Genomic DNA, 72,089 nt, shown 5'->3' on the forward strand with positions numbered 1-72,089 from the left:
TGCAGGCCAACCCAGCAACAGCACACTGGCAGCGGGGCAGTACAACACTCCTGCAGCTTCCATGTTTCTTCTCCTTGGCAAAGGTTCGTCTTGTGTTACCAGAAGAGATCCAAAGTTCTGGGATCTGGGCCCCAGTATTTATACCCATCAATCCTTTGTCCTCTGAAGGCAGAGGGTCCTGTACCTGGTCCAAACTGGTTTTGGGTGCATTCTGCCAGTGCACACCTTCTTCCTTTGTCGGGATGGGCCAGGGTCTTCAGACTCACCACAGGAAGTGGAAACATCGTTGTGGGAGATGGCCCAGCTCTATTCAGACCCAGGTGCTACTCCTCCCACCACTCTCAAGTCGATCAGCCTAGTGCTGACGCGTCCTGTCTCCTGGAGACCCCCCAGCCCTGTCAGTCACAAACCCAGACACACACACAAGCTAGAAGAAGCAGGCTGAATGGTTAGGCAAGAAAATACCTACTTTCTAAAAGTGGTATTTTCAAATACAGAATGTTATAACCAACTTCACTAAAAGATGCGTTTTATCATTCTGAGTTCAGGCATACTAAACTCGACTCTCTACCTGGTCCCCCGATTCAGTTAGGAATATAAGATGCTATAATTAAACCGCCCGCTCTGGCCTATGGGGTCAGGTAACCTTGCAAAAGTGAAAAACTAAATAGGCGGCAATTGACTATCAGGTCATGCCGCACACATCTGGCATGACCCACCTTTTACATACAACGCACCCTGCCCGTGAGCCTACTGTAGGGGTGACTGATATGCAGAAAAGGGAAGGTTCGGGGACTGGCGAGTGGGTGCACTTGCCACATCTACACGGCAGTACCAGCCTGCACGCAGGCGCTGCGATGGCAGGCCTGCGACACACTTTCCGCACTGCTCTGGTGGGTGGCACAAACAGTGCTGCAAGCCCACCAGCAGCCTTTGATTACATGCCCTGGGCACACGCGGTGCTCTGTACTAGGGTCTGATAGTAAATCAAATAAGCCAATCTACATGTTAGCCACCCCTAAGGTAGGCCCGAGGGCAGGGTGCATTGTATGTAAAAGGTAGGACATGCCCTGATGTGAGTGGCATGTCCTTATAGTAAATTACAGCCATTTTCGTTCTTCACTATCACAAGGCTACCTGCTCCCATAGGCCAGAATAGAATGGGCGGTTTGATTATAACATCTTATAATCCTAACCGACCCAGGTAACAAGGTAGAGATTCGAGTTTAGTATGACTGAACTCAGAATGATAAAATACATCTTTCAGTGAAGTTGGTTTTAACATTCTGTGTTTGAAAATACCACTTTTAGAAAGTAGGTATTTTCTTGCCTAACCATTCAGCCTGCATCTGCGAGGTTGCGTATTGACTGTCTGGTTTGTGAGTGACAAGTCTGGGGGGGGACTCCAGGAGACAGGATGAGTCAGTGCTAGGCTGAATAGACCACTCAAGAACTCCATGTACCAGCTTCCCCAGGGGCGACCCGGAGGAGGGGCTAGCGGAGTGCGGTCCATTGCGATTGGTCTACAAATATGGCTCCCTCGAGCTTTGAGCTGACGAGCTCCTGGACGACGCACCAGCGTGCCTGTGCGGGCAACGAGGCCTTTGACGGTTGTTTGGCGGCCCTCTTCTCCACCCCTAACTATTTTCTCTACTGAGGAGGGAAGTTATCCCGAAACCCGAGCCATGTCTCGGGCGATATTCCAAAACCCGGGACATGTATCGGGTCTAGAGATTATCAGTTCAACAAGTACTTACTTGCACCCACTGGGTTGAACCACTCAAGAACTCTATGTCAGAGATCATCAGTTCAACAAGTACTTACTTGCACCCATTGGGGTGAACCACTCAAGAACTCCATGTACCAGCTTCCCCAGGGGCGACCCGGAGGAGGGGCTAGCGGAGTGCGGTCCATTGCGATTGGTCTACAAATATGGCTCCCTCGAGCTTTGAGCTGACGAGCTCCTGGACGACGCACCTGCGGGCCTGTGCGGGCAACGAGGCCTTTGACGGTTGTTTGGCGGCCCTCTTCTCCACCCCTAACTATTTTCTCTACTGAGGTGGGAAGTTATCCCGAAACCCGAGCCATGTCTCGGGCGATATTCCAAAACCCGGGACATGTATCGGGTCTAGAGATTATCAGTTCAACAAGTACTTACTTGCACCCACTGGGGTGAACCACTCAAGAACTCCATGTCAGAGATCATCAGTTCAACAAGTACTTACTTGCACCCAATGGGGTGAACCACTCAAGAACTCCATGTACCAGCTTCCCCAGGGGCGACCCGGAGGAGGGGCTAGCGGAGTGCGGTCCATTGCGATTGGTCTATCTGCATAGAGAGTGGTGGGAGGAGTAGCACCTGGGCCTGAAAAGAGCTGTGCCTGCCTTCCACAATGCCGGCACCCCCTCCTGTGGGGCGTCTGATGAACCTGGCCCCCACCGACAAAGGAAGAAGTTGTACACCGGCAGGATGCACCCCGAACAGGTTTGGACTAGGTACAGGACCCTCTGCCTTCAGAGGACAAAGGATTTGCAAGTATAAATATTGGGGCCCAGACCCCAAGACTTTAGATCTAATCACTCTGGGAATCGAGATGAACCTTTGCTGAGGAGAAGAACCAAGAAACTGAAGGAGGAGACTACCCCTGTGCTGCGTGTTTGGGGGTTGGCCTGTAGTGGTTTCTTCATTACCAACAAAAGGAGATAAGGCCTGCGTGTGCTTTCATAATCTTGAAGAAGATCTCTAAGGGCTTGAACATTGAGCTTGCCTCCTGCCGAAGTCTCAGGGATACAAGACTTCACCACCAGCTTCCCCCCTGAATTCCCTTGCTGGGAATTGAAGTGCCTACTGTTGTGTTGGGCCTTCTGCGAGACTGGGTGTCGCTGGGAACGGGAAGCGCGCCTCAACGAAGAAGAAAAGTGTCACCGTCGCCGCAGTTGCCACCGTATCACCCAGTAGGCGTGCCACCATTGCCGCTGTCGCCATCACATCACCAAAGTGCAATGCATCACTGGAGAAGCGTGTCACCGCCACCAAGGTTGCCGGCGTATCCCCGGAGAAGCGTTTCGCAGGGCCTGTTGCGGCTCAGAAGTACTGAGTTCTCTGTACAGCCGCCAGGCGGGCACACACCACATCAACGTTGTCGCACCGTAACAAAGACGCCACTGTATTGCATCGCACCGGATCATCGCATCGTAACCAGAGCGCAGTAAGAATCCAACACCTCACCTCTCCACGCGGTGAAGAACCGACGCATCACCTCCTCTCCGGTCAGGAACCGATGCATCACCTCCCCTGCGCTGCAGTAAGGAACCGACGCCTCACCTCCCCCGGAGCAAGGAACTGATGCCTCACCGTTCTTGAGTGTAAGGAACCGACGCCTCCCCTTCCCTGCATCCCGTTTGTTTGCTTTGCGTTTCACATCCAAAGGTACATTGAGGCAGAAGTGTTGCATTTCCAACCTAAAGAGAACTGAACTATTCTACTATTCTAGAGCTTTATTTTTTACTGTACTGTGGATTTTTGTCGTTTGGGTCTTGTGATAAGTCTAATACAACCTGTTTGGTGTCCATCTGTAGTGTTGTGACTGTATTACTGTATGTGTTCACAAATGCTTTACACACTGCCTCCGAGATAAGCCTGCCTGCTCATGCCAAGCTACCAAGGGGGTGAGCACTGGTTATTTTAGGAGTGCACCCCCTTTCCCTGACTAGACGCAAGGGTCCCTATTTGGTCAAAGGTACCTACCTCTGCCAACTAGAGACCCCCAAATCTAACACAGGGTATGTGACATTTCGTGTTTTCACATTCATCTGCACTATTTCACGCAGCCTGCAATGGCAGTCTGCATGAGTGTGGTGGTGCGTCCCTTAGGGTGGCACAATACATGCTGCAGCCCTTAGGGACCTCGTTAGTACCCTTGCCCTAGGTACCAGGGATACCACTTACTAGGGATTAACAGAGGTGCAAAAGGGCTTGCCAGTTAGGGAACTATTGAACAGTTACCTTGTTTTAAGGAAAGAACACTTGCACTAGGGACCTGGTTAGCAGAAATCCCGTGTACTTCAGTCAAAATTGCATGAAACACCAGGCTAAGAGTGGGGATGACCATATCAAAAGGGGCTCTTTCCTACACCTCTGTTGTTCCATGTTTAGCATTCCACTTTCAATTTCTGTCCCCTGTAGTACTTGCTTCTTCAAAGACTTCCAATAGACTCTTCTCACTGGACACTTCATGTCATATGGTACAAACCTTCATCTCCGTGCTGACGCTTGGGGCATTGGATTGGATGCTAACAGTTGGGAACATTGTACTAAACATTTTAGGAGTTAGGTATGGCCTATGTACAATGTTAAGTTGCAAGAGTCTAAATCGAGTATTCCTAGATACTCCAGGTGTATATTGTAGCAGTTGGCACCATTCCTCTCCATTAAGGTCCCTACACAAGTCCTTTCACCTTTACCTCACAATATACTTCCACCCAGCATTATGTAAGTTTCAATAGGAGACTGTAAAGTAGTGTCACTGTTTTACTAGCTACCACAATTATGAATATGACAAGTAGTATAGTAGTATAGATCCATGACTGCGGGGCCTCCGCCACGACTGCACAGGCTCTTTGTGAATCAGGCCCTCTGTGTAGTTGTGCGCAGCCACATAATATAGTTTAAAGTCTGGAACATTAAAGCCACCCTTCTCCAGCTGATGTTTTGGCAGGTTCACCCTGTTGCTGTCTGTGCTCCAAATCAGGGAAATCAAGTTAGAATCAGTTGCCTGAAGAATGCATCCTGCAGAAACACAGGCAAGTTAATAAATTAGTACAAGAAATGCAGCAGCGTAATCATCTTGGCCAACAATATCCTGCTCAATTCCCATTGAAGACCTTGATAGCAAAACTGCCAGTCAGGTCGAACGGGATTGGGTTTATCGGGGAAAACGCAAGACTTCGTCCAATTAGCCCTTAATCCTGACACCTCTCTAAAGGTCTGTAATACTGATCCAGCGGTTCAACAACAACAAATACTCCACTACCATATACTCACCTGGGCCCATAAACTCACAGTGCGTAAAACTGCTTGCGTCAAGTTTGTAATTTTTCACAATGTATTAGGATTAGTTTTTCAAATACCTCTGTTCATCTCTAACTAACCCCTCACTGATCAAAAAGTTCTTTCCTCTGGTTGATGGACCATTAGTTGAACTAGTTGATGGCAAAAATAGCAATAAACTAACTAACTATACTTTAAAACATAATAAAATAACCACAGACTCTGTTGTAATTTAAATCTTTATCTAAATTTCAAGTGCATGTGAACCATCTCAAATACACAGTGCAGTCGCCATCATTCATGGGGAGAAAATTCAATTAATAATTACCATACATTTGACTCGGACTCATACAATAATCAATGCTCATATAGGGAGAGGATAGAGAGAAAAGGACATTTAGCAAATAACGAGAAATTATAGTTACCAAGTATGGTGTGGAAGACCAACGCCCTGGCCAAAGGGCTGGTAAGGATCCCCTGGGATAGGTTAGGAGATAAAGACTTCAGAACAGGGATCAGGACAGGATAGTTGACCTCCCTAGAATACCGACGGTTGCGATGCACCCCTCTCTGACACTCTCTTCCTCCTTGAGATTGTTCTGCGATCTTCAGCAATCAGCTTCCTTCTCCCAGCTCTGCGCTTCTTCAGCTGTCCAACAGCATCTGCGTCTCATTTAGCAAACCCCACAGCTCTCCTTCCAGCACCACTCCCGCAACAGCTGCTGCCCTCTAACTAAAACTATCTTAATTATAACTTTTGCTTCTTCATGTCCCACCCATTAAAGTTTCAATATCAGGAAAGTACAAAATTTGATTGGTCAGGCAAGGGGGGTTCTTCATCACACCATGCTTACATTTCCCCAAAAACAGTTCAGTCATTGTTCGCAAACCCATCCCCTTACTTTTTATTCATACATTTTATTCTCATATACTAACTGTATCAATAGCGCAACATTTATGTATGTGTCTTTTCATTGTTGAACTCTTCAGCATCCCGTTCCCATGATGTTGCACTTGTTCTTGGCTCTGTCTCAATGCTTGCTCATTGTTCATGGCTCCCTTTCAGTGGACATGTGCAGACTTCACGTCACTCAGCTCAATTCAGTTATGCGAGAGAGGCCCAAATACACACTAATGATAAAAGTCAGAAGACAAATATTAGTTTCTGAAATGAAGTGGTTCCACAGTATTTCACCCACTTCTACTCTATCCCATTTTATTTATTAATACTTTTGCCCGCATTAGCATTAGTAAAATAGCTTGTTTTCATTTCATCGAAGCAGGTGCCATGCATGTGAGCCTTCAAGACTTCATTTTTAAAGCTTCTGGTCACGCGCAAGAATTTCCATTCAAGCAATAACTCGTCATCCTACGTAGATGTAGTTGACGCATGCGCAAGAATGATTTCCCGTTTTAAACGGTATTAGTCCTTCCTCAATGTTATCCGCGTTAGTAAATACAAACGCAAGCTTTACTGACCCACGTGTTTATGTAGTGCGTATTAGTTAATCACGTAACGTTTATTAGTAACCTGTTGATTAATTAAACAAGTGGATTTCTTCCGAGCAACTCTCTTTTCAACGAGTCCTTGCTCCATCACTACTGCCAACATTGGTGGCAAATCTGATGTAACACGCCTAACATAATGCAGTATATTGTCTGAGTATAGTGACATAATATGTGTGGTGTCCTATATTACATCTTGTTTCATTAGCTATGCCCACCATCGCCATAGAAAAAATAAAGACTGCGAAAGCATACATGGTGAGTCCACTTCTTTATCAGGTATGAATGTCACTCCGTTCACCCTCTCTTAAAGCATGTAAGTGGTTGAGCAAATATGAGAGCAACCCATTGCATGATAATAGGCCTGTCATCTAACATTCTCCTGACTGCGAAAATAGATTGAATCCTATTGTGCCAAAGTCTTTTTCCAGATCCGTTATGACCACTACCGGTCTTGATATGGTACAGGTGGTCATGTCCAGGTTTTGACAGATTTATCACTTTTCTTGATGAGTCTGGTAGGAACAGTGTATACCTCTACTATCCTCAGGGCTAGCTACTTCATGTAGATCATGTAAATATCTGCTGATAGTCTATTGGCTACAGGAATTTTGCCCCCTGGCCAACTCATTTAGCACTTTTCTTAACCCTTGGACACTTAATACAGCCTATAGAGCTCCCATTAAGGTTGGAGTAAGGACCCCATTCCAGACGTCCTACAAAGTTTTCTAGAGCCAAGCCAGAAACCTAGGTACTTTTCTCACACCAACTCCAGAAATAACCAAAGGAAACTTGATAAATACCCTTTTGGGTTTATATCACTTGCCCCTCTGTAGACTGTATTCTAGTGCTTTGTCTCCCTCTGGCTTTCAATTTGGTCAATCATGCATGTAGCCTCCTGGATTTATCCCCCTTACTACGCTGTTTAGTCTTGTATTTTTTACCTCTGCAATCCTTCCAATATGGTGGCATATTTCTCCCTGAGTACAAGTAGCCCTGCTTGTACGCCTGAGTCTCATTAAGGAGCTTGTTACCATTCCCGGGGGCACTGGTCTAGTGCTGTCATTTGCCTCTCAAATTCTTTCCTGCCTCTCTATGTCGTCCTGATGATGTTCCCTTGATCCCCATCTTGAAATACTACCATTCTACCAATCCGTCAGAGGATGTCCCGATGTTCTCTGCGAAATAGTGCCAAATCTCTTCACTCATAGGGTCCCTAAACATAGAGTCCTCCTCTGCAGCAGATTGAGGTCTCTCAGTAGAGACTGCTGATCTGGGTCTGCCTCTCCCAATTACCAAAAAGAGGGGATTATGGCCTGAGGTGGACATAATAGACTTATGGCCCTGAAGATGCCATCTTGAATGAGTGTTTTTCTATTCCTAAAAAAAAATTAGATATGAGATACACTCTTTGTATTCATTCCCTTCACTTTTGAAGTTGTGAACACATTAGGAACTTATACTCTTGTAAGGCGGGAACCATCACTATATTCAGAACAGGTGACAATATGGAAACAGCCTCCTACCACTAATGCACACATGAATGACCTTTAATTACCAACAACATTGTGTTGCAACATAAGATGGAGTGAAAATATTCAATTTCTTGTATTCTGAACATTAGACCAGACAGCTTTAGGGTGGTCTTCCCCCAAATTTGATTGCTGTAGGAAGCTGCCTCTGTATATACCATACCAAAGTACGATATAGTGTGCAAAGAGCCCAGGGAGTCCCTAGAGGTTTAGCAGAGGCTAAATTAGTTAAGTAATTTGTGGCAGTGGGGGCAAGCAGTTAGGCCTATCCAGAGGGTGTGTTAAGCATTTATTGTATTGACTCAATCAAGACTAAAGGCACACACTCAGAGACAGAATCCAGACCAATTGGGTAAGTATAAAAAAGGTATACTTGTATTTTATTTCAAGAACCAAGAAGGTCTTGGTACAAGTAGGTAAAATATACTTTTAATTGAATACCTTTACACAGAAATGCAATTGAGGATGGATTTGCAGTTGTTACAGGTAAAATGTAGTTAGTTACACAGTAATTACTTTTAGAATACTTTGTAGTTACTGTTGGATTACTTTGAGTACTGCAGGTTGTATGCCTAGGTACCACGCCATAGGATCTCACAATACACGGTAAGTAAGACTTTTTATACTTTGCAGTTTAGTTCTCTTTCCTCCATATGAACATCAGTTCAACACAACACATTTTGGGCTCAAAAATCTCTTAACATGGGTTTCTAAGGGTGAAAAAGTGCTGGCCGTTTCGCAGGTAAGTACACGACTTACGAGTGGGAGTTTTGGGGGTTAGGACCAAAGTTCCCCAAGATCTAAATGGGCACTCGAGTTTCACTACCAGCGGCTCTGGGGCAGTTGGGTGCAGAGTGCAGGGGCTCAATGTTAGCTGATGGGGCTAATGGGGTCTTCGGTTAGGGACTGCTGACGAGCAGGTCACTCGGGTGTGGGAGCAAAGCTACTGGGGTTAAGGTCAGCACTGCAGGGGCCAACAACCAGCACAGGAGCTACACCACCAGCGGCATTGGTGCGGCCGGCTGCAGGGTGCCAAAAAGACAACGTCCTGTGCTTTTCAATGGAGACCTTCGGTTCGGTGAAGTTGATGCAGGCTCGGGCCCGGACACATCCTGAAGGTGACCTCTGACTGGAGAGGTAAGTTGGAAACATGGGGGATGCTGGTACACTGTCAGTTGGGCCACCCAAGGCCGTGGGGAGTTGGGTGAGGCATGTCTTCTGGAGTCGGGTTTTCTTACCAGCTCCGGTCGCGGTCGGGGAGACCCTTCAGGTGAGGCGGCAGGCGTCATCTTGAAGCTCCCAGGTAAGGATGGCTGGAGAGACCTCCTAGTGGTGTTGGGCCACTCAAACTCGGGCTGTGGGCATCAAGTGCAGAATCGGGGAGTCGCCGGAATTCAGATTATGGTCTTGGAGTCTTTGATGAGCAAATCCGGTGATCACGTGAGACAGAGTCTGTAAGGTGAGTGCATGGCAGGTCCTTCAGGTTCTGGAGGGCTACTGGAAAAAAGGGTTCTTTGCTGGAGGTGGGTCGGAGTCTGGACAGGCCAGTAGGGCTGTGGTCAAAGCAGTAGGTGTCCTCTTCTTCCTGGGTCAGCAGGGCCCTTCAGTCCTTCTTCTTTCTTCGTCGAATCTGAGGAGGCAAGGTTCAGGGTTGGTACAGGTCCGGACCAATGGGTCCCTTCCTTGGGGTGATCACACCTGCTATTTTGCCAATCTCTAATGGGAGAAGGCATGAGCCTCTCCTGAACTGGCTGAGTCCCCTCTTCTTCAAGATGAAGAGGACTTAAATGTGTACTTCACCTCACTTCCCCAACCTGAGGGGTGAGGTTGGCAAAGGTGGGCACTACTCTCTTCCGAGCTTGGTTTTCCTGTCCATTCTCCCGCCCAAAGTGGGTGTAGAACCGGTGAGAGCCAGTTGCTTGGCCAGCAAAAGGCAGGGTTAGCTTCCAAAGGCGGCATGCCTTTAAAGCTTCCTCTTCGTGGACCCAGCCCATCCTGGGGGAGGAGATATGACACTTCTGCCCAGGATGGGCTTTGTCTCTGGACCCAGAGACTGAAGGCTCTCTACCCAGGGGTCCATAAACCTGTCTGGTGGTGGCAAGTGGTGGGCAGCCATTCAGGAACCACACCAGGGCTGGTCATTTTTCAGGGAGCATCTCCAAGATTACCTCTGCATGCATTTTACATTAAATCCCACACTGGCATCAGTGTGGGTTTAATGTGTTGAGAAGTTTGCTACCAAACTTCCCAGGTTTTAGTGAAACCTTTATGGAGCTGTGGAGTTTGTAATGACCAACTCCCAGACCATATACTCTTTATGGCTTTACTACACTTACAATGTCTAAGAATGGACTTAGACACTGTAGAGGTATGGGGCTCATGCCACTGTACCCTCACCTGAGGGCTAGTGCACCCTGCTAGAGGGGTGACTTACCTAGGTGTGGAAAAGTGTATTATTTTACGTTAGCATAAGCGGCCGCCATGTTGGCCGTCGCATTCATTTAGTTTCTCTTGTAAGTCTTTCGTTCTCTGCTGTTCGCCTTTTCACCCTGCCCGTGTCCTTAACTTTAGTTGACCTCTTCGACATGGCTAATCTATGTACGTGCTGAGGGTTTGCAGCTGCCGGTGCACCTGGTCTTAGATGTTATTGATTGATTGTTTATTGCCACCATAAACATTCCTGCTCCGCCTCCTTATTTCCTGACCAACTGGTCATCCATCTGCCCTTTTTTGACAATAGCTATTTCAGTGCTTAAAATTGTTCTTTCCAGTTTTGTCCATATGATTGTATTGTAACAAACGTATATAAGGACGATGGTTCGTGAATTCAATGTACCTCCTCCTACAATACTTGAGAGTGTTGTCTGGACGTGGTCCCGCTCATGAGTGTTTAATAAACTTGTTGTTTTGTTTCAACTCCAGTGCCGATCTCTCTTTTGTTGGTCTTCAGACCCATGGACGAGAGGGTGACCCTGCACCAGTGTGCTTACTTTTGGGTACATTTCTACAGTTGGTGCCCAGCACGTAGGGCCCCATCGGAGACGTGGCCGTCTTAAGGAGTGGTCTCGAAGATCAAAATGACACTGAGGAAGCGCACTGCATGAGAAGACCTTGGTCTTTGCAGACCGACGTGACTTTTCCGGTTTTCCCCATTTGACCCTCCAGGTTGTGGCCGGTCTCGACTGGGGCTTTCTTTGGCGAATTTTGCCGAGACCATTAGGTCGACCAGAGATCGGCAGGTGGGAGTTGAAGACTTCTGTTTGGTAAGGTCGCGGAAGCGGCACTCTTGATCTGCTTAGTTTGGTTTTTGGTTTGGTCTTGGTATTCATTCTTTGCAAAGACTGAAGGCAGGTAATGTGGGGATTTTTCTCCTTCTGAAATATTTGTTTGGAGTAGTAATATTTTACATATACTTGTGAAAACATGCCTGTTTTTAGCACACTCCGTAAGCGGTGTTTCTCTTGTGGTGCCAAAAATGCTTTCGAACAAAGTCAGCCGGCTCCTCCAGAAGGGACGCCGAATAGAGAGATGTATATCAAATATGGTATCTGTCCCATAATGTATGGTTAATTGTGGAACAAATACACAAAGAAAGAATCTGATCGACAGTGGACAGTGTTTGTTTAAACGAAAGAGTAGACAGGATATGTTTGATTGTTTGCGTATGTGGGATAAGGAAGTACGAGAGAGAGCGAAGAGAGCGGAAGCTATAACAAAGAAAGAACGCAGCGGAAGACGATATATCAGAAATGTGTGCAATTAAGAGATAAAGAAATGAAGGAAGGAATAGAAAAGGAAGATGGAGTTGTCGATTAGAGGTAAATGGCCAGTACCCTATTAGGCGCCCTGTTTATCCAATACTTAATATGCCTCAGGATGACTGGATCCTACTAGAGCGACCCCCACCCCCGTACAAATCCTCCGTTCCAAGTGCCCCTGAGGGTGGTGCTTCTGATGGTGAGGCCTCCACTTCAAAGACAAGGATACAGATCAGCAATCCATGCGACAAACTCGCTCTACTCTGTCCAGCACAGACAAATATAAATTAAAGAGTAGTGCTAAAGAGGAAGCTCGTCGAACTACTACAGCGACCATCCTTACAAATATGGTCCAAACTTGGGGAAATGAAGAACAGTTGTATTTTTTAGAAAAATTCTGTTGGGATGTAATAATGGTTAGTGGCATATTTCTAACGAGATGGAACCAGATGATTTGGGCACTGATTATAAACAGTTAGTAGATGGGACTTATCCTTCTTCAAACATATCTGATACCATTAGACAAGCAGTTAAATTACGAGAGGATACATCACACTTGCGAAAGAAAAAAGAATTAGCTAGAAAGAATAAAGTTGTAGAAACCGTTAAGCCTCAGACAGAGAAAGCAGATATTTTGGTGGATGCGAACAATCCCAGTAGTAGTGAAGCTAATATGAAACCAATGCATGAAGCCGCACCCCTGTATGTTCCTCTGAAGGGTGCGGGGACAGATGATGATAAGACTTCCAATGATGCGAAGGGGTATTTCATATATAATTGGGTCTACACCCCTTGGAGTAAAGCAGATGTTATGGCCCTTAAGACTGCCTTGCCTAAAACTCAGAAAAATCCCGCCGACTTCTATGAGGAGGAGGAGGGAGCCATCAGCTCTTGCACTATGACCTTTGCGGACATAGATATGTTCTTTGGACTTATTTTGCCCGCTGATATGTGGAGAACAATACATAAAATAAATGATGCTACGGCATTTGGTAACAACTGGGTAGAACTAGAAAGAATAGATGCGGAAAGGGAACCTGCTCAGAAACCCCAACAGGAGATATTAAATCTCCCTAAAGCCATTGTGAATAAATTGAAGGCTCTAATGCTCCCTAAGAAAATTGATTGGACTACGTTAGCGTCCTGTAAACAGAAAAAGGAGGAGTCAGTTTAGGATTTCTTTTCAAGATTTGAGGAGACATTTCATGATTTTAGTGGCCAGTCACTGGCCGACGAAACGGGTAAACACCTATTTGTTGACAAATCTGTTGCTAATGTTGCCAGAAATATCTAGTCTTCTTAAAGCGAGTGAAAGTTCTTGGACCATGTCTTCCCTAGTTTCCCGTTTGACAATGCCCCAATATTAGGAGCGACAGGAACAGGAAGCAAAAGGATGGGAGGATAAGAAGGTTAAAGAATTGAAGACAAAGGTTATGATGGCTCAAGTATATGGTCCACCATTTAGGGGAGGTGGAAGAGTCAGACGTGCAATGTATACACCTGGAGCACTCCCTCTTCCTCGAACAAATTTGTCTCCAGATCAATGTGCTTATTGTAAAGAGACTGGGCATTGGCGTTCTGAGTACCCTCTTTTGCGAGGTCAGCAATACCAGTGGGGAAGGGGAAATATGAGAGGACGCCCAGGGAATTTAGGAAGCAGGGGAGGTGCAGGAGCTCGCCCTAGATTTGAGGCAGTTGAACAAGGGCCAACCTACTCTAATACCTTCGACAAACAAAACCAATACCAAATGTCTGATTATTCTGCTGATGCACTCACAGATGCCGATTACGCATAGGGATACCTAGGATGGGGTAAGAAACCGGTTGAGGTGTGTTAGATTTGGGGGTCTCTGGTTGGCACAGGTAGGTACTTGTGACAAGCAGGGACCCTCTCCTCTAGTCAGGACAAGGGGATTACCCCCTCAAAATAACCCCTGCTCACCCTCTAGGTAGCTTGGCGCGAGCAGTCAAGGCTTATTTCAGAGGCGTTTTAGGTTAAGCATTTGTGACCACATACAGTAACTTAGTGACAACACCACAAATGGACACCACACTCGTATTATATCAAAAATAGTTTAGCTTTTATGTAAGACTTAGCACGAGAACACATAACGACAAAAATAATCCACAATACTGTCAGCAATAAAGAGTTCTGGTTTAAAAATTCTTATCTTAGAGTTCTGTGCGCTTCGCACCCTTTGTCTGGCTCTCACGGGGATGAAAATGCCCAAAAGAGTCTAACCGGCGCAGCGGACGCTCCGGTCCGATGCGCATACAAATGCAGTGCGAGTCGTTCACAGTACCTTAGTTTGATGTGTCCGACACGGACGGGGCGATGCAAAAGAAAGCGTTGTACGCGGCGATGTCCTCCTGTCACGGTGCGAGCCGGTGATCAGTGCGGCTCGAAGGGGTGAAGCTAAGTGCGGTGCGTGGTCCCCCTGTCACGGTGCGAGCTACGGCTCGTTGACGGTGCTTGTGCGGGTCATTGGGCTCAGAGTCGCATTGCTTGAGGCGGACAGTTTAGCACGGGGTTTCACAGAGTTCGAAGAGATCCTAAGAGGCGCACACAGCTCCCTGCCTCGGCGCTATGGGGAAAACAGCGTTTCCAGCAGCTCTCCTCAAGGCGGGTGAAGTCCGCTGGTCCTAGGACTTCGTTCAGGGGGCAAGCTCACTCACAAGCCCTTGGAGATCTTTGGCACAAGTTACAAATAAAGTCTTTGAGTCTTTCTCCTCTCCTTCAGCAGCAAGGCAACCACTGCAGGCTAATCCCCCAGGTCAGGGACAGTATTCCTCCTTCGGCTTTCCCAGTTCCTTCTTTTCAGGCAGAGGTTTCTTCTTGGCAAATCTGGATCTAATTTCTTGGGAGCAGGATCCCAATACTTATTCCCCTAAATCCTTTGTTCCTCTGGGGTAGAGAGGCCTGTGCCTAGTTTAAACCAGTTCTGGAGCACTCTGTTGACATGACTCTGGCTTTTCTTTCAGTGTGCAGGGCAGAGACATCAGACACTCCACAGGAGGTGGAGCCAGCATTGTGGTGGAAAGGCACAGTCCTATTCAGAGTCCAGGTGTACTCCTCCCACCCATCTGGATGTAAATCTCTCTATTCACCACCGGGCTGCCCCAGCCTGTCTCCTGGTATTTCCCAGCCCTGTCACTCACAGAAACCAGACAGCAGATACACATCCTAGCAGAGGCGGGCTGAAATGGTTAGGCAAGCAAATACCAACTTTCTAAAAGTGGTATTTGCAAACACAGAATATTAAAATAACCTTTACTAAAAGATGCATTTCATTATTCTGAGTTCAGGCATACTAAACTCGAATTTCTACCATGTTCTCTGAGTCTGCTAGGATTATAGAATGTAATAATTCTAACAACCCATTCTGGCCTATGGAGAACAGGTAGCCTTGCAATAGTGAAAAACGAAAATGGCTGTAATTCACTATTAGGACATGCCACACCCACCAGGGCTTGTCCTACCTTATACTTACAATGCACCCTGCCCTTGGGCCTACCATAGGGGTGACTAATATGAAGTTAAGGGAAGGTTTAGGGACTGGCAAGTGGGTGCACTTGCCCAGTCAGCATGACAGTACCAGACTGCATGCAGGCTCTGCAATGGCAGACCTTAGACACACTTTACAAGGCTGCTTCTGTGGGTGGCACAGCCAGTGCTGCAAGCCCACTAGCAGCATTTGGATTTACAAGCGTTGGGCACTCCTGGTGCACTGTACTAGGGTCTGACAGTAAACCAAATAAGCCAATCATGGAATCCAATCAATATAGCAATTTACACAGGGAGCACTTGCACTGTGGCACTGGACAGCAGTGACACAGTGCCCAAAGCATCTAAAACCAGCAAAAAACACATGAGTCAACAGCTAAAAATGGAAGGGAGACCCACGCCAATGGTGCCAGGTCTAACACGTGTCCCCTCCAGCTAAAATGTGGGGAGAACTACCCTACCCCAGGGAGTTCTCATCACTAAGGCGGAAAAATCTGGACAGACCGTCAGCATTGGCGTGATCTGAGCCAGGGCGATGTTCCACCATGAAATCCATACCCTGTATGGAAATGGACCACCTCAACAGCTTAGGATTCTCACCCCTCATCTGCATCAACCATCGGAGGGGCCTGTGGTCTGTCTGAACCCGGAAGTGAGTCCCAAACAGGTATGGTCTCAGCTTCTTCAGTGCCCAGACCACAGCAAATGCCTCGCGCTCAATAGCACTCCACCTCTGTTACCGTGGAAGTAACCTCCTACTGATGAAGGCTACAGGTTGGTCAAAGCCCTCCTCAGTAATCTGTGAAAGAACAGCCCCCACACCATGCTCTAAAGCGTCTGTTTGAACGATGAACTCTTTGGAGAAGTTGGGTGCCAGGAGCACAGGCGCCGGGCACATGGCAGCTTTCAGGGCCTCAAAAGCTTTCTGACAGGTGTCAGTCCAAATCACTTTCTTGGGCTGCTTCTTGGAAGTCAGCTCTGTCAAGGGCGCAACAATGTTGCCATACCCCTTGACAAACCTCCTGTAGTACCCGGTGAGACCTAGGAAGGCTCTCACCTCTGTCTGGGTTTTGGGCGACTCCCAATTCAGGATGGTTTCTATCTTGGGTTGGAGGGGCGCCACCTGGCCGCTCCCAACTTGGTGTCCCAAGTACACCACAGAACCCTGCCCGATCTGGCACTTACGCGCCTATATCGTGAGGCCTGCCTTTCGTAGTGCCAACAACACTTCCCAGAGGTGGCGCAGATGTTCTTCCCAAGTGACATTGATCACTGCAATGTCATCCAGGTAGGCGGCACTGAACTCATCCAGTCCAAACAACACCTGGTTCACCATCCTCTGAAAGGTGGCAGGGGCATTCTTCATCCCAAAGGGCATAATACGGAACTGGAAATGCCCATCTGGTGTGAAGAATGCTGACCTCTCTTTTGCCCCATCAGTCAAGGTGATCTGCCAGTACCCAGATGTCTAGTCAAACGTGCTGAGGTACCGTGCAGCCCTTAACCGATCAATAAGCTCATCAGCTCTGGGGATGGGGTGTGCGTCGGTCTTCGTGACCGAATTGAGCCCTTGGTAGTCCACACAGAACCGGAGTTCGGGTGTGGCACCCGGCATTGCAGTCTTCGGGACCAAGACCACTGGGCTGGCCCAAGGACTGCTGGAGGACTCAATCACCCTTAGGGCAAGCATCTTTGAGACCTCCTCTTTGATGCAAGCCCACACCCTGTCAGTCACTCTGTAAGCCTTGTGCTTCACAGGTAAGCTGTCTCCTGTATCCACATCATGGACACACCAATCTGTGATACTAGGAACCAGGGAAAACAGGTCAGAAAACTGTCCCAGCAACTGGTGGCAGCCATTCTGTTGCTCAGGGGTCAGGGTGGAAGAGAGGTTCACACCATCCACTGACCCATCTTGCTCTATGGCTGACAGGAGGTCAGGAAGAGGCCCAGTCTCCTCTTCCATTCCAGCATCTGTTGCCAAGAGCATGCCCACTTCAGACCTCTCTAAGTGGGGTTTAAGGCGGTTGACACGCAGGACCCTCAAGGGGTTCCTGGGAGACCGCAAGTCCACCAAATAGGTAACAGGACTCTTGCGCTCCACAACCTCAAAGGGGCCGGTCCACTTATCCTGGAGCGCACAAGGCTACACTCGGGCCAAGACCCACACCTTCTGACCAGGCTGAAGCTCTACCAGAGTGGCATTCTGGTCATACCACCGCTTCATCTCCTCCTGGCTGGCTTCCAGATTTGCCTCAGCAAGTGCTCTGAAACGCCTAGTCTGGTTCCTGAAGGCCAGCATGTAGCTATATACATTCTGGGGAGGTTTCCTGGGAGATTGCTCCGAGCCCTCTTTGACCAGACTTAGAAGTCCTCTCACTGGGTGGCCATACAAGAGCTCAAAGGGGCTGAACCCTGGAGACTTCTGTGGCACCTCAGGGTAAGCAAAGAGTAGGCACGGTAAGAGGACGTACCACTTACGCCTCATGGGTTCCTCAAGACCCATTATCATGCCCTTTAGGGTGCGGTTGAATCTCTCAACCAACCCATTTCCTTGGGAGTGATAAGGGGTGGTGAACTTGTAGGTTACACCACACTCTTGACAAAAGGGACTTCATATACTTGGATATGAAATTGGTACCCCGGTCAGACACCACCTCTAGAGGGAATCCCACTCTGGAGAAAATTCCCATCAGTGCACGTCCCACCACGGGGGCCGTCACTGTTCTCAGAGGGATGGCTTCCGGGTACCAGGTGGCATGGTCCACCAGGACCAGGATAAACCTGTTGGCCATGGCTGTCCTGGGGTCCAGTGGCCCCACAATGTCAATTCCCACTTGCTGGAAGGGGCTACTGACCACAGGGAATGGCTGGAGAGGAGCCTTCTGCTTCCTCCCACTCTTTCCACTTGCTTGGCAAGTCTGACAGGTCCTGCAGTGAGTGTCTGAACTCCTGCGCATTTGAGGCCAATAAAAGTGGGTGACAAGCCTTTCAAAGGTCTTGTCCTGCCCCAAATGCCCAGCTAATAGCACATCGTGAGCCAGCCCCAGTAGGAAGGCTCTGAAGCTCTGGGGTACCACCAGCGCACAGGCTGACCCAGGCTCAGCAACCTTAGGCTCTGAATACAGGAGGTCATTCTCCCAGTAAATAAAATGTGTTCCAAACTGATCACCGTTGGCCTGGTATGCAGCCTGCTGCCGCAGACCCACGAGAGAAGGACATTCTTTCTGCCCTCTGCAGAATTCCTCCCTGGAGGGGCCTCCTTCCTGCTGCCAATGGGTCAGCTCAGGCAGGTCCCCCAGTTCAGCTATCTGTTCCCCTGTAGGCTCCAGGGCATCCCCCTTAAGGTCTGCTTCCTCCTGGACCGTGGGAACGACAGGGGCCAGTTTCCCGCGCCCCCTGCCTCTTCTCTCTACGGCCGGTCCCTGGGCCTCCCTCTCAGGCTCCAGGACCTCTTGAACAACCCTACTGGCTGCCATTGATCGGGTGGTCACGCACGCCCAGTCAGGCAGTCCCACCATCCTCAGGTGAGTACTCTTCTCCACCTTTTCCCAAGGTGAGCTATCCAAATCGTTCCCCATCAAACAGTCACCAGGCATGGCGGTTCTCACAGCTACTTGAAGAGTACCAGAGACCCCCCTCCACTCAAAGGGAACCTGAGCCATTGGACACTGACTCTCAGTGTTGTCGGCGTTCACAATTCGGCAAAATGCATGTGGGACAACCTGCTCTTGAGACACCAGGTGACACTTGACAGCTGTCACACTGGCTCCTGTATCTCTAAGAGCCCCCACTCTTTGGCTATTGATGGTCACCCACTGCCCATATTTCTTAGTGTTTTTGGGCAGTTGGATCTCAGGGACCACCTCACGGTCTCCTAAAGAGACAAGGGACATTTCTGCGGAACCCCTCCCACCTTGGACTTCCATCTCCTCCCCAAAGGCTACACTAGCCATCTGCCGGGGTGGAGAACCAGTGGATGCTGGTTTACCAAACAGGCGACACTTGGGATCAGAGGCAAAATGACCCAGGTCACCACACTTGTAACACCTTGGGGGCCCTCTTTGAACAGGGGGACCTGTTGGGGCCCCGGTCGGCTTCTGGGGTGGGGGAGGCTGAGAATCTTTCCCTTGGTTCCCTTGGGGATTACTTTGGGGCCTTCTTGGGAACTCCCTCTGTTTACCTTTGTCCCCCCCCACTCTTCTGCTGGGAACCCTGCCCACCTTTGGCGGAGTCTCCCACGTGACCCTTGTGGACCCTGGTACTGATCCAGCGGTCTGCCTCCTCAGCAAGCTTCCTAGGGTTAGTCAGCCTACTATCAATCAGGTGCTGGCAAAGCAGTGGGAATTTCTTTTAATGCATTTGGCATACGGAAGCTGTCAACAGTGGTAGATCGCTTGTCAACAAGCACCGCTGGAGGCTTTCTTTTGGTTAATACAGAAATGGTTGCTTTGCGTGCTATGGCGATGCAAAATCGACTGGCCCTTGATATTCTTTTGGCAAAAGAGGGTGGAGTCTGTGGAATGCTGAAAGTTCAACATTGTTGCACTTACATTCCTGACGAAAGTAAAGATCTAAAAGTTTACATCAAAAATATTACTGATTTGCATGAAGAATTAGTACCACTGGAAGCTGAAAGTATCAGGACTAAAATGGCTAACAAGATGATTGCTATTAAGAATTTTGTAGCTAAGATAGGTAGTACCATTTTTGGTAAGATATTATTTCCATTAACTTGTGTAATAGTTGCATTATTGATCCTTAGATTAGGATGTATGTGTTGTAGATATAGAAGAAATAAAAAGAAAATCACAAAAGAAAATGTTAAAAAGAGACAAAAGAAATCAGAAAGAGATCCACAAGAAATAGAACTAGAAGAGCTAAGAGAAAGCATGTATATAGAAACTAAAAAGGAAGATGAGATGGAAACTAGGGTCTAAGAACAAGAACAGGAAGATATTTCAAATTCTTCCAAAAGGGGAAACAAAATTGTTTTTTTTTTGGGGGTTTTGATTTTTGTGGTGATTATATATCACCAAAGGGGGGATTGATGGAGCAGGGTTTTTACTTTAAAACCGAATACCTGTTTCATTTTCGCATGTTATAACTAAAAGTACTACTGATTAATTATTAAGTATTATAAGTTTGTCAAATGTTATCTAATCAACCTTATTAACAAGAGAATTACACGTGGGAATGCTATTGCATGGCTAAATAACAAGTGAACTAAGTTGGTGAGCAAACTGACAGAAAACGATGTTGCTTATGTGATGTTATGATGTTTTGCGCTTTTAATTAATATGCATTAATGGCTTTTAATGTTGCAAATGGCTAGATAAATACACACACATAAGGGTATTAGCAGGGGAATAACACTGTATAATCATTTCTATGCAGTAATTCTGTTTTATGTCTATTTTGCTTAAAGTTGTCCATTGTGGCCTGCCACAAAATGGCCACCACCCGCAGCCTGCATTGGAGTTGCTGGAAATTTACAGAAAGGCTTCGCTCTGCCTGTGACCTTGCACCTCCGATGAACTGAAAAGCCATAAGCATGATGACAAGTCTGGGACATCTGCCAAAAGCCCCTGAAAGACGGAAAAATTGATACGAACTTAGTGTGAACCCATTTTTGAAACAAATTCACCTAGTAGAGACATCCGTAGATGTTGCGAATTAGCCATGGACGTTCAATTCTGCTATTCATTATTTGGGACAATCTATGTGTGAGAACCTCCCGTATAATATCGAAAAAGCACCAAGATGACATTATTTCCGCCATTCATCCGTTTGAATAAAGAAATGTTACTTTTTAGAATGTAAATTTCTGTATAAATAATAGTAGACTAGAGAGGTCTAGCGCCACTTCTTCCCGAGCTGATGATGCGAGGTCCCTATGCTGACGGAGAGGACGATGACTCTACATGACGACAGAAGACTCTAATACTTCTACAGAGGACCGGTTCTGACTTAGGATCTGACATTTAGACAGAATAGGTAAATATGAGAGAAATGAAATTTGCATTTAATTGGCTTTTCTTGAAATTTTAGATAAATGAACATTCTGTTTGAATTCCTGTCTCGGGTGATTATTTCTGGTCATGTTTATTGATTTATTGTGTATCCTTTGAAATGTATTATACTAGATCTACAGCAACTAGCTGGTCGCATTGACCTCAAGGTACAGGCAGATTAGATAGAGCATATGTGGAAGGTGTTTCTCCTTTACAGGGCACGGATAGAGTGATTTAGGGTGAATGTTGGTGTAATGGGCCCCACCAGCGTATGATGTGTGTATGCGTGTGTGACTGTGAAATCATTCCGTCCGTGGAAGTAGAGGGGATTCGGAAGCTCTGATCTGCACCAGAGGAGCTTCCACTAGATTTGAGAGATTCTGTTTCACTTGAAGTGTGGGACTTCACAGGAGAGGAAATTGGGTTGATCAAAGGAGTTGAACCAGTGAAGATTCAGGTTAAGCAAGATGTTAAGTTTCCTAGAACACCCCAGTACAATCTGCCACCCGAGACTATTGCAGGGATAAAACCTGTAATCGAGTCAATGATTGTTAGAAACGGGGTAGCGTGGTGCAGAGCGGGTGGGCCAAACTCCGGAGGAAATGTGTAAAGCATCCACGCAGCACACACAGGCGACACATGAGGCACACTACAAAAAGAGACCACACCAGTTTAGGTGAAAAACAGTATGTATATTGTAAAATAAACACATCAGAAGGGAATCACAGGTGCAGATAAACTGTGCCAACCGGCACCGGGTAATAATTCACAGGGGGAGACTATTTACAGGGCAGGGCCAATCGGGCCGCTGCCAGAACCATCATGAGTCCACGAACAAATGAAAGTCCATAAGCAATAATGTCTCACCGGCCGTACCTACTGGAGAGAAGACATGCACTTGGCATAAATCACTTTAGGCATTTATCAAGGTAGGCCTAAACATAAAACCAGCCACGTAGGCATTAGGGAAAAACATTAGGCATAGAGACATTAGCATAGGGCATACGCATGTGAACACCGAGGCATCATCATTATGAAAGCATTAGGCGTACCCAACTTGGCTCAGGCAAAAACCTATACATAACTCTTAGGCATAGAAACACAATTATGCAGCCTACCAGCTTACGTCACCTTGGGCCTAAACTCCTGAGGCATAAAAGCAAAATCATTAGGCAAAAAATCATTAGGCATCAGTCATGAGGCATCGGTCACATTGGGCATAACATAACCTTGGGCATAACCTTATGCATATAAGCACATTATACTTCATACCCACACAAGTACCTTGGGCCTCTCCTCAATGTGAATATCAGGCCTACCAACAGTGTAAGACATCAGACATAGAATAAAAACATTAGGCACAAATCCCATTAACAGTGGGTATAACATTAGCGTAAGTCAGAGCAGGCCTAAACAGGTGCATGGGACATTTCCTTAGGCGTAAAAGCACATTATGCATTTTATCAGCATACATGAAACATGAGGTAGGCCAACATGGTGCAGAAAACACATTATGCCAAACATCAGTAGTGCGTCATGGGAATACCACCTGGGTGTATAACCCACCATGCGTCCCAAACCATATGCCCCTCGTGGCAGCTGCCCACTGTCCAGTGGGGCTGTTGTGGAAAATAAATGCAGCGCTGTCCGTGGAATACAGGACTAAGAGTCCTGGGGGCTGGAAAACAGTTGTAGCACTTCACGAGGCGCTAGACAGCAAGCAGAGCACAGTCAATGCAAATATAGCACTCTGGCAGCACAGCGCTGCGGGACCCACGCACCTTCTTCTCCTGGGCAGGGGATGGAGGCAGCACTCACGAGGCGCTAGATGGCTCGCAGTCCCAGGGTCCCAACGAGGGAGTAGTGCCCACGCTCCTCACCTCCTGGGCAATGGAAATCTAGCGTACAGGGACAACAAGATAGCGCCTCTCTCTCCTGGCACTCCACATGCAGCGCTCACGAGGCGCTAGGGCCCAGAGGCACAAAGTCCCACACACCAAAGTAGCGCCCACGCTCCTCACCTCCTGGGAGTACAGTCCAGTCCAAAAGAGCCCTCTCAAGGCGCTAGACAGCAGGAGGAGCCCAGTCACTTGAAATGTAGCGCTCACGAGGCGCTAGGGGCCAGGAGACAGTTAATGCAGGGCAAGATCAGCAAGCAGCAGGGCAGCTCACCCAAAAATGAAGCAGCAGTTCCTGGGAACAGTCATCCTCCATTACGATGGCAATCCTGCTAGCACAGCAGTCTCCACTCCAGCAGAGTCTCTCAGTGGCCCTGTGGACAGCAGAGGGGTATAGATGGGCACAGGGGCCAGCACACAGGCCCTTGCGGCGGTACTTCCTGGCAGAGTGTCCCCTCTCAGTCAAGTCCACCCTCAGTCTGAGCACATGGAGGCACAGCTCCTCTACATATCCACCCCTCCTCCCACCTACCAGCAAGGGCTAGAATCTTCCAGAAGGCTCCTGGCAGTTCCCAACTGTCACTTTGGGGGAAGTGTGGAGCACCTTGTCACTTCAAACACTAGACCGCCAACCCACCTCAGGCAGGCGGCACAAAGCACACAGCAATGGCGTCCATTTTAAAAGTGACATTTCTGCAATGGTGAAAATAATGGTGCGTATGCCATTGCACAGCATTTATTATTTTCCTCTCACACCACACATGGCATATACATTTCCTACCATGTGGAAGATGTGCCCTAAAGGATAAATCACTACTGTTTAATGTTTATCAGCTGTCAACAAGGTATTACTGTCAGTTCGCCTCAGTAGGCACGCTGACCAACTGAGCTGACTTAAGAATGTGAGCCAAACTCTTCTATCCATTTCTTGTGCACCATGGCTAGGTTTCACAATTGTGCAGATATTTTGACCCCTTTCTTCCCCTATCAGCTAAGATCACCCAGAACACCACTCTCCCCTTTGCCTGAGCAAACTGTGTGTCAGGGCTGCAATAGCAATTTATGCTCCACTTTCTTAGCCAGTTATTTTCTACGTATTTTCTTGGGGCTTTATAGTTATCTGAAAAGCAGTGGCGTAACAAAAGCCCCCGCAGACCCCACAATGCCGAGGGGCCTTGAGCTCTGCCAGCCCCCTCCAACACTGGCAGGTCCCTGGCCTGAGAGCCCCAGACTGGGTGTATTTTGTTTTTATAGAGCGCAGAGTTCAGCCGTTGAGAGTCCAGACTGCTCATGAAGGCTTCAGTGCTGAGAAATTAGTAGAACTGTAAAGTAGAGGCTGGGGACCTCTGGTGAATATGTCATCTTACAACACGTACGAATACATCGCATGCCATTACAACATGGTTGTTACAACGACCGCGTTGCCACAGCGTGAACCAGTACATCGCAAGTCATTACAACGACTTGCAATAGGGGGGGCGGGGCTGGACTTAGGAATAGTATTAGTTATTATTCCTACTCCAGTTTGTGCAACAGCAGGGAAGGTGTTGGACTGTAAAGCCAACACCAGCATGCCTCATACAGCAAGTTGTTGAAATGACTGGCGATGTAATGGTACGCGTGGAAACAACGCGGTCGTTGTAATGACCGTGTTGTAAAGGTACTGCTTTGTAAAGGTACCCCGTATTGGAGACAGCGTTCTAAATTATAATGGCTAAATGCCAGTGGAGGCCCTTTTCTGCTGCAGCCTCCTTTCCTCTATTTTGCAAGTCTAGCAGTGTGGAGAGCAGATGGGCAGTCGGACAGAAACTACACACTGAAGCCCTCTTCTTCTTTTCCTGGTGGTGCTGGAGCGGGTTTTATTTTAGAAATTTGTATACCCTCTCCATTTTGCATGTTTATATTAACAAGATTAATTAACTAATAGTAATCGTATTAATTGGTTTGCTGTAGAAACTCACCAACCTTACTAACATAAAGAATACACGTGGGAATTGCATTTGCATGGCCTAATTAATACGTGAACTAAATGGTGTACGCATATTGATCATAGATAAATAGAATATTACATGTTATATGTTGCTTCCGTGATGTATTTGTGATTTGTGCTTTATTAACGTGAATATAACCCGCATTAAGCGTTGCTAGATAAATACACACACATATGGGTATTAGTAAAGGGGATAACATTTTATTAGTCATTTCCATGTATTAATTACGTTTTTGTGTTTCTTTGCTTAAGTTGACCATTTGGAGTGGCCACAAAATGGCCGACATCCCTATTTGACGAACTGACTCCATTGGGAAGGTCTCTGGGTGAAGTGCGCATGCGTCACCATCAGCAGCAGTGGCCTTACTGTGACCCTAACCCGACTGTGCCTACCAAGGACATTCCAGGCGACAAGCCAGCTTCCCTGAAGGAACAATAAAAAGATACATCAGACCGGGGAAATATGAACTACATCTAAAAGAGACATTTTCCGCATGGGAAACCGGTGGAACGGATTTCATCGACCAATCAGAGTCGTTTAAAAATATTACTTGTTACTTTTGGAATGTAATTTTACTATAAAATATCATAAAATAGAGAGGTTGGAGCGCCTGATTTTCGATTTCCTGACGTTATGCTGACGGAGAGGACGGTGACACTGCAGTACAGCTGTTTCCAAAGACCCTGACAGATTGAACTGATGACCAAGATTTTGACTTAGAAGACGACTTTTAGCCAGAATAGGTAAATATGACGGTCAGCTGCTTGATTAAACAATGATTTATTTTGCAATTATTTAGATAAAATTATTATTATTACAAGAACTGTGTCGGGTTGTTTATTATGAGAAAATGTATTAATGTAAGTAAATTATAGATTTAGAAAATCACTTCAACCAGCAGCTAAGCTGATCCATGGCCTATCCATGGGAGGAGTACTAAAGGTGAAGCTTAGGCCTTAATGAATAGAGAAGGGTAGGAAAATCTATTGCTCATTAGGGATAAGTGGGTATTTCCTTTCATTATAGCGAATGACACAATCACTTCGTTAGAAAAACAGATTAATAGATAATGAATGTTGGTGTGATGGGCCCCACCAGCGAATGTAGTGATTGAGTGTGTTTGTGTGATCTATGACGAAGAGAGGGATTTTGCATTCCGTGCTGCATCAGTGGCATTGTCAGTTTGGGTGAGCCCATAAATAAAGGACAGATGAGGCCAATGCATCCTGATATGATTGTGGTATTGGTCACAGTGGGCCAGGCAGGTAGTGTAACAAGATGAGGTGTAAATCACTGCAGGACCATCATAGGTAGCGGTTTTCGTGTGCTTATCTAAGATTGACGGCCCCTTAAGTGTTGCTGTGCAGGTCCCTGCCCCCAGATACAGAGGGAGAGAGGGTGGGGGTCATAGCGAGTGCTGAAGCCATCCTCAATGTGCAAAACAAAGGGCTGGATGATGATGTAATCACTTGCAAGCTTACCTGCCATCCCGGGGCACATTTTAGGAACTGATTATATTCAATTTAAAAAGTAGGGGCACGCTGTGCCCTAATGATCCCACCCACTTCGACCATTGGGCGTTCCATATTCAAAGCAGTCAGCTTAATGACTGGAGTAGTAGATTGTAGCAATGTGCCTGGGCAGCGGATGTACTTTCACTTCCGCGAGAATGACTCCAGATAATTTCTATAACTTAACGCTTGCATGTGCAAGGTCTTGCTTTTGTGTGTGCTTCAGAACAGAAGGAAATGAATTGCAAAGACCTGTCCCAACCTGAAGGACCATGACATCCTGGTAAAAATGACGACTGCCTCCAGTGGTTTTCATAATGCAATCTGTGGGACTACTCAATGCCTACCATGGCCAGTTCAGCCTTGAGGCCAGGGGTCACAAAGGCAGTGCCAGGGGTTGGAAGGGGCAAGCCAGGGGTTGCAGCTGCGATCCCTGGTGACCCCTAAATGATAAATAGCAAAGACACAGGAGCACACCATGCAAATGCAACTCTAATCCTCATATGTTTTAGACATTTTCAACACCCATATCGTCTTAGCCAAAGAAAGTTCCACGTCAATCAATATTCACGTTGCTGTAGGTTGTTCAAAAAATTATTTTTATTTCTTTATGGAATTCAGCAGCCGACGCGCGTTTCGCCCCACTTAGGGCTTCCTCAAGGCTGCAAAGTGTTCGACACAGAGGTTGCACCCTAAATCAGAGATGAAGTGTTATTGTTGGACTATCACATAATGGAGACATTTTGATGTGCAGATTGTATACAGCAAATCCACCATATTGTATGAATATTTGATACATTTGCTGATCTATGCACTCATATATCCATAAAATAAGAGGGTACATTTTTGTGACAAACAAGACATATAGAATGACAAAATGTCTAAAACATATGAGGATTAGAGTTATATTTGCATGGTGTGCTCCTGTGTCTTTGCTATTTAATATGGAACCGGGATACATTCTGTATCTTCAGGACTTAACACTCTAGGTGGATGAGTGTTCGACACAGAGGTTGCACCCTAAATTAGAGATAAAGTTTTATTGTTGGACTATCACATAATGGAGACATTTTGATGTGCAGATCGTATACAGCAAATCCACCATATTGTATGAATATTTGAGCCCTAAATGATGTCACTGAGAAAGAGTCTCAAAGACATAAGTGTTAGCTCCAGATCCACGTCTATTGGTGCAAATAAATTGAATTAATGTCAGTGCTCACGGGTAGTGCCTATATAGGCCTGCACATGCCACAAGTGGCATTGATCAACGTCGACATGCAGCTGTTGGTGTAGCTTCCGGGGCATAGCTTCAGGAGGTTGTTTGGGATGTTACTCCCCTCTAAAAATGTATTTTGTAGTAAATAGTTGGGTACAAGCGCTTGCAGTCGGGTATGGTGAGGTGTCATATTTCACCTGCATTTTTACATATACACAGACAAAACACACACACACATTCGCTGTCTGATCTCTGTTTCAACCATCTTAAAAAATGTTGGTCAGTTTGAAAAATATTGTGTTTTAAACTGCTAACAATACACACAGCCTCTTAAAGATCCCTTATGCTCTGCCTCTCATATAATGTATTTTAACAAGATAGGCCAGTGTGATTGTTGGGAAATTTGAAGATCACCCATCCCCACCCCCCGGCAATCTTACTGACTAAGCTATGTCCCTGGCAGTTAGAAGCCTAGCACTATTTACGTGAGTCTGTTTTTTTTTATCTAACACGTATTCCAACTATAGCTGCCAAGTTTCCCATGTTCATGTGATGTGCTGCGCCAATCCAGGTTTCTCTATCAGAATTCTGGATCAAGAAGTCCTGTTGAGTAATGTAATAAACAAGACCACAAGTCCCAGAATTTAAAGAAAAAACCTGAGCATGGACCTGGGAAACTTAGCAGGGCTGCTTTGATGTTTATCATGCCAGTGCGGTCACTTCTCAAGTTAGTTGATATTGATTTGGGAGCTCAACGGTTGTGTGAAATTAGTTCTAGTAAAGTGATCAAATACGCTAATTAGTCTTCAGTCTTAAGATTTTTCAAAAAATTTAGAAATCTGCTTCATGCTTGGTGATCCCAGTGCATCTGAAGTTTGCCATGTTTACTTGTCCCTGCAGAGGGTGTGACTTAACAGAAAGAGCGGGCGACTTTGATGTGCACTTTATGATCTGCATGGTACATGTTATTTGCAACTGGCACATTAACCCTCTGCGCTACCTTTCCTTGAGTCAAAACTTCCACTAGACTCTGATCTCTGACTCTCTCTAGGAAGAACAATAATCACTAAAGGTATAATAAAATTTTTATTGTTTCCGAAAATTGCTGGAGGCAAGGAAGGGGGCTGCAAGTGCTTTGAAAACCATAATATACTTGCGAACACGATGCCCCACCTAAAGTCAGCACCTGGTGTGGTCACACCGGTCGCACCCCCCTAGAACCGGCCAATCTCAAGGGTCCTGTGACCAGTGACAGAGAAACTGTTGCTCTAGGGCAGAGGTCTTCAAACTTTTTTGCTCAGAGCCCCCCCTAAGCAAAATATTTTGAAGTCGGGCCCCCCTCCAAAACATTATGGCAAGGATTGGGGGAGTAGGAGGGAAATGGGTGCGTATAGGGAGTGGGGCTTATGAGCTGATTTCAGGAGTACTTTTTCTATAGCTTATAAACCTCACTAAATATGAGACTTCTAAAACAGCAAAAGCATCAAACAAAAACATGTATTATCCCAAACATACTTACCCCCATAATTGGGGTGTTGTGAGCCCCTCCCACTTTTGGACCCCAATGCAACTACACCTGCTGCAATTCTCATAACTGCAGTCCTGAGTAGCAGGCTATCTCCTTTGCATCTTTTACCTCTTCCCCACCTTGGCAGATCATCACCTCGGCCCTAATGCTAGAAAGAAAAATATTCTGTCATGCCCCTTTTTTAAAGGTAAACTGTCATAATTGTGATGCAGTGGGCCCCTCAAACCCCTGAGCCCCAGTCCTGCTTCAGATGCTTCCCTAATGGTAACCAGCAGTGGCCACTTACACACCTGGCAGCAGTACCAGCTTCACTAATGAATGGCCTTTTTAAAAAGAAATTAAAAAAGAGACCATTTATATTGTCCCCTTCTTTCGGGTATCTCTCTGAAGAAGCTATCTCTGGCCATTTGTAAACATAAAAATGAGTCCCCATACAGTGCTTCATATTCTGGGCCTTCTCTTTGACAATATCAATGAATCTCAATTCTTTCCTCTGTCTCCTAGACTATTACTGTGAGGCTCCAGTAGTCGAGAGGATTAGGGCTCTGCATCTGAATGCAACCCTGCTGGCCTTCTACCTGCCACCCCATGGGCTCAGCTTTCACACAAAAAACTGCTCCAGAATGGTTAATATTGACTTTGAGGTGCCTCTGCCTGAAAGCGAAGGGTGTGGTGGTAGTGCAGAAAGTTGAAAAAGAAACCAGCCGTTAATTGATTGAGTCACTTAAAGCCAGGGCCACTGGAATTATGAGTTTGCATTTGCTACATAATCCACAATCTGCAGATTCCAACAAAAAAAACATGATTTTAGCTTAAACGGAACAAAAGTTTCTTAAAATGAGGCAAAGTGTTCGGAGCAGTGGAAGGCCCTTTGCAAAGATTGACTGGCAATCTGGTAGTTGCTTACGGCTGTATTTGGGTGAGATGTAATATTTCCCTTGACAGCGTTACCATGAGTTAATATAACAAAATAATGAAGTAATGCTAACCACAAAATGTACCGCATAATTAACCTTTTTTTTTGTTGCATTATTTAGTCAACCCTGCAGCATAATGTGGTCCTCTCAACCTGAATTATTCCAGTGGCTCTGCTTAAAGCTTCATGGCGGCAAATATTTATTCTTTTTGAGATGTAATGTAGGGGTGTTAGCTGAGATTTGGAGTTGTGGAGGCACTTACAAAAATGTCTGCATTAGATACAGTTTTATTACTTATTACTAAAAAGTATATTATGTAAAAGCTTGTTTTACCTCAATCACTGCATCATTTTGCTGCAGCAGCAGCCTAGTTTAGACTATTTAAATACTATTTTAAAATATTGACTTACATATTCAGAGTGCTTTCTGCTACAGGCTGGGACCTCATAGCACTATAAACTTCTTCTTCTCAATCTTTATTTCGACTTTAGTCATAAAAGTACATACAGTTAGCAAAAAATACAATAAATTATTAAAATATATGCATCACCAGGGAGGAATAAAAATTAGGTTGGAATTAATACAAAAAATGCGTGTACCAAATATTTCATCAGCCGGAAATAACCAACGCCTGTAAGACATGCCAATAATAATAGTCAATGCAGAGTACCTCCGTGAAATCTATGGATTTAGAAACCCTTCTCAGAGCGTTTATAACGCAAACTGGATACATAGAGTTTCAAGCAAGATTGACGCAGGATCTTCTTTTCCTCCACATAGCTGCGAGAAATGATGACACAGCAAAGACTATTGGAGTAGTTAGGTCTTGTTTAAGGACTCGATAAGCATGCATACAGTGCGTGAACCCCAAGTTCTTACAGACGGGCACAATCCAGCACTTCCTACTCTTTTTGTAGGCAGGACAAAAAAATAGTATATGGAGATCAGTTTCCTGGTCTGCGTCGCAGCCAGGACAATTTTTTGGAGAAAGCTACAACCATTTGCTCGTAAAGGCTCTTATAGGTAGGGTGCCGTATCTCCACTGCAAATAGAGTTTTCTTGCAGAATGGAGTCTAATCTCACTCAAAGCATCCTCAAAGTGATAGGAATCTTTACATGTTAAAAAGGTTTGTGTTAAAATAGAAGATTGAGATTTATGAATAGAAGCTGTTACTTTAAATTCATAATAGGAATTAGCCAAGTGCTTTCGGGAGACACTAGGACATGCTGTCGCCTGGTCTGACCACAGCTGTGAAAGGCCTAATGACCCCAATCCCTCCTTCACATACCTAAGCCAAGGATGTTTGCCTACATTGGGTAATCCCAGGACTTCCATAAATTCTTTTCTAGAGTCCTGGAGCTCTGGGGTAATCCAGATCCTCCGCCAGGATTTTAAAGGTTTGAGACCGAGTTCTTCATCTATGGGTCTAAGACACATATCAAGTCTCAGTGGAAGTAGGGGAGTACTAGAAGGAAGGGCTAACAGTTGCCTTAGGAACTTACTTTCTGCAGCTGTGATCTCTGGGCGACAATTGGTGCCCCAGAGTTCTCCTCCATAGACTACACCTCCCCTTGCCTGTAATTTATATATTTCAAGGGGTGGGCCAATCGGTTTTGCGCATGATCTATTTAGGAGTTTTATAATCCCCCCAGCTGCTTGGACTAATTTCAATTGTGCCTTAGTTTGATGTGGAGCCCATGTCATTGTTTCATTTAGGGTGAGCCCCAGATACTCAAAGGTATGGACCCTTTCCAGGGTGGTTCCCCCTATGCACGGATTTGGACGTGTCGTGGTTGGTGGGTTAAAAATCATAAATTTAGTTTTAAGGGTATTTATTTCTAAGCCCTGCTCCAGACAAAATGTCTCAAAGCCATCCAACACTCGCGGTAAACCCATCGGGGACTTTGAAAGTAGTAGAGTGTCGTCTGCGAACATTATCGCTGGAACCCGATAGCCAGCAAGCTTAGGGGCATCATTGTTGATGACCTTATTTAGATGTGAAAAAGCTCCGTTGACGTAGAGGCAAAACAGGGTTGGAGCCAAAACACACCCTTGTCTGACTCCCTTGTCAACGGGAAATCTAGGTGTTAAAGCCCCATTTTTCCCACACCTGACTTGTGCAAAGTTTCCCTTATGCAATCGAATTATCAAATTCAATAAGGAGGCAGGGATACCCAATTGTGAGAGTACGGACCACAATTTTGATCTGAGAACCAGGTCGAACGCCGCACATAAATCCACAAATACAGTATACAGCGAGCCACCCTCCACTTTAACAGTTTTCCAGAATAGCATAGTAAGGCGGAAGATTTTGTCCAAAGTAGAGACATTCTTCCTAAACCCTGCCTGGTAAGGGCTCAGAATAGAGGACTTCTCTATCCAATCCCTAAGGCGATCTAAAATCAGCCTTGCGAAGATTTTCTGGGGTACATCTATGAGGCTGATAGGCCTGTAGTTGACCGGGAGTAGAGGTGAGCCCTTCTTAAAAATTGGAACTATCTCGGCTCCCAGCCAAGTACTAGGTATCGCCATGCCCTTCTGGACTGCATTGAATAGCGCGGTTAGGTAAGGAGCCAAAACAATCGGTTTGTTTTTTAAAAGATCGCCGGGAAGTTTGTCCAACCCAGGCGCTTTGCCGGCAGGAAGACTAGAAAGTATATCAAAGACTTCCTGTTCCCTAAAAACATTGCCATATTGGACAGTGGCGAATTTGGTCAATACTTCCCCCTGGACCTTATCATTGGTGAGAAGATCGCTACCATAAAGGGAGGAAAAATGGACTTCCCAGACGTTAGCAGCGATGTTAGGAGCTGTCGCTGGTAAGGGTTCAGACGAGCCCGTGTTGACAATTTGCCAAAACTTGCGGGAGTCTTTTATTTTGAATGCAGCAGTTAGATTATCCCAATTTTCACTATCCCACTCCATCTTAGCGTGATGAATTAAGTGCTTATATTCCCATCGTTTTTGTCTAATTAGCGCGTTATTGTTGTTGGACTTAACAGCTATGAGGAGTTCTGTTTTTAGTTTCCTACAAGCGGTGTTATACCAAGTGGGTATATTACGGCTCCTTCTCCCTTTAGGCGCTATAGGATTTAAAACATTAGCCAAAATAGCATTTAATTCCAAATTTAAATCCTCACATTTTTTATACGTTTCAGGGGTGGGGCTGTGCAATGGTAGGGAACCTACGGCTTCCAATACCGGGATTACCTGCTTGTAAAGTTCAGGCAGTAACACAGGATGGTTAATTCGTTTTTCCCACCTTACCCTACGCCTATTACTGGATAGGTGGCATCTTATATCTGGGTCCTTGTTCAAATTGCATGGGCCTTCACAGTTCCCCGGGGATAGAAACTCAAGGATCAGTGGATTGTGGTCACTATCTTCCCTTGTTTCTATCCTAAAATCTATAACCTTTTCCCAAGCGCAACTCTCAACAAATATATAATCCAACCGTGACTCTTTGCCGGGTTTGTTAAAAGTGCACTTAGAGGGGACATCTGATTTAAAACGGCCATTACATGCCCTAATTGAGTGCTTTAAAGTTAGGGCCGTAATTTGGACAGCTAGAGGCGTCCATGACCTAGGTGACAAGCCCACAACTGGGGGAATTGTCCAGTATTCGTCCTCCTCCTGGATATCGCCGTCCATCAAACCCAAAAGCGGCTCAAAATGACATTTAAAATCACCCCCTATTAAAAGGGTAGTGCCCTGGGGAATCGTATTTAAGAATATAGTGACCTCTTCGATAGTGTCAGACTCCGCTGTGATGTTCACAGGTCTGGAATAGACATTGATCAGAGCAAGCCAAAAATCATTTGGCCATACCAAGATCACACACTGCACATCCTCTGATGATGTGTCCACAACCGTAGCTTGGCAACCCAGGTGGGTACGCACCCAGATCGTCAAGCCCCCGGATGGTCTACCCCTGCCCCCCCACCTGGCCGGGATTGAGAATGAGGCAAAACCGCTCCGATGATGTTCGTCCCTTGCCCAAGTTTCCTGAAAGAGGCATATGTCATTCTTGTCAATGAACAAGCCCCACTCAGGACACATTAGTTTGTTGCCAATCCCTGCTAAATTCCACGACAAAATTGTCAGTGGAGCAGGGGGATGTAGGACTTCCAGATTTGGTTCCACAATGGCCTCAATAGTCGTTGGATTTTCAACCCCAGAGCCATTTTCTACAATCCAGTTCCATTTGACTGGGAAAGCTGTGGCAGGAGAGACTCCGGGTAAAATACTCCAGGCAGTATCCGTTCCCCCAGGTCCACCCCTACTCGCACATGTGACTATTCCGTCGGTGTAGGTAATTTTGTTACTGTCAATAACACCAACTATCGAATGCCTCATTGGATTGGGGTTACTGGTTAGTCAATCTATCTCGTTCAGACAACTAAACCTATTATAATCCAGGAAGTGCGGAGTCATACTAGAGTGGTGTAAGTTATTCCTGGTCCCTCTAGAGTGGCTTCTGCAACCCACCCTCGTCCAACCTGATTCCAGTACCTCATCAAAATGCCTAGCATGTGGTGGATAGAAAAAAGCCAGTGGTAGAGTCCGAATTAAGGACTCATCCTCTAAGGGGGGACAGCTGAGAATGAAGGAAACTGCTCCTGGATCCCTAAAGTTAACGACAACACAATCGCCACTAATACTTTTCTTAGTTACTCCCAGCCATGAGACCCTTCTAACCATCATAATCTCACCAAAGGATTGTGGGGGAAGAGGTCTATGCTTATTTAACCAACTTACTACTTTGGTCTTTAGTGAAACAAATGATTCTTCTCTTGTATTAGTAAGTTTGGGAACTCCAGCTAGGACAACTACCAACGGTGCTGCTTCCGGAGGAAGATTTAGTATCTGATCCTTCCTCAAACTATTGCCCTCCTGGATTTCTTGCTCTGTGTTTACAAAAGACTTATCCACCGTCAACCCAGAGGAAGAAGGGGTGACAGAGTACGTATTCATTTTTGAGGCGGCCTGCGTTTGGGGAGGGGGGTTTGCCAGAACTGGAATAGTTGCTGAGGAGATAGAGTTGGGTAAACACTCAGCTATTGAAGTGACATCCCTCCCCCTTCCCATAGTTTCCGAGATATATGGAAGCTCTGACCTAGGCTCAGTAGCCCTTTCTATATTTGCCAGCCTAAGGTCTATTTGGTCAAGTCTGGCGAATAAAGGATTCAAAAGAGATTTCAAGAGACTTTCCAGGTGTTGAATTTGAGGATCAACCGTTACCTGGGTGATATCACTATTGGTCGTAATAGAAGGGTGATCCACCGAGGGGCTCTGGCTAGGGAGGGTAGCAGAGAGAGTAGCAGGATCATTGGCTACAGGGGGAATCGCCTTGGCTTTTGTCCCGCCTATGGGATTTATGCGGGGTACAGAAGCAGATACCCTTGGCTTTTTACCACCCACGGCCTGCACCCCCGCTTTCTTTTGGGCACCGCCCCCTCCCTGTTAGCTCGCTGTCGCTGGATGCTGGTCACTGATCCCCTAGCAAGCAGTCGTTTAGATGGGGGAACAAGGTTGGGACTATTAGAAGATAAAAGGGGATCAATGTTTTCACCAGGTGGACACACAGGGTCCTGTAAGGTAATTAGATCCGAAGGGTCGCTAATCGATGCAGACTCAGAGAGCGTGGTGTGCCTGTCAGGTGTTCTTGCGTTAGCTATATGCCCAAGGGACGATCTCTTTACATTATCAATACCCTGCGAAAGACGCCGTTCCAAAATGGTAATCTCGTTTGTAATCAGGGAATTAGCTCTCAGCAAGAAGCAATCCAGAGTGGCCGCCATGGATGCGCTAGACGAATGGGCTTTACTTCTGGTCTCCCTGGCCGACATTTCCTGTATAAGTTGTGTCGTTGGAGCCCTAAGATGTCGGGCTCAAGACAAGGTGGACAAATAAATCTAATAAAAACAACCAAGAGAGATGGCCCGGTCCGGTCATAGACGGGCTAGAACGGGCCCGCCCTTGGCCCGGGCTTCGCTCGCGCTGCGTCCCGCGCTGCGTCCCGCGCTGCGTTTCTGTAGTCTCGTTGTATTCGTCCTAGATAGGGGCGGAGTCACGTTGGAAGAGGCAGCAGCTGTGGGTTGGTGGGCTGCTGGTCCTCACAGTCCTTTGCACACTATCGGCCCCAGAAACAGCAAGTAAGGCTCCCGCGAGTGGCTCCCGCGAAGAGGGGGCCTTGAGCCGTTTTTAAAGTGTCCTGGATAGGGGCAGAGTCATGTTGGAAGAGGCAGCAGCTGTGGGTTGGTGGGCTGCTGGTCCTCGCAGTCCTTTGCACACTATCGGCCCCAGAAACAGCAAGTAAGGCTCCCGCGAGTGGCGCCCGCGAAGCGGGGGCCGCAAGTCGTTTTTAAAGTGTCCTGGATAGGGGCGGAGTCATGTTGGAAGAGGCAGCAGCTGTGGGATGGTGGGCTGCTGGTCCTCGCAGTCCTTTGCACACTATCGGCCCCAGAAACAGCAAGTAAGGCTCCCGCGAGTGGCACAAACAGGGCCACTGGAATTATGTAGCAGAAGGCCAAATTATGCAACAAGCAGAGGCGAATAATGCTGCATAATCTTACCTATTTTGTGATAGCATTATAGCATTATTTTTCGACTTGTTAACAGTGTCCTGGCATATATTTCCCCTCATTAGTACCACTGTAACACTCACATATAGCAATAAACAACAGAAAGGTGACTAGTCAACCTTTAGAAAGGGCTTTCCGCTGCAAGGTAACATGTTGCTGCTGCCTGTTGCTGCTGCCGTTTGAGCTCGAAATGAGTTTTTTTTTAAATCTGCAAATCATGCAGCAGATGATGGATTACGTGGCAAATGCAGGAGATCCATAACTATGCTCAAAATGCTAACACACATACACACACATCTACAGTGATGGTAGTTGCAAACTGAGGTTTCATAACCTAAAAGAGTGCATTTATCACCAGTTAGTTTAACTTGCATTTATTTTTCAATTCTTTGGTTATTGCATTATTTTATACACACTTAAAAGACTGTGATAACACAAAACACTTGCCCTTTTTTTTTTTTAGAAACATCTTTGATTCTGCCAGCACACTCACTCACCCCCGACCCCACCGCACTCTGCTAACAGTTGTCACTTTCACATCAAGGCCTGGGTGTAAATGAAGACGGCCTGGAAATGCAGCAAATAAAGATCGCTGCACTTCCAGGCCATCTTCATTTACATGTACTTTCAGAGACATTAGCGCCCCCCTGGGAACCCATCCACGCCCCCCCCCAGGGGGGCACGCCCCACAGTTTGAAGACCTCTGCTCTAGGGTGTGCTGCTTCATAGGCCTGCCCGCAAGACTGGAGGTGAACTTCAATATGGATTGTGGTGGACAGGCATCAAGATTGACCAACACTTGCCACGGCTACGGTCCACCTGCTGGTGCTAAGGCACCTGGGCTTCTAAGGCCTTGAAGGGCCAACTAAGGTCTAGCATGGGAACGTAATCCCTCAGGAGGGTGGTCTGGGGGACTGGTCCTGAAGGCTGAACCTGGTTCCCAGTTCCAAATTCGGCAACTCTGACCATAGTGCCACGTACTCTCCCCCACTGAACACCAAACTGTCCCACTGAGAGAAACTCGCAATGCCTTCAACTACAACCCAATTGTGCCCCGCTATAAACACCTGGATGCGACTCAATTCAAATTACGCACTAGACAAGAGCAATATGCTGACTTAAAAAAAGTACCAACATGCTAGAAAAGGCACTCATGGGGAATGCAAGATTAATTAAAGCATGTGAAATGGAAGCAGGAACAATATGGTTACCATAAGACTTTTACACTCACTATTGAGAAATCAGTGAGGGCTTTTGCTTGAAAAGTTAAGGACATGACTACAGGGCCGGAAGGGACCCATTTCATTGTCCATTGCTTATATCCTTACAAAACGTAACCAGTATGGTTTAAAAACCCACATCCATGAACACAGCTGCGGTACACATGTTGCTTATATCCTTACAAAACGTAAGCAGTACCGAGGCTGCACTGTCACTGTGGAAAATAAAAATGCCAGAAAAGACTACAAAAGTGTTTTATATTTTGGATCCATTTCACAGGGGAACAAAAACGAAAGGAGGAAAGAGAGGCTGAGAACTATTCCTTGAAGTCACAGTTTTCAGTAAGTGAGGAGGAGCTAGTCATAAAAAGAGGGAAGAAGCTGAAAAAAGATAGGGGGCAGCTGCTAGGGGCAGAACAGAGGTGGACACTGCCCTTGCCTTCTCTGGGCTAGTCCTATTCCTTCTCTGCCCGCCACGCCCGTCCCGAACAGCCACGAACGCCGAGTCTTCTCTCTAAAGTTCAAGTCTGGCGGGAGGCTCAAACATCCTGTGATTCTGGGAAAATCACTCAATTTCCCAATGCCTAAAAATGAATATGTCCGTTTGTAATACAACTGGTGCTCATGTAAAACACTTTGATACCTTTGGGTCAAGTACACGCTAAATAAAACTTCAACTAAAAAAAATGTAGTCCTTGTTTTCTATTTCTGGTCAGCGCCTAGACCCTGGCTTCCACAAGGCTCGCGACGCTCTGCCCACACTCCCGTTTATTCGCGCCCTTTCTGTGATTGGTCCTTGTCTGCCCCTGAGGGGGCCGGCTCTGTGGACACCAGGTTGTTTTAAGTGCCTCACGCTGTGAGAATCGGTTTGCTGCTACTTTGTTCGTACACCGTTGAAAGCAGAGGAACCGCGAGCATGGTGAGAGGGGTCAGGAGGCCAGCGCGGGTCATAGAGAACGGCCTATGCTATGCAAAGAGAGAGTGAGGGACGGAGTGTGACAAGGCCCCCCATGTGCCTGGCTAGAAGGGTTTTTTGCCCCTATTCCTGGCTTAGAAATCCCGCTCCTGTGTGTTTGGTCGGCCAGGTCGGGGTGTGGTGAGCATGGCTTGATTGGAATGCTGCGCAAGAAGGTTGCATACGTGGGTACATGGGTGTAGTAGGGACTGGGGGATTTCCCCCCCACCCATATTTTGCAAGGGTGGAACAAGGTACAAGCGAGGGGGACCAGGGAGTCTGAAGTTTAAAAATACAGCGATTTTTTCGGAAATGCGAGTCTAACGTCAGGCGTTATCTCTGAAACTGCCTCACCATAAGATAATTGGCCAAGCCGTAACTGTAGAGCTACGTTCATTCTAGTTGGTGCTCACAGTGTCAGGTGGTAAGTATAAGTGTGACGAGTGTTGTCCATGCAGTGGCTGTAAAAGGCACGCATAAACAGAAGTCGTTTCAGGAATGTAATATCAGAGGGGTATTGCGCGGGATTCTTGTCTGTGAATCCTGCTTCCTCTGGAGTGGGTGCATTCATTGGATTTACACAGGGATTTAAGGGGATGAAAAAAACTGTAGGTCTCTGAGGCCTGGCCGATGTAATTAAGAGCGTTGCTTAAAAACACGCAAGTTAAAGTCTGCTTAGCATAGTTTGCCACTCGACTAACATTTTGCTGCTTATGTCATTGCCTGCAGATATATAATACAACACGTAACGTTAGAGCTACAACTAGGGTGACCATACGTCCCGGTTTATGGAGAAGTGTCCCGACACTTTTCTCCTAATTGAATAAATGTCCAGGTTTTCGTGTACTGTCTAGGTTGAGCATGCACGCAGGTGTTAAAAAGAGGTGCGCATGCTCAGTACTGGAGAAGTTAAGCTAGTTGAGCAACACAACATTCTAAAACCTTTTGGGATGACTGTTTTTGCATGACTTGTATCACGGCATTGTCTAGGGCGACCAGACATCACGGATTTTTCCGGTCAGACCATTTTTTTCGCGGACTGTTCCGAGGTCCCAACACTATTTTCTAATTTAAATACATGGCCCGGTTTTTTAAGATAAATAAGCAACTATGGCTTTGTTGTACATACAATTAAAAATACTGCAAGTTGTGAAATGGTTAGACTGAAGGCAAGATAACGAGTATTTTTGAAGTTACATCAGTGGCAGTGAAGTGTGTTATGCGGCAGAATTAAGATTTTGACGGTGAGGGCAAACATGGAGAGCTGGATAGTGACCTGTCTTGGCACCAGCTTTTTTTTTGTTTTAGAACTTCCGGTACTGAGCACTGGCAGGACCCGGTCCACTTAAAGCCCTGGATATATATTTGCACAAATTAATGTTTGTGAGGTGCTCGTTTGATTGAGACTGCAGGATCAAACAATTGAGACGGAGACAGCTAAGCAGTACCGAGGCTGCACTGTCACTGTGGAAAAGAAAAATGCCAGAAAAAGACTACAAAAGTTTTTATATTTTGGATCCATTCACAGGGGAACAAAAAATAAACGAAAGGAGGAAAGAGAGGCTGAGAACTATTCCTTGAAGTCACAGTTTTCAGTAAGTGAGGAGGAGCTAGTCATAAAAAGAGGGAATAAGCTGAAAAAAGAGAGGAGGCAGCTGCTAGGGGCAGAACAGAGGTGGACACTGCCTTTGCCTTCTCTGGGCTAGTCCTTTTCTGCCGGCCACGCCCCTCCCGAACAGCCAGGAACGCCGAGCCTTCTCTGCAAAGTTCAAGTCTGGCGGGAGTCTCAAACATCCTGTGATTCTCGGAAAATCACTCAATTTCCCAGTGCCTAAAAATGAATATGTCCGTTATACAACTGGTGCTCATGTAAAACACTTTGATACCTTCGGGTCAAGTACACGCTAAATAAAACTTCAACTAAAAAAAATGTAGTCCTTGTTTTCTATTTCTGTCAGCGCCTGGACCCTGGCTTCCACAAGGCTCGCGGCGCTCCGCCCACCCTCCCGTTTATTCGCGCCCTTTCTGTGATTGGTCCTTGCCTGCTGGGGGGCCGGCTCTGTGGACACCAGGTTGTTTTAAGTGGCTCACGCTGTGAGAATCGGTTTGCTGCTACTTTGTTCGTACACCTTGAAAGCAGAGGAACCGCGAGCATGGTGAGGGGTCAGGAGGCCAGCGCGGGTCATAGAGAACGGCCTATGCTATGCAAAGAGAGAGTGAGTGACGGAGTGTGACAAGGCCCCCCATGTGCCTGGCTAGAAGGTTTTTTTGCCCCTATTCCTGGCTTAGATATCCCGATCCCGTGTGTTTGGTCGGCCAGGTCGGGGTGTGGTGAGCATGGCCTGATCGGAGTGCTGCTCAACAAGGTTGCATAAGTGGGTACATGGGTGTAGGGACTGGGGGGACTTACCCCCCATATTTTCTAAGGGGTTACAGACGACGGGGACCAGGGAGTCTGAAGTTTGAATATACAGCTATTTCTTCGGAAATGCGAGTCTAACGTCAGGCGTTATCTCTGAAACTGCCTCACCATAAGATAGATAATTGGCCAAGCCGTAACTGTAGAGCTATGTTCATTCTAGTTGGTGCTCAGTGTCAGGTGGCAAGTATCCGTGTGACGAGTTTTGTCCATGGCGGTGGCGGGCCGCTAAGTTTAATGAATGGCTACAAGATTTAATATATTGCCAGGAACAATCATTCATTAATGCTGAGCTGCTACCGCCTTTCTCCTGCACCCTGACATATGGGACCCATTACGGGGATACCTATGAGAGTCGTGTGGACCTCAAGAGCAACTGATACCCAGCTCCAACCCGATGAACCGAAAAGTGACTTGAAAAGCAATGCTGTCATTGACTTTTAACCCCACCATAGGCACGATGCAATGCCATAGCTAACATTGTTGATTTAGCCAGACGTTGAATAAGACTCTATGTACAAACTACTAAAGATGCGGATGAACGTATTAAGTTGATGTAGGATGTTATTATACTGCCTAAAATTAATAAAGTAAAAAAAAAAAAGTCTGGGCCAGTTATATTCGTTAATAGACGCATAAATGTCACACTGAGAGGGTGGCATTCATACACGTTGCCTTGTGTGACTGTGTTCAACCTCTTTCATCGACTCACCATCCAAAATGCTTATCGCCCGACACTCTCAATTTATTTGTCATTAATTGGACAGCAGCCTTTTTTTATCCTTCACCCAAAAATGATCTTAGTTTTGGTAGTGTTGACTTAATGTTGTTCTTTAGCAGTTTACAGCTAATTCATTCAGTTGTCTTCAAAGCCCTATGGAGATCTAGTGAGGTTTGATCCAAGAGTTTGGCAAAGTCGGCATACTGCGAAATATTAGTTTTGATACTTTGATACCTTCGGGTCAAGTACACGCTAAATAAAACTTCAACTAAAAAAAATGTAGTCCTTGTTTTCTATTTCTGTCAGCGCCTGGACCCTGGCTTCCACAAGGCTCGCGGCGCTCCGCCCACCCTCCCGTTTTTTCGCGCCCTTTCTGTGATTGGTCCTTGCCTGCTGGGGGGCCGGCTCTGTGGACACCAGGTTGTTTTAAGTGGCTCACGCTGTGAGAATCGGTTTGCTGCTACTTTGTTCGTACACCTTGAAAGCAGAGGAACCGCGAGCATGGTGAGAGGGGTCAGCAGGCCAGCGCGGGTCATAGAGAACGGCCTATGCTATGCAAAGAGAGAGTGAGTGACGGAGTGTGACAAGGCCCCCCATGTGCCTGGCTAGAAGGGTTTTTTGCCCCTATTCCTGGCTTAGATATCCCGATCCCGTGTGTTTGGTCGGCCAGGTCGGGGTGTGGTGAGCATGGCCTGATCGGACTGCTGCGCAACAAGGTTGCATAAGTGGGTACATGGGTGTAGGGACTGGGGGGACTTACCCCCCATATTTTCTAAGGGGTTACAGGCGAGGGGGACCAGGGAGTCTGAAGTTTGAAAATACAGCTATTTCTTCGGAAATGCGAGTCTAACGTCAGGCGTTATCTCTGAAACTGACTCACCATAAGATAGATAATTGGCCAAGCCGTAACTGTAGAGCTATGTTCATTCTAGTTGGTGCTCAGTGTCAGGTAGCAAGTATCCGTGTGACGAGTTTTGTCCATGGCGGTGGCGGGCCGCTAAGTTTAATGAATGGCTACAAGATTTAATATATTGCCAGGAACAATCACTCATTAATGCTGAGCTGCTACCGCCTTTCTCCTGCACCCTGACATATGGCACTCTTTACGGGGATACCTATGAGAGTCGTGTGGACCTCAAGAGCAACTGATACCCAGCTCCAACCCGATGAACCGAAAAGTGACTTGAAAAGCAATGCTGTCATTGACTTTTAACCCCACCATAGGCTCGATGCAATGACATAGCTAACATTGTTGATTTAGCCAGACGTTGAATAAGACTCTATGTACAAACTACTAAAGATGCGGATGAACGTATTATCTGATTAAGTTGATGTAGGATGTTATTATACTGCCTAAAATTAATAAAGATAAAAAAAAAGTCTGGGCCAGTTATATTCATTAATAGACGCATAAATGTCACACTGAGAGGGTGGCATTCATACACGTTGCCTTGTGTGACTGTTCAACCTCTTTCATCGACTCACCATCCAAAATGCTTATCGCCCGACACTCAATTTATTTGTCATTAATTGGACAGCAGCCTTTTTTTTATCCTTCACCCAAAAATGATCTTAGTTTTGGTAGTGTTGACTTAATGTTGTTCTTTAGCAGTTTACAGCTAATTCATTCAGTTGTCTTCAAAGCCCTATGGAGATCTAGTGAGGTTTGATCCAAGAGTTTGGCAAAGTCGGCATACTGCAAAATATTAGTTTTTCGATTAGCCAACTTCGGTGGACCCGCTCTTATGGAGTAAAATTATCGATCATATCCACAAGATGAAGATTGAAGAGAAGGCACCAATATACAGCCTTGCTTCAACACTTTTTTGGTGGCGATTTTGCCAGACAAGACTAATTTGGAGGTGAATCTAATCTGCACCAATGCATTTGCATGCTTGCTAATAATCGCTCTTAATAATTGTGAGGGAATGTCCCATTTTGAAAGTTTTGCCCATAACTTGCCTCGAATGATGTTGTAAAATCTATGAATGCAGCATATAACTGTTCACCCTTTGCTTACATGGTACCCCCATAAGCATGGCCAGAGGTAGAAAGATGTCATCTATATTATTACTGCACTTCAGAAAAGCCTTAAAAACCTGTTTCTTTCCATGTTCTCTGATTCAACTCCCTTGATAGCAGGTTGCTTCTTGTCTATGTAAAGTACTTCAGCGCCAAGGATTCTGTAAGGGGATAGTGTGCACTATAAGTGTTATAAATAATATTCATAATGCTACAGCCTTTCTCAAAGCCACTTTGGAAAAATTGTTTACATTTATTTTTAGCTGCTCATCACTCCAGTTCTCTAAAGAGGAGTATTGCACAGACCTTTTCATGGACGTTGGACGTCTGAAACAACAACTTGCATTGTTTTGTGGGATTTTGTTGAGGCTTTTTTATGAAGAAGGACCAAAGGGGATCCCCACAGGCTATCTGGAGTGTTCACCAATTGTGACTCTCTTTGTTTATTCCTTGTGGGTAGAATTAATAGAAATAGAATTAATAGCTAGCTAAACTTTGTGTCTTGAAGTTAGAGATGACTGGACCCTTTTGGTTCCTGATGGACTCTATAGAAAAGTGACATAAGTGGTTGATGGAATTCATGATTTAGAAGGTTCAGTTAACGGTTACATGCCGAACAGAAAAGAAGTGTAATTCCAAGCTCCGAATGTTGTGTGATCATTTGCATGCACCCGGGCTGTGTCTGAAAGCTACAAACTTCACTCCACAAGATTGTGAGATTGTGGGCATCAGTTGATGTGGGTTGTTACTTGCCTTTAAATTGCATCTTCTCAAATGATAAAGTATTATCTTCTGATATAGGCAGTCCAGACGGCCTGCTGAATATTCACTGGGGATTGCTTTTTCTGCGCAGATATAAACTGGTTACCTTGGAACTAAAATGTCCTTGCGTTTTTGCAATTGGCCGCCTCATGAAGTTTCACTGCCTTTCTATTTTTACGGCCCATAGTTTTTTCCTGTAAGTGGTTCTAATGTTTTTATTTCAGTCTCCTAATTTTGTTAAGTTTTGCTTTTAAGGCTCTAATGTCTCCTTTTTTCAAGTGATCTGATGCATGACTACAGATCTGGCTGGATAACGTGGTAGTGATGCCCAACAGAGACATCTTTGATGCCTTTTGTAGCACTCCTCCAGTAAATTGTTCTCATGTAGAGTGTAAGGGTGAATATCCCCTCCAAGATGTTTCTCAGAACATTGTTTCATTGCCTCATTCAGACTTGCTATCACCATGGCATGCCAGTTAATTTTTCAGATTGTTTCCATTTTTTCTTGCTTGCGTTCGTAGCAAGTTCTGAGAGTTGTAGAGCTCGCTATTAAATGATAATGTGTTTTTTTGGTATAGGCGGTCACCTTTTAGAGTGGGAAAAATTATGTAATAAAGAATGTTGTGGAAGTCCCTCATTGTAACTCAGGTGTAGTCAGGGTTGGCCCATTTTTGTGGTGCAATAGGTGTGCAGTCTTTACAAATTGGTCAGATAGAAAGATCCCATTTAAAAGGCTCAATTGCCCAGCTTATGTAGGCTGTTAATCAGAGCTGCCCTTCTTGTCTGTCTTTTGATGGTGTGCGGGGGGGTGGGGGATGATGTTCCAGTGTGTATCATCCATGTCATGCCATGTTGAATCGCAATTGGAAGTGAGAAGGTTTGAATTGAAATCCGCTGTGAGGATCCACACAGCATTGAGGTTGGTTCTCATTGTGACTTTAGTCATCGTCAAAAGGTCTCCCAGGGATTTCTTTTCTTAATTGGATTGGGGTTTAAGTATATATTGCATACTATTATTGCTCTTAATTTAAGTGTGCCATTCTGGGCAAAATTTAACTTTACAAGTGAAATGTTCTTTTTAGGTTGAAGGACAGATATTTCCGATAATACTCAATTGTGCATATATGTAGCAACTCCACAAAATGAGTGGCCTCCACAAGTCGATGGTATTGCAGGGTAGACATACCCAATATAAAATTAGCTGTGGGGTTGAAGCTAGTGACCACGACTCCTGCAAACATTTGATGCCACTTTTTTCAAGGTACTTAACGTTGTTTTTTGAGTTAATCTGTTGTTTCCCTGATTTTCCAGGAGCACAGAAACAACTGATTGCTCCACCTGTTGATATGGAGGCCAGGGCCTTTTATGCAGTGCAGTCGAGAGCTAGGCCCACTTTTCTTCGAGAGCTCATTTGTTAGCCCACGCGTCTTCGAGTCTTCTGTTGAGGAAGTGGGGACCATTAGATCAAGGTTGAATCGTTTGTTCTTCTCACTAACCTTAGTTCCATGTGTAATTTGGGTCAATTTTTTGAGGGCACCACGATTAAACAGACAAGACTTATTATCAGATGATTGTGCAAACAGTTAGATAATACATTGGTGACAGTTGAACTGTTTTAATATGTCATTCTGCAAGCTGTGCAATGTTTTCTTCTAACTTAGAGGCTATGGATTTGCTAGCAAATGGCGTGTGTGTGTGTGTATGTGTGTGCGCGTGTCTGCGTGTGTGTGCGCGTGTCTGCGTGTGTGTGCGCGTGTCTGCGTGTGTGTGCGCGTGTCTGCGTGTGTGTGCGCGTGTCTGCGTGTGTGTGCGCGTGTCTGCGTGTGTGTGCGCGTGTCTGCGTGTGTGTGCGCGTGTCTGCGTGTGTGTGCGCGTGTCTGCGCGTGTGTGCGCGTGTGTGCGCGCGTGTGTGCGCGTGTCTGCGTGTCTGCGTGTGTGTGCGCGTGTGTCACCCAGGAGTGCATTATTGCCACAACAGGGCTGGTAACCTACCCCAATATCATCTGCCTTTAAGTTCAGGACCCAGACCCTCTCTTGAAGGGAGAATCTCTCACTTTTGGTTTCGATGAGGCAGGCATTCTTTGAAAATCTAAAACTACAAAAAAGCATCCACCTCTGAAAAGCGAAAATGATGGTGTGGTTCAATTTGCACTAGGTTTGGAAAGAATCTGCTGTTCACTCCTGGAGTTGGGAGGCAGGGTTAAGAATGCATCTCAAGTGATATGTCGAAATGAAATGTGTTCTGATGGCAAATCTCAGTTGGTTAAGGCAATCTCTTGTCTGTGTTTATTCTGAAGATAAAGACTCGAAGAGTGGTTCGTGCTCTGGGGAATAACAGCATGAATTTCAGCCTGTGACAGAAAGTGCTGTAAAAATGTAAGTCATTGTTTTAAAAGTAGATTGAAGATCGACTGAACACAAAATGTGCAGAAAGATTTAGCCTCAGCTTTACAAACATTTTGACTGTGTTTTCGTCACAAAACAAACCAGCACAAACAGTTTTTATTTACTGGAAATTTCCTAAAAGTAAAGCAGCTTTGTGTTACTTAGCGTCAAGGGTGCGTTACATGAGTGGTACACAGGTGTTCTCATGCAACCACACTTGCTTTTTGATGTAAAACCCTATCTACCAAAACTTTGAGATAGGGTTTTGTGTCGAAAATTAATGGCACTTGAAAGCAGGAGTTCAAAGTAGAAATGTTTTTATTTCCCCTTTCCTTTCTGACTCTGCATGTGTGCTGCACTGTACAGCACACATACAAAGTAGGAAAATGTTTAAAAGTTGTCTAGACATCATCCCAGGACTGGATTGGCATCACTTAGCAGGGCAGGACTCACCGATGGCAGAGTCCAGGTGCTGTTGCAGGATTGAAGGACATCTTTGATGACCCTGAGACTTCAGAACATGGTGCAAGTCAGTAAGTCCTTGGAGTCACTCTGGGGTGGGTCCAGTTCTTGTCCTCAGCAGGGCAAAGATCAGCAGGCAGCAGGACAGGACAGTAAAGCAGAATTCCTGGCAGAGTTCTTCACAGGCCCATTAATGTACTGTCGTGGTAGGGTCAGAGGCCCAGTACTTATATCCAGTTGTGTCCTTGAAGTGGGGGTGACTTCAAAGCAGGCCCCTGAAGTACACACACCCCCCTTTTCTATTCGGCCCTCGCTCCAGACTATCAGTGGGGGGAGGGGTGGGGTAATAAGCGCTTTTAGTGGGAAACAGAACACTGCCTCTTCTGGTGTGTCAGCTCCCAATCCCCTTCCTACCCAGGAAGAGCTATGAGAATGCAGATTAATGCAGATGAGTTCTCTGTCACACCACCCTTCCTGTGTTTGTGGCTGTCTAGATGGAACAAACAAAGTTTAGTGGTCACCTACCTCAGATGTATATCGGAGACAGGCTGCAAGGCACAGAGAACAGTAAGAGCAGAGAAATGCCCACTTTCTAAAAGTGGCATTTATAAACTAGAAATATTAAACCCAGCTTTACCACTAAAGAGGATTTATGATTACCATTCCAAAGAAATACATCATGATGCAGCTACTTCTTTCTGATCAGGGCTTACAGCTTAAAAGTGTATCAAGGAATTCCCAATGTTAGCCTATGAGAGGAGTAGGCCTCACAGTAGTCCAAAAATAATTTAGCTGTTTGTCACTAACAGGACATGTATAACTGAAAAGTACATGTCCTACCTTTTACTTGAACAGCACCCTAAATTATTGGCTACCTAGGTTCTACCTTAGGGGCGACTTGTGTAATAAAAGGAGAGTTTAGGGCTTGGCAAGTGGTTTTAAATGCCAAGTCAGAGTGGCAGTAAACTGCAGACACAGGTCTTTCAATGGCAGGCCCGAAACAGATTTGAAAGCCTACTTATGTGGGTGGCACTTCCAGCGCTGCAGGCTCACTAGTAGCATTTAGATTACAGGCCCCTGGTACATAATACACCACTTTACAAGGGACTTACAAGTAACCAAAGTATGCCAGTTGTGTATACACCAATGTTACCAAGTTTAGGGCAAATAGCACTTGCACATTAGCAGTGGTTAGCATTGGTAAAGTGCTCTGAGTCCTAAAGCCAACAAAAAGAAGGTCAGAGGAGGAGGAAGGCAAAATGTTTGGGGTGACCCTTCAGAGAGGACCATTTTCCAACACGTCTTGTGTCAAATAAACAACGCACACCAGTCGTATCTGACACACTTGGTGTCACTTGCAGCCAGAAGGGAGATATTCCACACATGACCACACCATGTATACAAAATCTGCTTCAGTTGTCCCTCACCTGGGGCACTTAATACTCGCCCCTAGGGAAAATCATCCCATTCGGGACTGATGTGTGGTGAAGGTAGTTGAATTAAGTAACTCGAAAACTAGCAGTTCACGACACCTGTCAGACCGACAGAAGGCAGCGGTCCCACATCTTGTTCGGTATGTCATGGTCAGTGTGGTCTTCCACCAGTCCCTGAGCACTTCAGTCCTCCTTGCAGACTGCCACCACAAGGCTGTGTACAAGCAAGTAATAGCCTTGGTGCAATCCCCACCAGTCAACACCATCTCTAATGGTGAGGCGGGTGGTTTCTATTGGTCTATGCCTAGGCTGTCCGGAATTCGGTTTAAACTGATTATCCCCGACAGTACCCTACCGCCTAAAAATCAGCTGACCTGATTTAAACCGAGTGTCACTGATTTTCCACATCTTTATACTGCTTGGCCACTTGAGGGAGCCAAAGCAGTACAAAGCTGAACTGTACTGAAAAGGTTGCTCTGGGAAGTTTAGAACAACGGAAACCTCTCAGCTGCCTGCACTGGCTCTTTTTGAGGGATTTCCATTGTTTGTTTCCCCGTGCTGCTCGTTAAATTGTGCGGATTTGGCTAGTTTGCATGTGTGGTCTTTTTTAGTGCAGGAGCTCAGGCTGGTGCCCCAAGAGCTGTTAGCATGCTGACTTCTGGAGGGGCACCTTTGTATCTGTGGAGAAGCGCTAATTTAGTCTTCACCCTGAGTGCAAAGGATCAAAGGGCTTCAGCCCCCAACCCACCCTCCCACCCCCTCCCTGTGTGTGTCAGCCCGGGCTGAGACAGCTTCCAGGGCGTGCACAGACAGGTTTTGAGCCGCACCCGAGTACTTCACAGGTCTTTAAAAGACCATTTACATGTTAATGAGGATTTGTTGTTTCCTCGCTCCTTCCTCTCCACTCTGCCTATTGCTATAAGAATTAGCCCCCAGCCCCCGAAATGTGGCTCTAGTTGCGCCTGAGAAGTCCTCCACAATTGTTATCCCTGCAGCTGCTTACGTTTGCATTTTCCATTAACCCCTTGCGTGCGCATGACGGAACCATGCAGTCATGAGTCACGGGCGGCGTGTGCTCATGACGGCATGGTTCCGTCATGCTGTGGCCGCTTCGCCCACGCGTCACTGATTTCCCGCCTGTGCGGGCAAAATAACGAGTGGACGGAGTCGTGACGGAACCACGCCGTCATGAGCACAGCTCGCCCGTGACTCATGACTGCGTGGTTCAGTCACGAGCACCCCCCCCCCGCGCCGCGGCGGAATTTGCGCCGCGGGAAAGGGGTTAATATTCTTAATGCCAACATAATCAGTTTTTTGATGTTTATGGCAGATAGGAACCAGCCTTCGCTCTGACTAAAAACGTACACTGTTTTAATTTAAACTGTGCAGTGCGTGCTGCACCGGAGTCACGCTGGTGACAGACTGGGGGCTGACTCATTAGTAATTGAATGTGACCCATGACACCAGGGTGCATTTCCTGAAAGCCCATGGAGGAAGGGAGGGGATTCGCCACTGTGGAGGGAGGGGAATATTGAAATGTGCTTAAAAACAGGTGTGAAAAACTTGCACACCACCGCTCAGTAACTGCTTTCCAATTACAACTGGATCGAGGGGATAGTGAAAATCATTCACCACAGCAAGGTCACCTGGCACGGTGTGTTCTAGTCGGCTGGAGACTTCCTAATCGCTTATAAACGTGAAATTCAACCAGCACGTTATTTCACCTGATGTAAAAATAATCTAGAACGCGGTCTCCTTTAAAGGTTAGTACTTAGTATGGAGACTGTGCCTCATCTGTACCAAATAAATGAAAGCAGTGAACATGCGTGCTTTTAGGCAGATGTGTTCAAGTTTGAGATACTACATATTTTAATTAGCATTTTTCGATACATTCACATGTGCAGCAAATAAAGCAAAAGTAGTTGTGTGGTTTTTCTACTGCAAAACATCAATATGAATGTGTAATAACATTTCCTACAGAATTTAAGTTTCCACCCAATTAAAACACCTCGGTAATGGTTTGCATTGTCAGTAATACATTTTTCCATCCCAATGTTCACAGATTGTTAATTACGCAAATGCTTGTTACCATAGCACTATTTTATCCTATGCCACAAATGTCTTTTTTCAAATCACACAACCACACTGAGAAAGCATACTCCATGTAATGCATATTCACAAAAGACCAATGTCTTCCTTAAAAGTTCTGTTAGGAGAAATGCAATTTGTTCAAACCATTTGGTTCAACTTTAAATTGTATTACAGTTGAACCAACTAACTATCGGCCCATTGCTAGACTGCCTCTGCCAGCAAAGATAGTGGACAAAATAATGAACAATCAATTGTCACTATTCGTTGATGCAAACGGTTTGCTGGGTCATACTCAATTTGGCTTTCGCAAGGACCATAGCACGGAGCTGGCACTGATCAAAGCCTCTGAGGAGATCAGAGCAGTTATGAACGCAGGAGGTGCAGAAGCTCTGGTGCTCCTCGATCTCTCTGCGGCTTTTGACATGGTGAATCATCTCCTCCTGCAAAGATGTCTGGAGGGGCTAGGAATAGGAGAGACAGCACGAGCACTCATAGCCTCCTTTCTCACTGATCGTAGGTCCACTGTATCCATGGATGGCTTCAATTCAAATCCATATACTCTTCCATGTGGTGTTCCTCAGGGTAGCTCTTTAAGCCCCTCATTGTTTAATATATACGTTTCTGAACTAGCGCCCCTTATTCGGGAATTTGGTTTCAGCCTGACCACCTATGCTGACGACACCCAGATTGTGGTGGCAGCTTCTAAATTCCAACAATCTCTGGCCTCGCAGTTCAGATGTTGCATGAGTGCAATTAATAAATGGATGACAGCACACTGCCTGAAGCTTAACTCCAGTAAAACGGAAGTTTTGATTTTCGGCAGTATACAGCCTCCCTGGAGTGACCTGTGGTGGCCCGTTGAGCTGGGCTCCCCGCCCAATCCGGTGGTTAAGGCAAAGAACTTGGGTGTGCTCATGGATGATAAACTTACCTTCCATCATCACACAAATGTTGTGGTGTCGGCTTCGCATCTCCTCATTAAAAAAATTAGGAAAATGTTTCCTTATATCCCTGATAACACCAAGAGAACAGTAGTCTCCTGCCTTATTTCATCTAGGCTGGACTACTGCAATGGTTTATCCCTTAACGCTCAGAAGCAGCACCTGCGAAAACTCCAGATGATTCAGAACTCAGCAGCTCGTCTCATACTGGATATCCCTAGACACTGCTCAATCTCTAACGAAATCCGCAATCTTCACTGGCTTCCCGTCTCTCAGCGTATCGAGTTTAAAGCCTTGTGCATTGTTTTTAAAGCCTTACATCGCATTGGTCCTTCTTTTTTGCAGGATCATTTTACATGGTATCAACCCACCAGACAGCTTCGGTCTATGGGAGCACGAATACTGGCTGCTCCTAGAATTCACAAAGCCTATTGGGGTAGACGCAGTTTTTATTACGGTCATCTAAACTGTGGAATTCCCTTCCCTTTTTCTCAGGAATGCCAGTTCCTTGACCATTTTTAGAAAGCAATTAAAAACCTGGCTCTTTCAGCACTAGGGGCAAGGTTGTAGCAGGTCACTGTTGGGTCTAGCGCCAAGACACCTCCGGGTATATGTGCGCTTTTATAAATTCCTGTAACATAACATAACCTTTATATAGCTCTGACTATCCCAAGCAAGGCATTGAAGCACTCTGCAGCAGCAAACAGCACGCTACTTCGGAGAATTAAAGTTCACTCAGCAAAAATAACAAAGATTTACTGTGTCTCTAAATAACATTAGAATCAGAGGCTGATTGGGGGACCATCAAAATCAAATCCATTGTTATCTATTTTACAGACATGTGATGGAAACAATACAGATAACCTTAATCAGTATATATATTTGTAATCCTGATTTCCCGTAAATCTATGACCATAATATTGTAGGACATTTATTGAGGGGGTGAGTACTCATCTCAAGTAATACCCATAACCCTGTCAGGGCGAACTATTAAAGTCACTAAATTGACCTGAGCTCAAACCCCTGGTAGCTATACTAAACAGCAGATAGGCTTCATTTAGATGCAATGTGTAAAGTATTTGTGCAGTACTAAAACAGCAATAAAGTCAAAACACTACACACAAAAAAACCCAACCCAATTTTGAAAAACAAAGAACAGTTTTTAATAATGAAAATGACAACTGACACCACTACAACAAAAATCCAATAAGGGAAACTTGGAGTTATGTTAAGTGTGAAAATAGCACTAAAAAGCTTTAAGTGCCAACCATGATCATCTGGTTGCATTTGACTGGTACCTTGGCACAAGCTATGGCAGACGGCAATGGAGTTAAAATGGAAGTAAAAAATCCTCAGATGGCAAGGCAACAGGCTGTGGCCGAAGAGGGCTTTAGTTGTTGGATAGCTGCTGGGCGAGGTCTGGGTGAAGTCATTGACATTTGGTTGAAAATCTCTAACTGAGATTGATTTGAATTTCACACCCAAAGAAGGTCTCTTTCCAGTTGGATACTTTTTGCACCTTCCCTAGTGAGGATTTCTACCTCCGGACATAGTCACTTTTTTGGACCTCGTATTCTTCCAGTGGGGCAAGGCCGTAGTCTTAGATCGCTCCACAAGGTGAAATACCTTCTACACCAGGTCCAGCTGAATTGGTTTTGATGCTGCAGAAAAGCTCAGAACGAGAGCAACCTAGTTTTTGGGTCCGTCTGAGGGCATATACACCCAGTTCAATGCATTTGTTGTAGCACCTGTCCCAGAGAATCACAATCTTCAGGTGCACCAGTATTGGCATGGAAAGCTGTCAGTGGCCAGAGTTAGCAAATTGTGTACTGGCTGTTTTGACGTTGGCCGTCTCAATTGGCAATGTTGAGAGGGCCTTTACACAGATGACAGTTTACATTGGAAGGAAAGAGCGAGTGCGCATGATCAAAGACTCACTGAAGAAGTGTTATATGTTGTACTACAATGAGTTTGATTTGTAAAAAAAATAGTTTGGACCCCATAAACACTGAAGTACATTGCCTATATGCTATTCACTATCATTGCAGAAAGCAAGCAATAATAAAAGCAAAGGGTTCCATAAACACCGGGAAAACACTGTTTCGGTTGCTTTTAATGGCACGAAAATGTGTAACCACTGATAACCACTGTTTTTTTTAAGGTATTGAAGTCACTGGAAAACACGGAAAAAACCCCACCAGAATTTACCAAAAGCAGAAACTGAAAACAGGAAAGCCTATCTATGCCCCATGTCCTATGCATCACCCCTCTGAGAGCCAAGTAGAGCAGAAACGTCTCTGAACCCAGTCCAAAGTTACCTGTTGGTTAGTTGAAGAAGTATAACCCCCCTTCAGACATCACAACTTACAAGTCCGGATTCCTACATCTTCCTAGTCTTTTGTCCAGTATGTACCTTGCAAAGTCACACACTCCAGTATCGCACATCTGGGAAAGCTAGAGGCATGAGGTGCGTACTTTGCACACCAGTGAATATACTGCCTCCGTATGTCTAGGTGCACCCATAAAAAAACACCGTCTGAGGTCCTGAGTAGAGTGACATGCAGGAGTCTGTGCAAGAGGGGGCGTCCTTATGAGTCACCTACCACTCCTGTGTATTCCAGTTGTGGGCTCGAGCCAGCCAGGTGGGGAAGTGTGGCTCACGGGTTAGAGTAGGCAGACCTGGAAGCAGAGGTCAGCCCGGGACCAGGGTTCAATTCCCGGCTCGGCTGGGTCTTGAGTCCATAAATTGTCCATGGACTTGATAATTCTCGCTCCAGTGCATACTCGATTCATGGGTTCACACTCTGCGACTCTGGGCAATAGCTTGCTTAATCTCCACAATGGCCCCTCGCGGCGGGATGCCTGGCTTTCACCTTGTGGATGCCTTGCTGGGTTATCTCACAGGGGAATACCAGGACAGGTTCCCTAAGCAAGCGCTTAGAGACCGGTTGGTGATTTGCGCTATATAAATATCTGCACATTTACATTTACATTACATCAGCCATTGCAGTTGGGCTGCCCCGTATTAGAGCTCATAATGAAGAGCACCCAGTCCACCCTCTTCCAAAGGGTCGTAGAACTTGCTAACAGCTACCTGCGGCCTACAGTCACCCCATATGAGGGTCATCAATAAGTCCTTTAGATCCCTAAAGTAAGACTTCCGTATAATCATTGGGAACAACCTGAGTAATGCAAACATGACAGTGACTAACTGGTCCAGAAGGGGAGTGAGCAATGAATAGAGGTCATTGCCTTGCCCATGTTCCCCTACATTAGGGCATCTTCTCCATGATACACCTGAACCCCTAAATACTTTATGGTATTGAATTGTCAGACCAGAACAGTGCAGTGTGCAGTAGAGCCTCCCTCTGGCCGTCCGTCAGTGGTGTCAAGGGAAACAGATAAGACTTGTCCCAGTTGATGCGGAGTCCCAACACACGCCCAAAGTCATCCAGTGCTGACATTCCTTCCGGAAGCTTATTGGGGGTCTGCCCGCACATACACCTGCACATAGTCTGCATACAGTGATATAACCTGCGGCTCCCCCAGAACCTGGAAGCCCACTGTGGTGCCCGATCTTGCAGCAGTCATGCCAGTGGCGTCATTGTCAGGGCAAACAATAAATGGGATAGAAGGCATCCCTGCCTTGTCCCACTGGCGGTCGGAAAAGGATCCAAAATCACTTCCCCAGTGCGCACCCAAGCGCCTGGCATCCTATATAAGAGTGCCAACCACCTGAGAAAGGACAGTCCGTCACCCATTTGTTGCATGACCACCATGAAATGTGTCAAACGCCTTTTCGATATCCAAAGATGTCACCCAGCCAGCCTTCCCTATGCTCTTTGCCCAGTCCATGGTGTGAAACAACGTCGTAATTTAAGGAATCTGTTACACCCTGGTATAAAACCATTCTGTTCCGAATGAACCGGTAAGTAGACATAATATCGATGTTTTAATATCGATATACATAAATATCGAGTTTAGTATATCAACAGTATTAAATATCGATGTTATGTATAGCGATGTTGAAAATATCGATTTTAAGTGTTAAAAATATCGAAGTTTGTAATGTCGACTGTAAAAATATTGTTATGTTAAAATGTCGCTATTGTACTATATTTTAATCTATTTAAAGTTTGTTTTGAGTATAATAATAGATGTTATATAAAATAAAACTTGTATAATATTTTTAGGAGCGGGAAGTTGGGTTTACAGGGAATAAGGGTGGGGAGTGTTTTAAAATGAATAAAATTTTTTATAAATACGAAATTTTATATTGTAATTTAGAAAATATATTTTCGAAGTTAGAAAATATTGCTTTAGGAGCGGGATGTTGGGTTTATAGGGGATAAAGATGGGGAGTGTTTTAAAATAATTGAATTGCATTTTTAATAAATTTGAAATTAAATATTATAATTCAGAAAATATATTATCGAAATTAGGAAATATTGTTTTAGGAGCAGGATAATGGGTTTATAGGGGATAAAGGTAGGGAGTGTTTTAAAATATTTTAATTAAATATTTAATACATTCAAAAATGTACATTTCAAATTAGAAATATGTTTTGTGAATTTAGAAATTATTGTTTTAGGATTTGGAAGTAGTGTTTATAGGGTATAAGTCTGGGGAGTGTTTTACAAAATGCGTTTAAATATTTGATTATTTTCTTTATCAAAAAATATTTACAAAATAATGTTTGTAGTGTATATTTTTAATTAAATAATGTTTATATTTAATTAATAATAATAGTTAAATATTCAAACATTAAGAGGCCGATTCTGATTCCGGCCGCAAAACGAACCGACCGACGCGGACCCGGACCAGATACCGACCAACACGGACCAGCGCCGTAAGACCCATGCAGTACGATGCAACGCGTATGAATTGCAGCCGACACGTACGGAATACAAGCCGTACGACCGAGCCGTAGGGAAAATAGTGATCCGGACGGAAAACCGATGCGATTTTCACCGACCGACACGAACCCGGAATGAACCCAACTGACCCGTACCCGCGATGTCCGATCCGATCAGTACGATGCAATGCGTGGAAACTCAGACCGACTCGCACGGAGACCAAGCCGCACGACCGACACTCACAGAAAACCGGGCCCGCAAGCAATAGAGACCTTCGTGACCGACGCGTATGAAACACAGAAGATAGGCAGCGTGAACGAGGCGGAGAAGCCCGCACGAGACAACATCAGCGTCCGTATCCATCAGATGAATGTCTCCTTCATGCCTACAAAACCCAAAGGAAAAAAGACACAAAAAAAAGGACCAAACAAGCAATGACAAAGCCAATAAATACCAAATAAAAAAAACCTGGGACAAAGACATACCCACAACTCAAAATATTTAAAGGACTACAATCACTACCAATCATCCCCTGTGAACAGGAGACACAGCCAGCAGCAAACACCATTACAAAGCAACCACAGACACACTCACAACTCACCCATCACACAACTCACACACCATCAACACCTCATCCAACATCACACACACATACAGCCAGCAAAACCAAAACCAACACCAACCCACCCTCACTTGCACCCTCACACACACATCCCTCACCACCACCACCCATCACCATGCCCCCAAAGAAGAATCCATAGTTCACAGATAGTGAGTTAGAAGTGCTGGTAGACGAGATCATCAGAGTAGAGCCACATTTGTTTGGTACATTGGTCCAAAGGACCCCCATGTCACAGAAAACAAAGATGTGGGCGAGGATTGTGGACAAGGTGAACGCCCAAGCACCAGCATGGTGCACAAAGGACGATATCCATAACAGGTGGTATGATGTGCGCAGGAGGGTCAAGAAACTCATCAAAAAATATCACGCCCTGAGTCAGTGCACCGGCGGTGGCCCTCCTGCCAAACCAGTCTACTTCAGGACCTGGGAGGAGAAGGTGCGGGACATCCTACCACCAGAGAGCGTCCATGGGCTAACAGACATACCAGAGCCTAGTGAGTACACAAACAACATACCCATGATTGTGTGGCAAGGGGACAGTGAAATTATGCACCGCAAGCAAAGCTACAGTAACCAATAGATAATCAACCCAAGATGTGTATGCCAGTCAGACAAACACAATACCTGCCATCTCATAGTGACTTGGAACTTTGTCATGACATGCACCAACCTACAAACAAATAGAGCACGGCAGTGGCACAATGCTAAATAGACACTGCCAGACAGTTTGCCACCACAAACACACTACCTCACAGTGCAGCTGACTGACAGGAAGGAATTGTGGGGATGCAGGTGAAGTGAGTGTATCCAAAGCATGATGGGGTTTGTAGTCACAGATAATGCTCCCCCTCAAAATTGTCCCATCAAGACCTCTCTGAAAAATGCCCACATCACAGGGAGTGGAAAATGACTGACAAGATGGCTGACACTGGGTCCTGCTGTGGGGAGCACAAGGCCCTGCTAGGGCATGTGCGCAAATCAGAAGCAGGACACCACTGACTGACATCCTGAAAGACAACTTGCACGACCTCCAATGGAAGCACATTTCATGGTGGGATGTCTGGCCGGTTGGGAAGGAGGACTGACAGCTCTGACCATACTTACCAGCATGTGGGGAGACACCCCCCCTCAACACACACTCCACACAACTCATCGGGTAGAATGCATTGAGCCACACTTCTGTGAAACATCATCAGAAGACACCCCGTACTAGGTGCAGCTGTGTGAAGTACAGGGGCTCTCTTTGGACTTGTAGCCAAACAAACACCAGGACTGCACAGTCAGCCACCTTGCCATTGCTGTCACACCCCCTCACAGGGAAGCAGAGTCAAGAGGGAGGAAGTAGGGGCATGCTGGGAAGGGGGGTGTAGCCAAGAGTATAATGGGAGTCACAGTCACAGACAATCTACACCCAACCACATGGCCCAGCAAGCATACACTGAACCATGCTCACCTCACAGGGAGTGAGAAGGGGCTGACAAGATGTATGACACTGGGCTCTGTTGTGGGGAGCACAAGGCCCTGCTGGGAAATGGGCTACAACAAACACCAGGACTTCACAGTCAGCCATCTTGCCAATGCTGTCACATCCCCTCACAGGAAAGCTGAGTCAAGAGGGAGGAAGTATGGGCATGCTGGGAAGGGGGATGTAGCCAAGAGTATGATGGGTGTCGCAGTCACAGACAATCTACACCCATCCTGGATGGTATCTGCACCAACATGACCAACCTCATTGCAGAGCCTCCAATGACAATCACGTGGTCAGATCATAAATATATCTCATTTAAGATTGGATTTGATAAGGATCCAACAGTGACTTTCTGGAACTCACAAGATTCTATGAAAATCCGGAAATGGAACAATATGCTCATACATCCAGAGCTCTCAATTAAGGCAGAGACAATAAAACCCATTCTTTCAGGTATTCCATCTATAGACACTGACAGGTTTAATGAATGGATGGCATCTCTGGCCGATAATTTAGCCCCACTCACGTATCCTCGAAAGGTACGGAGTAATAACAAAAAGCAAGCTCTATGGTTTACTCCCCGTTTAAAAGAATTGCAAATGATTTGCAGAAAAAAAGAGAATTTGGAGGACTAGCGATAAATCGACTGATTTCAGGTTGTTTAAAGATGCCCTTAAACAATACCTTCACTATATTAAAGTGGAAAAAGCTACTTTCTACTCCAACCAAATTGAGTCAGCAGGAAATGATCAAAAAATCATTTTTGATATTGTCAAGTCATTCACGAAACCTAAAATACTGATACAACAAATGATACCATCACAAGTATTATGTGATAAAATCTCTAAATACTTCGAAGAAAAAATTATGGACCTGAGGAAAGACTTCCCTGCTACCACCCCTTCGATGAAGGAATCTATATTCTTAGGGTCTTCCGGAGCTTTTTCCAGCTTTCAAGAAGTCAGCTTAGAACAATCAAAACAGGCTATCCTTACCTGTAAATCGGGTTCCCCGTTTGATCCTTGTCCCCCCAAAGTCTTTCAGGCACTAGTAGATATCATCAATCCAGTCATTAATAAGATAATAAATTCATCATTTGAGTCCGCTAGTGTCCATGACACCTGGAAAATTGCAGCAGTAAAACCTCTCCAAAAAAAGAAAGTTGCTGATCCCAGTACACTTTCTAATCTTCGACCAATTTCATTGCTGCCCTGGTTGAGTAAGTTGGCTGAAAAACTGTCGAACAAACAATTGAACGAATTATTATGGAAAGAAAATATTCTCCATCCTAAACAATCTGGTTTCAGACCTGGCCATTCGACAGAATCAGTGCTGCTCCATACATCAGAAACATTAAAATTGGCTTTAGATCAAGGTAGGGATGCACTACTGGTTCTGTTGGATCTATCGGCAGCGTTTGACACTATCTCCCACGCTGTCTTGTTGGATAGATTGGCTATCAATGGCATTACCAACAAGGCATTATCCTGGTTTACATCTTTCTTAGGAAATAGACGTAGCATTGTCACCCTTGGCCAATACAAGTCGGCAGAAAAACTGAGTCTGTCAGGGGTCCCTCAGGGCTCCTCTCTAAGCCCCACACTTTTCAATCTATATATGACCCCATTACTCACGCTGATCGACTCTTTTGAGGTTGAGGCTATTACATACGCAGATGATACATAGATCATCCTTACCCTAGATAAAAATTCCACCAGTGCCGAAGAAAAATTCTATCACTGCTTACGGCAGTTATGAATTGGATGAAGGAGAATCTTCTAAAATGTAATAGCCAAAAAACCGAGATTATTTTGTTTGGAAAAACTAATCTTTTTTCGCCCAGTCAGTGGTGGCCTGAAAATATGGTTCCTCCACCGAACATCACGGACACAGCTCAGAATTTAGGAATTTTATTCGATCATTCCATATCTTTCCACAGTCAAGCATCAGCAGTGGCAGGCATGTATTTTTATACTATCAAAACTTTGAGAAAGTTTCTGGACCTACTGCCTGGACTACTGCAACAGCCTGTATGCGGGTGCAAATAAATCCATTATAAAAAAGTTACAAGTGGTCCAGAACACTGCAGCCAGGCTGGTGCTTAGGCTGCCTAGGGGAGCTTCTTCTTCTTCAGGACTTCAACTTCTACACTGGCTGCCTATACATAAAAGAATTCTGTTCAAAATCTTAACTATCATCTATAAAGCCACTAAAGCATTAGGGCCAGTTTATCTTAGGACTCGAATTCAGCCTTATACCACACGACGTTCCCTTCGTTCATCATCTGGACACTTTCTGACAGTCCCCCGTTGTCGATTAAAAACAAAAGGTGGGAAAACTTTAGCGGTTCTGGGTACAAAGGCCTGGAACAGCTTGCCGGCTCAGTTGAGACTAGCCCAATAAGAATGTCTTTTCAGACAGCTTTTAAAAACGTGGATTTTCTCCATCAATGATAGTACCGTGTCCTCCCTGCTATCAGGATAATCACAGAGACTTACACTTTTATCTGTCTCCTTTTCTCTTCTGTTACTGCTCTGTCCTCTGTTTCGGTCTGATAGCGCCAAGATGATCCTTGGAGTGGACGTAGCGCTTTATAAATAAAATCATTCATTCATTCATTCACATGGCCCAGCAAGCATACACTGAACCATGCTCGCCTCACAGGGAGTGGGAAGGGACTGACAAGATGTCTGACACTGGGCTCTGTTGTGGGGAGCACAAGGTCCTGCTGGGAACTGGGCTACAACAAAGACCAGGACTTCACAGTCAGCCATCTTGCCATTGCTGTCACACCCCCTCACAGGGAAGCAGAGTAAAGAGGGAGGAAGTATGGGCATGCTGGGAAGGGGGGTGTAGCCAAGAGTATGATGGGAGTCGCAGTCACAGACAATCCACACCCACCCACATGGCCCAGCAAGTTCCAACTGAACCATACTCGCCCCACAGGGAGTGGGAAGGGACTGACAAGATGTCTGACACTGGGCTCTGTTGTGGGGATCACAAGGCCATGCTGGGACATGGGCAACAACAATATCAAACTCTGTCTGTGACAAGCTGGGAAAAAGCAGTGTACAGGCAGGCATCTGTTCGTATAGTAGAAAATGTCATGTTTGTGAACCATTGATGCATGTAGAAATATAACTCACATTGTGTGTCTCTTCCAAATACAGGTGGTGCTGGGGACCCAGCACCAAATGAAGAGGATTCCCAGGCCCAGACTCTGGTGGACACTGAGCTCTCTGGTTTGACTCTGTCTCTGTCCTCTTCGGATGACGACGACCAACCTGCAGCACCAGCAGCATCTGCACCCCCTGTACCCTGTACCCACGCCTCCAGCATCTGGAAACCGACAGGGCTCCCCTGCAAACACAGACAGACCAAGGCCACTGAACACCCACAGCACAGGGACACAGGACCCCCCGGAAGCTACAGCAAACACCACCAGCAACACCACCCAAGGGGTCCCAGTGTCACCTGTGCGTCCCGCCGCTGGTCTTGCCCGTGTGGATAGGGGTGCTTGGAGGGGTGGGAGGCAGAGGGCGCGCCTTGCAGAGGGGTCTGGACTGCATGATGACCCCCAACTGGCACGCATCATAGATGCGTACCAGGATAGCACCGGAGGATTTGGCCAGGTAGTGGGGATCCTCAAGGACATGCAACAGGAGCAGGCTGCCCACCATGCCCGCATGGATGCCAAGTGGCATGCCCTTACTGCAGTGCATCAGGACATACTCAAATGCCTACGCCAGATCAACACACACCTGTCCACAACTTCCTGTGTGGCCACAACATCTGTTGCAACACCATCTGCCAGCGCCACAGGGAGGGAGGAGGACTCTGGCAGAGAGTACCCTGCACCGCAGAGACCTGCACCTGAGGATCCCCCCCCCCCCCCCCCCGGAAGAAGAGGGGTCGTCCGAAGAAGGACATGTGAGAGGCAGATGTCCCAGCACATCCCCCAGGGCCTCTAAACCTGTTCTGGCCAATGTTCTTTGTGCGCAACCCGTTCGCCTTTTTCAATTGCACACAACTCGCCCACATGACATGGAGGGTTCATGTTGGGCCAATGTAGCAGATGACTGTGGACTTTACTCTGGACATTTCATCTACCAGCACTTCCAACTCTAATGTGAACTTTGGATTCCAAAACCAATGTACAGCACCCACCATCCTGTGCACTTTCCTCACACATGTTCGAAAATAAACTCTCCAGTACACCATACTTGCCTCTGTTGTGATTCCAAATTGGCATGTGTCATGGAGATGTCGATCTGCTACACAACACAGTGCATGCCAAATACTGCAACAATGTGACCAACGTTAGATGAGTCATGGAGATGTGACACATGTGAGGGAGACACACCACTATGGCACCACAAAACATACTCACCATGGCCATGTTACTCATCCCACACAATGATGTTGACTTGAAACACATAGGTATGCACAACAACACCTATCCACAGTCAGTGGTAACAAGTCCACAGGTGAGGTAAGTAAATGTCAGTCAGATGTGTGAAGTCAGACAACGCACCTAACAAAGCATAGCACAGCTTCATTACACATGAGCAACATGTTTGTTCAAAAATAGTTGCAAGGCAATTGTACTTTACGGTGGACACACGGTCACAGAGTGTCTGAGAATTGTAGTCCAGGGGTGTGTGGCACATCACTTGATGTCAATTGACTACTCCCACACTGGTGTCGGATTCTGGGTGTTGGGGGTCAGTGTTGAACATACAACAGGCAAATTACTCTGTGAAGGACAGACACAAGACACAGTCAAAAGCACAGCAGAACAGAAGAGAAATGCAATACACATGCACAAAACATGTCGCAAGAAACCTACACAAAGACAACTTAGCAGTACTACCCTATTGTGGAGTACACACCACCTGAATGGACACATCACTGCACGCATCCAGTCAAGTGGCACACAGACACACTCAGACAGCAACAGAGTGGCCACAACACATTCCACGCTAACTCCATACATTGACATAACAACCCTGGAAACTCACATTCAGGTGAAGAAGTTGTTGATGAGCTGTGAGCGGACGTCACTCTCATCCTCATCACTGGCATCTTGACCCAGGCCAGGATCCTCCACAGGTGCTGGAGGATGGTCATAGTCATCCTGGATGAGAGGCACCTTCTTCCGCACTGCCATGTTGTGTAGCATGCAGCATACAAGGATTATTTTGCACACCTTTACACGTTCATATGGGAGGGCCCCTCCGGTCTTGTCCTGGCAGTGAAAGTGGCTTTTCAGGAGGCTGAATGTCCGCTCAATCACCCTCCTGCTCCGACCATGTGCCTCATTGTAGCGCATCTCGGCTGGTGTCACAGGGTTTCTGAGGGGTGTCAGGAACCACGGCATGTTGGGGTATCTGTAGTCACCTACTCACAAAAAAATGAACAAGTAGCTGAGTTTTGTAGGAGTGCGGAATAAAACATTGACAAACACACACAATGATAAACAGTCAGTACACACCGACAAGCCAGGCATGCTGAGCTGGTATCTGTGACATCAGCGTTGCAATGCGACTACACCTCATTATTATTGTGCGCAGAACCAGGGAACCGTGCACACACGTGTGATACACATGTCTGCAAGACATACCACCAGAGCATTGATCGAGTGGAAATGTTTCCTGTTCCGGTATGCCTGCTCATGTGCCTCTGGTGGTATCAGGGCCACATGTGTCCCATCAATAGATCCGATGATGTTCGGCATCCTCCCCAGTGTATAAAAGGCATCCTTTATTTCAGGGAGTTCAGTAAGGGTGGGCGGAATTTGCGAAAGTGCCTTTCACAAAATATCACAAAACGGCAAAAAATCTCTGCGATCACGCAAAATTTTGCGTGATCGTGGAGATTTTTGTGTGCTGATTAATGCGTTACTGAATTTGACCTTCAACTCGGGCACCTGCTTTATTTAAATCTGTAAGACTTACAGATATAAATAAAGCAGGTGCCCTAGTTGAAGGTCAAATACCAGTGCTTCCTGATGGGGTTTAATTTTTGTGACAGGAGCATCGTGCCAGAATGAATCCTGCCCTGCCTGCATATTTATCCAAGAAGATGCCACCGTTTTGTGCAATACCTCTACTCAACTGGAGTACTTTCTACTGGCTAATCACTGCTACGCTACATCGCTGGGTAAATGTATAATTCTTTTCCTACACTACAGCTGTGTAAAGGGCCAGAAGAGTTTTCTACAGCGACCATGTGTGTCTGTAACGTTGCCACAGCGCCGACGGGTGCCGGGGTCCCTCGAGTGAGCTGTCCATCATAGTGGGGGAAAGGGCGGGAAGACGTTGCACACCGCTGGTGTGTGGGCCGGTGCCAAACGTGCGGGGCTTCCATGCAGTTCCCATGCCTCTTGTTTTTAAAGGCCCAGAGACCGATCAGAGCAGCAGATGAGGAGACAGAACCTCCTGGTGTCAGGAACTACACTGGGATTGTGCTCGAGAAACTCATGGGTGCACAGAGCTCCATCAAGGATTACAGCAAATTTTTGACGGTAGATATGGAGACAAAAGCACACCTGCCTAGACTCGACCTTGCCCCCGAATGTTTTGTGCTGATTAATGCGTTACGGAATTTGACCTTCAGCTCAGGCACCTGCTTTATTTATATCTGTAAGACTTACAGATATAAATAAAGCAGGTGCCCGAGTTGAAGGTCAAATAGAAGTGCTTCCTGTTGGGGTTTAATTTTTGTGACTGGAGCATCGTGCCAGAATGAATCCTGCCCTGCCTGCATATGTATCCAAGAAGATGCCACCGTTTTGTGCAATACCTCTACTCAACTGGAGTACTTTCTACTGGCTAATCACTGCTACGCTACCTCGTTGGGTAAATGTATAGTGCTTTTCCTACACTACAGCTGCGTAAAGAGCCAGAAGAGTTGTCTACAGCGACCATGTGTGTCTGTAACGTTGCCACAGCACCGACGGGCGCCGGGGTCCCTTGAGTTAGCTGTCCATCATAGTGTGGGAGAGGGCGGGAAGACGTTGCACACTGCTGGTGTGTGGGCCGGTGTCAAACGGGCGGGGCTTCCATGCAGTTCACATGCCTCTTGTTTATAAAGGGCCAGAGACCGATCAGAGCAGCAGATGAGGAGACAGAACCTCCTGGTGTCAGGAACTACACGGGGATTGCGCTCGAGAAACTCATGGGTGCACAGAGCTCCATCAAGGTTTACAGAAAATTGTTGATGGTAGTAAATATGGGGAGAAAGCACACCTGCCTAGGCGCCAATTTCCGTTCCCTCGCGGATCGCGGAAGTTTCGCAAATTTTCGCGTTCCGCGCGGAACACGAAAATGTTGAATTTTCTCCATTTCCGCGAGCGGAACGGAAATTGTCGCCCATCCTTAGAGTTCAGCTGGGCTTGGGAACTTGATGTACAGGTCTAGGAAATGCAACATCCCCTCCAAGACATCGCGTAGCACCCGACTAAACATAGTTAGCAACATACCACCAGCAGTAGCCACAGTGTACTGGAAGGTACCAGTAGCAAAGAAGTGCAGGGCTGCCATCACCTTCACCTCTGGGGCCAGTGCTGTAGGGTATGTCCGGCCAGGTAGCAGATGTGGTGCCAACTGCTCCGCCAACTCCTCAATCAGTGGCCTGGTGAAGCGGTACCGTCGGATGCAGTCGCGTTCCTGCATGGTTGCAAGGTCTGGGAGCGGTCGATGGACAGCTGGTGCCCTGCAGAACAGAGATGAACAAAGGAAGATTGTCGGTTCATCCACCCATGTGGCCATGACCAGGCTCAATATCACATGATAGATCATGACATTACACAATGTACTGAGGTGGGTGCTGTTGGGCATGGACACATATGTCACCTACATGACCATCACCTCACATCTCAATTCCACATGTCCACATGAGTCCCATGTATTGCAATGGCCAATCATCTGGCTGTGTCACCCGACCTATGTACTGCTGTGATGTTACAAACACACACCACAGTGACAAGTGAGGCCTGATGTCTCCCAGGCATCACAGATCTTTGCCATGCAGAAAACCAGGGTCCCTGTATTGCCACATCGACACTGGCATGGACATAGGGTATCACGTACACACCACAAGGCAAGCGTGAGTCCCACAGGAAGTGGCCACAGTTGTCCCTGCAGGCCCTACATGCACGTCACACACCATCAAGGTTGATGCATATACCATATGGATGTGGAGACTGTCACCCATTTGGCACAATTGATCAGACACATCTGAGACACAACATGCACACAGACTGTGGGTGCACATCAGTATTGTGGCTACAGGTCTCACTGTGACGTACATGCCATCACGCCCAGGACTCAGGGTGTATGTGACATGGCCCAAACATATCCAACATGAAACTGTGTCCGTGACTCATGCCCATTACTGTACATTTGCACATCACAGTGGTAATGTGAACCACACACAAAGGATTCTGCCCCCATGTACACGTGCACAGCCTGTGAGTGGCTGCACAAAAGTGCCACCCAACAAACCAAATGTGCCCCCCCCAAACACCCAGGGAATGCAGCCTTACATGCCATGGGACACTGTGTGGCCAATGCTGTAGTGTGGCAGGTGTGCACAGGTGTCCCTGGCAAGTAATTGTGTGTTGAATCCGTCGAATAGTCACACCAATGAGGTCTGATGCGGGTGACAATGCGTACGCATTGCACGGTTCATGACCGAGCCGTGCGTATGCTTTGCCATTGACTGCAATGAGGTCCGACGCGGGTGACAATGCGAATGCATTGCACGGGTTATGACTGAGCCGTGCGTACGCTTTGCTATTGAATGCAATGAGGTCTGACGCGGGTGACTCTCATGCACACGCGTCGGGCAGGCATGGTCCGAGACAGGCGTACGCCTTGGCCATTGAAACGTATAGAGACGGGTGCATGTGAATTTTCAAAATACGCGTTGTACAGTCAGTTGACCGAGCTGGGCGCACCCATTGGCTTGGACTGTCATGGAGACGGATGCGGATTCAAAACTTGTACGAGATGTGCGCTGGGAATTCAGGTGGATGCCTACAACAATATTGCAATTACTAGTGTTTCATGAAGGTGAAGATTTGAACGATGCGGAAGGCGTGTACGAGTCATACATTTCCATGGATTGGCCAGATTCATAGAATGCAACCGTGTTGGACCTATCACTTGGGACACATGGCACAGATTCTGCCTCTGCAGCACAGATATAAGGCTGGCTGTTCACTTGCATGTCCAACTAATGTGTTGGTGGTGCATGTCGGGCCATTGGGGTATTAGCATCCAACATGCAACAGACATATGAGTGCAAGTCAAGGAGGGATATGTGTGCCATGGGTCGGGCAGGCATGGTCCGAGACAGGCGTACGCCTTGGCCATTGAAACGTATAAAGACGGGTGCATGTGAATTTTCAAAATACGCGTTGTACAGTCAGTTGACCGAGCTGGGCGCACCCATTGGCTTGGACTGTCATGGAGATGGATGCGGATTCAAAACTTGTACGAGTTGTGCGCTGGAAATTCAGGTGGATGCCTACAACAATGTTGCAATTACTAGTGTTTCATGAAGGTGAAGATTTGAACGATGCGGAAGACGTGTACGAGTCGTACATTTCCATGGATTGGCCAGATTCATAGAATGCAACCATGTTGGACCTATCACTTGGGACACATGGCACAGATTCTGCCTCTGCAGCACAGATATAAGGCTGGCTGTTCACTTGCATGTCCAACTAATGTGTGGGTGGTGCATGTCGGGCCATTGGGGTATTAGCATCCAACATGCAACAGACATATGAGTGCAAGTCAAGGAGGGATATGTGTGCCATGGTTGATGTTGAGAATGACAATTGGCTTATTCTAAACAGTGTTGGCCCTTTGAGCAGTGTTCAGCTGATGCCAGGGCTTGCCCTGTGATGTGATGTACTCACTGTGGTGTGTGCAGTCAGTGCAGGTGACTGATGTTGTTCTCTTACTTCCTATTCCTATCCAGATACATCCACGGCCACAGGAGGGGACAGCTCCATGGACCAGCAGGAGCCACAGAGCCTGACAGGGACAGAAGGAGAGGAGTCGGGGGGATCCAGTGGCACGGAGGGCGAGTGGAGCCACACAGAGGAGTCGTCAGCACCATCCCCCCCAGCTGAGGGCCACAGCAGGTCTGAGGATAACTCCCTTGTGGAGGCGGGTGTCAGGGCCACCAAACCCCAGCTAGTGAGGCTGTCCCCGCCACCGCCCCCACCACCACCATCACCACCCTCCCATCGCCTCCTATCCCAGAGGTCCCTGGAGGCTCCCGTGTTCAGGAGCATGCCTGCTTTGTGCCAGGTACCGCACCCCCTGCCCCTGTGTCCCCTGCTGCCCTGAGTGAGGAGTCTCTGGACTTACTTAGACAGATCCATGCAGGGCAGACGTCGATGCCGAAGGTCCTCCATGCACACACAAGTCTGTTGATGCAACTGGTGTTGTTCATGGAGGGCATTTCTTCGGGCATGTCAGCCCTACAGAGGACCAATCAGTCCATGGCCTCCTCCCTGACAGCAGCAGTGTCCCTCCTCCAACAGTCCGCACCCCTCCTACCCCTGCACCACCCACAATTCCTAGCAGCCTACCTGTCCCAAGCACACACACACCCGTACATTCCCACAAAGCCACAGACACGAGCAGCACACAGACACCCAAACCAAGGTCGAGACGTGCACACAAGCAAGTGCAGGGGACTGATACCACACTCACAGGGGATGGTTTGCAGACACAGTCATCCACAACCACTCCGCAGTCTTCCGAAACCTCTCCCTCCCAGCCCCCTTCTTTTGCCTCACCTGCAACCCCATCTCCACAGAAGGTCTTCCTCTGTGACCTTGGCCTCTTCCCCACTGACCCAGCAGATCCAGATTACAAGTGGAAGAGGAAGTCCCCACACACAGAGGGGAGTGTCCCTCACTCCCGGACACCTTCCCCCAGGCGCAGTCAGACTGAGACCCCCACCCGCAAGTCCCCCCATAGCCGGAAGAGCAAGACCCCACCACCGCCATGCAGCTCCAAGGCGAAGTCTCCATCCTCCATCCCCCAGGCCACCACTCCAGAGGTTCCCCCGCCACTTCCTGCCCCAGGTTCCCCCACCCACAAATACACCATCCCCAAAATGCTGAGGCCCTCCCCCCTACCACTTGCTCCTCCACACCTGGTCAGACAGTTAGTGCCACTGATGTGGGGACCGTGTCCCCCCTCTGTCCTGCCCACCTCACCTGCACCCCATTCCGCTCACATGGATTTAGGCACTGCAGTGGAGTCCACGACCGCCCCATCTGACTTGGGCACTGCAGTGGGGACCCAATCCACTCCATCTGACCTGCCCACTGAAGTTGTGCCGGCACCCACCCCATCTGACTTCTGCCCCACAGTTGTGACTGCACCCACCACTTCAGTCAGCTCCACTGCAGTTGCAAGTGTCTCTCCTGCATCCACCACCTCTTCACTGTCTTCTTTTGCTGCACCCTGATCCTGTCCCTGCGGTGCCTGGCCTACCCCCATGTATACCCCTCCGAGGGAATGTCCCTTGTCCTTAGCAGTGCAGGCAAGGAACGTGTGACAGTTGTCACTCTAGTTCACTCCTTGGCATTTGATAATGGACTGACCACTGGCCTTTTGTTTGAACGGACGTTTAACTTTTATTATGCTGAATAAAGCTTTTTTCTTTATCCCTGTAAACTTGATTTAGCTGTATATTAGGTTGATGATGTTTAACATGCCCTTGCACCTGTAACCCTTTGTTTACAATGTTGAATACTGAGGTGTTGATGTGAGGTACTCCATGTGGTCCATGAGATATGTATCCTATTCTGGTCGGTATCCATGTCATCCTTTGCAGCTACCTGGGTGTGCCATGATCAACTATTTGTGGACATCTTTGTGAACATTTAATTTGCATGTTCACATCGCAGGCTTGCACCCATGCACATTTGATGTACTTTCCATTGTCCAATTTGTCTATTTCACAGACTTTGTGCGCATCACCACTGGACCTATAGGTGTGGGCATCATTGGTATAGGAGCAAATGGGTCCTCTGTGCAACTTGCTGTACATATGTTTTGAGTGTGTGCAGATGACTTAGGGGAGACTCCCGTACCCAGGCTGTTGTGACCAGAGCCTTCCTTGTGTGGTAACTGATGGCTGACTGACCAAGTGTTCTGCTGACATGACTGAGACGTTCTGTGACTGTTTGGCACAGCTGGGCTTCCACAGGAGTTGGGTCCCCTCAGGTAAGTGTGTTGTCCCGTGACATAGCCTGGGCCCATGGTGTGTGTTGTATGAGCATGTGTGTGTGTCCACATCCCTTTCCATACACAGGCAGTGTTCCCTTGATATGTTCCTGTTGTTGATGCTTGCTGAGTGGAACTGTGTTCATCCCACAACTTTGCCATGGGCTACCAGATGTGTGGGTGCATGACACACTACTGTTAATTGGTGTTTCATCATTGGGATTTGTCAGTTCTGAGTGGTGATGATGTTGTCAGACGCATATGGGACATAATCAGGGATCCCCAAGGCACATGTTTGATCGCAATATCATGTAGTTATCCCTAGGTGGTACCTTTCAGTGATTGAGACATGTGTAGGTGTGTGTGACTGCTCCCACTTGTCGGGTTCAGGGCTGCAATGTTTTCAGGTGTCAGCATGTGTGCCTTGTAGTTCTCCTTGGGTTCTGCATTGCCCT

The sequence above is a fragment of the Triturus cristatus genome, chromosome 12 (assembly GCF_964204655.1).
Source record: "Triturus cristatus chromosome 12, aTriCri1.1, whole genome shotgun sequence".
Taxonomy (NCBI): Eukaryota; Metazoa; Chordata; class Amphibia; order Caudata; family Salamandridae; genus Triturus; species Triturus cristatus.